General features: G+C 33.0%; 7 protein-coding genes and 2 pseudogenes across 9 annotated transcripts; 5 read left to right on the forward strand and 4 right to left on the reverse strand.

Annotated features, from left to right (window-relative positions):
* Nucleotides 1–6,306: 6,306 nt before the first annotated feature.
* Nucleotides 6,307–11,243, forward strand: LOC125578265 (putative nuclease HARBI1). Of its 2 annotated transcripts, none has more exons than XM_048740635.1 (5): nt 6,307–6,642; nt 6,939–7,133; nt 7,212–7,349; nt 7,461–7,571; nt 8,906–11,243. In XM_048740635.1, exon 5 carries the CDS (start codon nt 9,689–9,691, stop codon nt 10,955–10,957), a length of 1,269 nt encoding a protein of 422 aa, XP_048596592.1. In that variant the 5' UTR covers nt 6,307–6,642; nt 6,939–7,133; nt 7,212–7,349; nt 7,461–7,571; nt 8,906–9,688; the 3' UTR covers nt 10,958–11,243. The 2 variants fall into 2 exon arrangements, with proteins under 2 accessions (XP_048596592.1, XP_048596593.1); XM_048740636.1 differs by having other exon boundaries at nt 8,906–9,135.
* LOC106420370 (glutathione S-transferase T3-like) lies at nt 8,053–8,826 on the forward strand. Its single transcript, XM_013861214.1, has one exon. It carries the CDS (start codon nt 8,053–8,055, stop codon nt 8,824–8,826), a length of 774 nt encoding a protein of 257 aa, XP_013716668.1.
* Nucleotides 11,244–11,253: 10 nt separating the features above from the next.
* Nucleotides 11,254–12,993, forward strand: LOC106392625 (probable aspartyl protease At4g16563). The gene has a single exon (XM_013833434.2). The coding sequence runs from the start codon at nt 11,467–11,469 to the stop codon at nt 12,991–12,993; it is 1,527 nt and encodes a 508-aa protein (XP_013688888.2). The 5' UTR covers nt 11,254–11,466.
* Nucleotides 12,994–13,519: 526 nt separating this feature from the next.
* LOC125578069 lies at nt 13,520–14,353 on the reverse strand. The gene has a single exon (XM_048740356.1). The coding sequence runs from the start codon at nt 14,351–14,353 to the stop codon at nt 13,520–13,522; it is 834 nt and encodes a 277-aa protein (XP_048596313.1).
* Nucleotides 14,354–17,865: 3,512 nt separating this feature from the next.
* Nucleotides 17,866–23,596, forward strand: LOC106358735. Its single transcript, XM_048740357.1, has 6 exons — nt 17,866–19,401; nt 19,541–19,869; nt 19,978–21,336; nt 21,442–22,811; nt 23,004–23,189; nt 23,385–23,596. The coding sequence occupies exons 1-6, from the start codon at nt 17,866–17,868 to the stop codon at nt 23,594–23,596; spliced, it is 4,992 nt and encodes a 1,663-aa protein (XP_048596314.1).
* Nucleotides 23,597–23,743: 147 nt separating this feature from the next.
* On the forward strand, nt 23,744–25,762 carry LOC125578266 (ras-related protein RABF2a-like). Its single transcript, XM_048740637.1, has 7 exons — nt 23,744–24,028; nt 24,630–24,707; nt 24,797–24,964; nt 25,056–25,104; nt 25,189–25,262; nt 25,336–25,429; nt 25,527–25,762. Exons 1-7 carry the CDS (start codon nt 23,990–23,992, stop codon nt 25,625–25,627), a joined length of 603 nt encoding a protein of 200 aa, XP_048596594.1. The 5' UTR covers nt 23,744–23,989; the 3' UTR covers nt 25,628–25,762.
* Nucleotides 25,763–26,158: 396 nt separating this feature from the next.
* LOC125578070 lies at nt 26,159–27,441 on the reverse strand (annotated as a pseudogene).
* A 3,846-nt stretch (nt 27,442–31,287) lies between these two features.
* Nucleotides 31,288–32,764, reverse strand: LOC125578267 (TSA1-like protein). 2 transcript variants are annotated; one of them, XR_007316360.1, is made up of 4 exons: nt 32,449–32,764; nt 31,827–31,919; nt 31,570–31,638; nt 31,288–31,475 (listed from the first exon to the last, which is right to left on the reverse strand). XR_007316360.1 is itself a non-coding variant. In XM_048740638.1 (4 exons), exons 1-4 carry the CDS (start codon nt 32,493–32,495, stop codon nt 31,402–31,404), a joined length of 237 nt encoding a protein of 78 aa, XP_048596595.1. In that variant the 5' UTR covers nt 32,496–32,736; the 3' UTR covers nt 31,288–31,401. The 2 variants fall into 2 exon arrangements, 1 of the variants encoding a protein (XP_048596595.1); XM_048740638.1 differs by having other exon boundaries at nt 31,873–31,919; nt 32,449–32,736.
* Nucleotides 32,765–35,190: 2,426 nt separating this feature from the next.
* LOC125578071 lies at nt 35,191–43,179 on the reverse strand (annotated as a pseudogene).
* Between the last annotated feature and the right edge of the window lie 28,910 nt (nt 43,180–72,089).

Here is a 72,089-nt window from a genome sequence, read left to right on the forward strand (position 1 = left end):
TGAGATTGGTGACATGGTCCATACATTTGCCGTGAAAGGGCATGATAGAAACATGTGATTCACTGATTCCCTCTTTCCACAGAAAACACATCCTGTGTTTGTAGTTATCCCTTTCATTTCCAAGCTGGATCCAAGAGGTAGCGCACCTCTAATGGCCTTCCAAAGAAACACTCTAATTTTTGGTGGTAATGGTAAGGTCCAGATATCAGTGATCCAGTTACAGTGGGCTTGGTTTGTTGTTGTCGGCTCTGCAGAGTAGGTGATGTTCAAGGCTGTGTAATAACCTGACTTCGTTGAGTAGTCCCCATTCGATGCTAAGGTCCAGCTATATGTGTCAGATGCTCCGGTTGTACTTGGTTTGATGCACAATATATCAGGAGCTTCGTGTGGCAGTATTTGTTGGATAAGTTCTTTATTCCACTCCTTTGTTCTGGGACAGAACAGGTCTGCTACCTTGAGGTCCTTTGAAGAGAGTTCAGCCGATCCCATGGGTCTGATAACTGCATCTGTCAAGCAACAAGCTTCACGCCAGACCTTTGTACGTATCTTTGCCATTACCTATGGTTAGTGTTCACTCGGATCACATTTCTACCACATAGGATACTCCTCCATCCATGGGAACAGGAGTTTGATGCTTCAACATCTAGGAAACCGTTAGTTTTGCAGTACTTACTGAGGAAGACTCGAGCAAGTAGGCATTCTGGTTTCTTATCGAATATTTTCCATCAAAACCATAAAATCGTTGTTTTTCCGTCAAAATCACAAAATCAATTTTCCACCAGTCACAACTCATATATTTCTACCAAAACCGTAAAATCATATTTCTCTAGACAAATTACAATTTTTAGTTTTCCCGTCAAAATCACAAATCATGTTTTCTAGCCAAATTTGCAAACTCATGTTTTATTGTCAAAATTGATTTTTTTTTTTTATTTTTCCACCAACAATCGCCAAAATCATAAAATTATGATTTCCAGTTAAAAGCACAAATTTGGGTGTTTCCAGCAGAAACTCTAATATATTACTTTCCCGCTAAAACTGATGAAACATATTTTCCATCAAACTGCAAAAATTGCACTTTTCCGCTAAAACCATCGTGTTTTCCACCAAAAAAATAAATTGTAATTTTCATCGAAAACCTTTAAGTTGTGTTTTCCCAAAATGTAAGCTTTATAGTTTAACCACTAAAACCATTAGCTTATTAATTTAAATGAGTTATGGATTGACTAAACTATTTGTCAAATGTGTTATATTAATTCATAATCCTTATAAGCGTAAAATCATTTGGATATGGTATTGGTTGGATTACCCATTTTGATACCTCTAGCTTGATCTTAATACAGAGGATCAATGGCACAATAACACCCCTTTTCTGTGCTGGTTGCTTTGGTTAAAATATACCAAATAAAATGTTTTTTTTGGGATGATGATTAGAGTTTCCAGACATCAGCTTTTAACTCCGGGTCTCCGGATGGTCTTTGAGGGCTGTAATTCGAATTATGGAATGTGTATGGAAGCCAATACAGCAATATGCTTACGTAACGGAGTATGTGTCCAAATTTATGTAATTGCAACGAACATTGTCATGGACGAGTGCTGTAGTGATATAGAGAGACGAAGTCAGCATTTGAACTACATTGAAATTTGTACCGGTCCAACTCTAGAGATTTCAATCAAAATTTAGCAATCGGAAACTAAGACCTACTTGACTTCAATTTGACATTAACAATCCATAATCTTTTAGCAATCACACAAATATAAAGAATTACCATTTTCTATAATGTATTATTCTATTGGTTTTAGAGTTTATAATATTGTATAATATGTACTATCTTAATTGATTTTTTTTGCCAATTTTATTTTACATTATCACTGGACTATTCTTTTTTTTTTTGATGAAATATGAAATTTATTGATCAAAAGTGAAGTAGATGTTTATTATTTAGTTACTCTTCTGTTTTATTTTTTTTGGGACCTAGATTATTTTTAAAAATATATCTATATCAAATTCAAATATTACTAAACAGAAAATTATTTGAAAAAATTGATTTAGGACAAAAAATTTGGAACTGTCTATGATTGAACGTTCCATCCCGAAATGGACATGCCATTGATAGTTTTGACAAGGGTTGAGGCAGATAGATTATACAAAGCATGATTACACGTCGTTATATTATGTGCCACTGATAGGTTTGGGTGTAAAATTAAGTAACAATAATTTTAGCTATGTGGAAGAACTATTTCATTAGTGTTTGCTGGTTTTGTGTTTAGGGATAGATTAATGTCCAATGCTCAAAATTCTTCTGGTAATAGCAACAAAAAATAGTATTTTTTTACTGAATCTGGAATCGGATTACTGATCAGAATAATACTCTTACTAAAAAAAGTTATTGATTATATTGTTCCACCTTTTGCAGTTTCACGTTAAAGTGGTCATGAATTTACAGCTAAGTATGTTTGCACACAAAAATGTTTAAGCGAGTCTAAATACCGACATAATGTTTGCAAGCTATGACAATCTTCAAACCCAATCAAGTCCATTGCATCTTCTCGAAGTCATCAGTGATCAATTGGAATTGAAATAGGAGTGGTTTACATTGAACTGATGTACGTAGACGACAATATATATCTGTTCACAGTAATTATTCAACAGAGAGCAGAAAATCCCTGAACTGATGTACGTAGACGACAATATATATAGACTCATGTATATAACATTTGCTATAACAATTAACGAGAAAGACAATAAATGAACGAAATATAATGGGTCTGGTTTTGTATTTTTGTGAATGTACTTTAGTCTGGCAAAGAAGACAACATATGGTGGGGCTTACGTGTGAAGCTCCATAAGAATAGATTTTGATTGGACAACATGCAAAACAATAAACATTTTATGATTTGATGGTGCACTCATGGGTATGTAACAAATATATTATCTGTTGATTATTGTCCTATTGAACTTTTCTGTATATTATTGTCTATCATTTTGTTTGACTATATTTTAATTCACATGGAAAAAGCTTGATGCATCATTTATGTAATTGCTTATAAAATATAACTAGATAAGTAAACATAAAAACAAAATTAGCCGGATACTAACGGTCGACAGTTAGGTGGATGAGTCATGTACACCTCGCCATGTGAGTCCTCATCTTTGTATCTTCCTTAATTTCTGGATATTCAATGAACATTTTGTAATAATAAATTAAAATTCAGTGTTACCTCAATATAAATGAATAGAAACTACAAACTTTTCACTCCACAAGTACTTAATAGATCACCTGGTCAGAAATATAGTTTTAACTAATTATATGTGTTTAAACATGGTTATGCTTATAACCAGGTGTCCTTATTTTTTTTATAATCGGTGGAAACCATATCAAAACAAAACTATTTTTTCCTAACCTATAGCAAATAAAAAGCTATTATTGTTAAAAAGTATAAATTAATATCTGACAGATTTATAGCACAACAGGTTAAGATTTTTATTATTATTTTAAGTAAAATATTTCAAATTGAACAATTTGATAATATATTAAGGTAATGAAAATTTCACGTTCCTATTAATATCATAAATATATATTTAGTATATACATAAAATTAAACAATATTTTAAATATAACTTTAATGCTACCCGTTGTTCTCTTTATATAAACATATAACTTTAGGGCTACCCGTTGTTCTCTTTATAAAAACTTTTTGGAGTTTTTTTTTGTAATTTTACTGCATCAATTTTTTTTTTTAAAATATATTTTTTTTAAGGGAAATTGCCACAAATACCACATTCATAGTACCACTTTTCATGTTTACACTAACCACTTTTACCCTCACTTTTAATGAAGGGTAAAATACAATTATACCCTTAGGGTTAACTAATCTAGACTTAGGGTTTAGAGTTGAGGGGTGGGGTAGGGTTTTTGAAATGTGAAATTTATGATTCTAATAAATACATAAATACTTAAAAAATATAAAAAAAATTAAAAAAAATAGTTTCAAACATAATTTTCGTTTTTCAAAAAGAAATTTGAAAAAAACTAAAAAAAAAATTCGAAAAAAAAAATTTGAAAAAAAAAGTTTTATAAAAAAATTCGAATTTGAAAAAGTATATTTCGAAAAATAAAAAAAAAAAAAATTTTTTATTTTTTTTTTATTCTTTATTTTTTATTTTTTTTATTTTTTATTTTTTATTTTTTATTTTTTATTTTTTATTTTTTATTTTCTATTTTCTATTTTCTATTTTTTTATTTTTTGTTTTTTATTTTTTATTTTTTATTTTATTTTTTATTTTTATTTTTTATTTTTTATTTTTTATTTTTTATTTTTTATTTTTTTTTTTTTTATTTTTATTTTTTTTTTATTTTTTATTTTTTTTTTTATTTTTTATTTTTATTTTTTATTTTTTATTTTTTATTTTTTATTTTTTATTTTTATTTTTTATTTTTTATTTTTTATTTTTTATTTTTTATTTAAATAATACTTTATTATATATATAAATAACAAGGACATAAGAGTCTTTTGTCACTTAGTGAAGAAGATATTTTTGAAAATGTCTCATTAGTGATGGTAAAAATGAAAAGTGGTAGCATGAAAGTGGTAAACATGTAATTTCCCCTTTTTTTAAGTGTGGTATTTATTTTTGTACATTTACATTTAATTAGTATTATAACATTATTTTCAACTTCATTATTATTATTAATAATAATAATAATAATAACTTCCACATTGTATTATTTTCAATAAAATACGTTTTATTGAAATAACAAATAGTACTAATCATGACATTACAATAATTAATTTCGTTTACATAAGTGGATTCATTCTGAATTCATTGATATTGCATATCCTTCAATGAATTTTGCATTGTGAAAGCAATTAGCTATTTTAAGTGTAAAAATTAAAATTTAAAGGGGTTTTAAAATAAATATTTTTAAATTAGTAGTTATTAATTGATCTATAGATTAGTTAAATTTTAAAAGCCGGCATTATGGTAGTATATGGAACAATACCTTTCATAAACCTGTACAAAAAGTTGTTATCTAAAGAAATCCGCCACTATACAAGAATTATTTTACTCATAAATTTTTCTTACGTTTTGTATATATCACTTTCAGAGAAATAATATAATAGCCTGAAACCACATTTAAGAATAATATAAGGTCACATTATTCTCGAAGTTAGGCTTATGTACATTTATTTAAGTAAATATGTTTAGACTATTTTCTTGAGAAATCCATAGCTTAAAACATTTTATCACCACAAAAAATAATGGTTCACTATCATAAATGTATCAAAGATCAATAACTTGTTTCATTTCTTGGAGATAACTCTTAGTTTATTGTGATGTTAAGTTGTTAACATATTTTCTTAGTATTAATGAAGGGCAAACCGTTCAAAAGAAGAATATATTAATTAGTTATCATGCAGTTTATGAAAACTTTAGAACAGTAAAAAGGTAGGTTCTCAAAACTTATAGGTTCACGATCATATATAGTAGTTTATCCCACGTGAGACGAAGTGTCCATTAGAAGCTTATGATATCTAATCCTTGTTCGGAAACTCGCTAGGCGCTACGCGTGCGGTGCACACGGGCCTAGCGATTTATTAAAAATGCGGAATAAATACGGGGAGTACTCGGGGATGAATTTTCTGTATTTTTATGTATAATTCTTTATATATATATATATATACGTATAAAACATGTATTGGGATTCATAATTTTAAATAAATACCCAATTATATGAGTTTTAGGCTAAATACATGATAGATCAGGGTTTTGAGGTGAGTATGTCGCTGTTTTTGAAATTAATTTTAGTCTTTAATGAATTGTATACATATTCAATTATATATTACTTATATGGTCTTACATAACACGTGTTCAAGGTAAGTAAATGGTGTTTTCTTTTCACTTTTCTTTAATGGAGAGAAATTACCATAGTGACATCATCTCCTTCCTCTCGAATGTCTGTAGAACATATTCTCTAGTTGTCCATTTTCACCATTTTCACGTTTGTTAAACAGATTTCAATGATCTTCTGATGTTTTTCACACAAATTTGACTGATTCTCAACAAAAGTTACGATCTTGAACTTATAAATTAAAGAAAGTAAGTAATTGTTCTACGGTAGATTCCACGGTTTAGTTAACTAATCGGCGATTTTCGTTAAACAACGTTCATGGCTGACAGAAATCGGTTTGCCGAATAATTGCACCGATCACCTCTAACTCGCCACGGTGAACCACTGCGTAACGAGTTCTCGGCCGAGTAATCGGTAACTCGGGCGAGTTTTAGAACAAGGTATCTAATATATAAGACCATGCGCATCGGGGTATTTAGTGAGGTTCACGGGCTCGAGTTCTAAGGCCCGGGTGATTAAAATGAAATATAAAATGGGTTTGTTTCGATGAAGCGGGCCTTGCGCTTGATCCGGTATCAAGCGGTTTTAGCCACGTGTCAGTTGTTTACTTGATGAAAGATTTCGCGTAGAGGGGGAGGAAAGAAGGGTTTCCCCGTGTCTCTCCTCATTTTCTCTTCTCGGAAAAAAAACTAGGGTTTGTGTGTGAGAGGCGATTTTACGAGCGACGCCGAGTCTCTGAGTTGTTTGTGTGTGAATCGACGACAGACTGTCTTCTCGACGACCTGAGGTTAGTATCGAGTAGATTGACGGTTTAATTTGGTCGATTTTGCTCGAAATCGTTTTCGCACATTTCAAATCAATTTTGGGGTTTTCGTTTTTGGGATGAAAATCGATAGAGGGTTTTCTATTAATTGATGTAAATCGGCATGCTCGTTTCATTTAGGGTTAGTTTCTATGAGATTTCAAATCGATAGAGGGGTTTGGAGTTAGGGTTCAAAATTGATTCGGTTTTGCGTTTGATAGTTCTAAATTTATTATATTGTTTGGATTTTAATGTTCAAATTCATTCGATTTGTTTTATAGATGGATCCCGCAGCAGAGAGAAGTCATTCAAAGAAGCAAAAGGACTACGTCAACATGCTATCATACACTTGCGATTCTGAATATGGCATTCCGAGAAGGTGTGCCTGTGGTGGGAGAATCATAGACGAGGTTCGAGTGAAGCAGGAGTACGATACTCAACCCGGGAAGCGGTTCTTCACCTGTGCCAACTACGAGGTAAGACACTGATGACCATTTCGATTCATTTATGTTTTTAGAAAATGGTTTTCTGATATTTTTTTGTTTATAAACAAGGCTGATGGGTTTCACTACCGTCAGCCTTGGGTGATTGGTGTCCAGGAGCAGATCGAAAGCTTGACTAAGCGTCTGGAGGAGGCTGAGCAGCTGTTGAATTTGATTCCGAGTCTCAAAAACCAGATTGAGACACTGGAGGTTAGTCACAAAGTTGTCAACTATTTTATTTATTTTTCTGTACGTTTATCTCTACATTTTGCTCTACTGTTATTAATTTTAATAACTTATAATTGTTGTTTCCATGTATAGGCACAGGCTAGCGGGCTCACTCGGCAGGTTGATCGCCTAACTGCGGAGGTTTATAACTTGACGGTGCAAGTAGCTGACCTGGAGAAGCTCTGCTTCGAGTAACAAGCGAAGGTAAACACTCAATCTCAACTGAAATAGAAGTGAATGAACTGAACTAGCTAGACAACAACTCGTATTGAACTGAACTGAACTAGCTAGACTACAACTCGTATTGAACTGAACTGAACTAGCTAGACTACAACTCGTATTGAACTGAACTGAACTAGCTATACTACAACTCGTATTGAACTGAACTGAACTAGCTAGACTACAATTCATTAATAAGTGTACGTTTGTTGGTTGAAGTTTTAAATATTGTGTAGTTTTGAAGTGATTTGATGTGTAATGAATGCAAAGTAGTTCTGTAAATAAGTTGTTGTGTTAATTAAGTTTTGTTGTTGTCTAATTAACTGCAGTGGTTGTTGTGTAATAAACCAATGCGAAAGTAGTTTAAAACATAGGAATTCCACTTCTAAAAACACAAACAATCAAAGCTTAAAAATCACACAAACCTCTAAACACCAAACCAAAATCACACAAACCTCTAAACACAATGGACCCTTCTTCCCGTAACTCTCACGGGTTTGTTAACTTGTTAGCTTCGCAGAGCAGTCCACCAATAGACATAGACTCTGCTGAAGCACATGTTACCTCTCCCGGGTTAGTTAAACCAGCGGAAAGGAAAAGGTGGTCAACCAAAGAGGACATTGTGCTGATCAGTGCTTGGTTGAACACCAGCAAGGATCCCATAGTGAGCAATGAACAGAAGCTAGGATCGTTTTGGAAGAGGATAGAAGAGTATTTCAATTCAAGTCCTCACCTCGTTGGCTCCCTTCCAAGAGAGTGGAGTCAATGTAAGCAGAGGTGGGGAAGGGTGAATGCGGAGGTCTGCAAGTTTGTGGGATGCCATGAAAGCGCGTTGAAGGAGCAGGCGAGTGGGCAAACAGAGAATGATGTCATGAAGCTTGCTCATGACATCTTCTTCAATGACTATAATGTCAAGTTCTGTCTTGAACATTGCTGGAGGGAACTTAGGTTCGATCAGAAATGGAGATCACACTGTCAGCCGAAGGAGAAAAGGAAGGAAAGTGGTCCGGAGGTGGTGAGTGCTGAGGAAGAGGTTAGGCCTCCGGGTGTCAAGGCCAGCAAAGCTGCCAAACGCAAGAAGCCGAACGAGGCAGCTTATGACCAGATACAGATCATTCTAGCTCAGAAAAACACCCTTTCCAATAAAAAAATCCTAGATCGTCTCTTAGCCAAAAACATTGAAACACTATCTGATCATGAAGTGGCGCTTAAGAATAAGCTTATCTCTGAAATGCTTTGATTTGGTTAGTGTAATAGCTGCTTAAGAATAAGCCTATCTCTTGTTTTGCTTACTCATTGTGTTCTATTTTGTTTTGCAGGTCACGGGTTGGAAGGGCAGGGTGTTGCAGGTCACGGGTCTGAAGGTTGCAGGTGAGGGTCAAGGATGTAGGACTTTATGTCAGTTTTTAATCACGGATGTAAAATAGGATGTACTATGTGTAGGACTTGTCTTTTGCTGTTGATTCGCTGATGTAAAATATGTTGATTCACGGATGTTTTAAACTCTGCCTTCTCTATATAAACTATGTCTTTCAGTTTGGTTTAAAAATGTGTCTCATTTCTCTTCTCCATGTGTGTCTTTTATTCTTACAACTGAGCAAAGCACACAAAGAATCTGTCTCATTTCTCTTCTCCAGTCTCTTCTCTACTCTAGTCACTTCTCTTCTCTTGTCTCTCACTTCTCTTCTCCAGTCTCTTCTCTACTCTAGTCTCTTCTCTTCTCTTGTCTCTCTATTCTCTTCTCATCGCAACAAACTGTGAGGTAAAGGGAAGTGAACGTGGTGATCGTGGTGCTCAACCACTACTAGAGTAAGAGAATTCAACAACAAACAACAGCTCCAAATCAAGGTAAGTGTGATAATGCAACAAGAATGTAGATTATAAAAAAAATCTAATATAATGTGAAAAAGAATGTAGATTATGAAAATGATGATATAATAATGAAAAAAATATAGCTTATGCAAAATATGATAGAGTAATGAAATAAAAATAGAATTTAAAAAAAAATCTAATATAATGTGAAAAAGAATGTAGATTATGAAAATGATGATAGTTACAAATCCCCTTTTGCCATTTTTGTCATTTTAGGATAAAAAACAAAAATGTCTTCCTCATCAAGTGATGAAGTTGATGAAGCTTTAGAAGAAATGGTTGACCAAGTAGTTGATAATTTCATCGACTCAGTGATTCATGCTCACCCCAACAAGCACAAAAGACGGGCTTATATCGAAAGAGATCGGGAACAAGGACACAATCGGCTATGGAACGATTATTTCAAGGAAAATCCTACATATCCACCGGAAATGTTTAGGAGGCGTTTTCGAATGAACAAGCCTTTGTTCCTCCACATTGTCGAACGTGTAAGTAATGAAGTTCCATACTTTCAGCAAAGACGGGATGCTTGCGGAAGGAATGGGCTATCTGCACTTCAAAAGTGTACCGCAGCTATACGTATGCTGGCATATGGTCAATCGGGAGATACATATGACGAATATCTCCGACTTGGTGACAGTACATCACGTTTGTGTTTGGCAAATTTCACTGATGCAATAATAGAATTGTTTGGAAATGAGTATCTACGAAAACCTACAGCCGAGGATCTTCAACGCTTACTCGATGTTGGAGAGGTACGGGGGTTTCCGGGGATGATAGGCAGCATCGACTGCATGCATTGGGAGTGGAAAAACTGTCCAACGGCTTGGAAAGGTCAGTTCACACGGGGTTCAGGAAAGCCGACAATTGTCTTAGAAGCCGTGGCATCACAAGATCTTTGGATATGGCACGCATTTTTCGGCTTACCAGGTACACTCAACGATATCAATGTTCTCGATCGGTCACCGGTTTTTGATGACATCTTACATGGTCGAGCACCTAAAGTTAAGTTCAAGGTCAACAACCACACTTATCGTATGGCCTACTATCTTACTGACGGAATTTATCCAAACTGGTCAACATTTATCCAATCCATCCCACTTCCTCAAGGTCCTAAAGCCGAGAAATTTGCACAAAAGCAAGAATCCGCCAGAAAAGATGTCGAACGGGCTTTTGGAGTATTGCAGTCGAGGTTTGCAATTGTTAAAAACCCAGCTCTACAATGGGACAAGGAAAAGATAGGAAAGATAATGAGAACTTGTGTCATATTGCACAATATGATTGTAGAGAACGAACGACACGGATACGCTCAAATAAATACTTCTGAGTTCGAATCAGGAGAGTCAAGCAGAAGTTCAAAGGTGACAACCAGAGAAAGTATTCATGCCGGTGATATGTTAGCCATGCGCAGAGAAGTCCGAGATCAAGAGAAGCATGCTCGTTTGAAAGCTGATTTAATGGAAAATATTTGGCAAAAGTTTGGTGATGAAGATGAATAAACTTTGTTTGTTTTTCTATTTCTCAATTTATGTAATCTAATCTTTTAATGTATTGAATAAATAGTTTTCAAAAATTTAATAATATTTTAAATATTTTATTCTTGTTTTCTGGATAATTTGAATATTAAAAAAAAATATATATATTATTATTTTATTGTTATGAACTCATACTTCAGGTTCACCAATGCAGAAAAAAACAATTACAGGTTCATAACTATTCATGGACCCACAAAAAAATATTAAAATAAACTTGTGAACCCCAAAGAGGGGTTCACCAATGCTCATGCTCTAATATCACATGGAAGGGTACATATAAATCTTAGTTTATCAAATACGTTATTTATATATACTACTAACTCTTTCATATGAAGTACACAAAAATAATTTTAAGAAATGCTTTAATACCCTAATTCGTCTCTATAAATACCAAAACCAACTTAACACAATCACATAGAAACCTTTCATTTGCAAATCTTTCTTCCTCACCATCATCTTGTAAGTTATAAGTGATGACAACCAGAATCAATGTCTTGTTTAGCTTCCTATTTATAACGATATTTCTCAATATTTTCAGCATAAACCAAGCAAGACAACATAAAAACCCTAGTTCTTCTTCTTCTTCTTCATCATTATCATCGTCGTCATCATCATCATCATCACCATCTTCCTTTCATGTTCTTGCCTTGACCAAATCAAGTGTTTCTCTTCCCACACCAAATTCTCAAATCCAAGAAAGGATCAAGAAGCCTTTAGAATCATCAATAGGTGCTGTAATGGAGCCGTTGAGAGAAGTGAGAGATGGTTATTTGATAACCTTAAACATCGGAACACCTCCACAATCAGTCCAAGTGTACATGGACACAGGAAGTGATCTCACTTGGGTCCCATGTGGGAATCTAAGTTTTAATTGCATAGATTGTTACGATTTCAAGAACAACAATCTAAAATCATCGTCAACCTTCTCTCCTCTTCACTCATCCTCATCTTTTAGAGCCTCTTGTGCTAGTTCTTATTGCGTTGAGATTCATAGTTCAGACAATGCTTTTGACCCTTGTGCAATAGCTGGCTGCTCTGTGGGTATGCTTCTCAAGTCCACTTGCTTAAGGCCGTGTCCCACCTTTGCTTATACGTATGGTGAAGGTGGTCTTGTCTCTGGGATACTAACCAGAGATATATTGAAGACTCAAACCAGGGACGTACCAAGATTTTCCTTTGGGTGCGTTGCATCCACTTACCACGAACCTATAGGCATTGCCGGATTTGGAAGAGGTTTGCTTTCTCTCCCATCGCAGTTAGGGTTTGTACAAAAGGGATTTTCTCATTGTTTCTTGCCTTTCAAGTTTGTCAATAACCCTAATATCTCAAGCCCTTTGATCTTAGGAGACTCTCTTTTATCCGGCAATCTCACAAACTCTTTGCAGTTTACCCCCATGTTGAATACTCCAATGTACCCTAACAGCTACTACCTCGGCTTAGAGTCCATTACAATAGGTACAAATGTCACCGCTACACAAGTTCCCTTAACGTTGAAACAGTTTGATTCACAAGGAAATGGAGGAATGTTGATTGATTCGGGTACAACTTACACACATTTACCCGATCCCTTGTACTCACAAATTCTCACAAGTCTCCAGTCAACGATCACATATCCTAGAGCAACGGAAACAGAATCAAGAACAGGCTTTGATCTATGCTACAAAGTGCCATGTCCTAATAACAATCTCACTAGTCTCGAAAACGATGCAACGATGATGTTTCCTTCGATCACTTTCCATTTCTTGAACAATGCAGCCTTAATTCTTCCACAAGGCAACTCGTTTTACGCAATGAGCGCACCTAGCGACGGTTCGGTTGTGAAATGCTTGTTGTTTCGGAACATGGAAGATGGAGACTACGGTCCGGCCGGGGTTTTTGGGAGCTTTCAACAGCAGAATGTGAAGGTTTTTTATGATTTGGAGAAAGAAAGAATAGGGTTTCAAGTTATGGATTGTGTCACAGAAGCTGTTTCACATGGACTTTCCAAGGTTCGTGAATAACAACAAAAATCATCAATCTTTTGATGAGTTGTTTTTCAGTTTTTTTTCTCTGTTTGTTATATGTTATGTTATGTCTGTTTGTGTTTGTTGGGTTATTTTCTTTTGATTAAGTTATGTTTGTGACTTTATAATTAAGAGCCCTTTTTGGAATTAATGATTAGGGTTTTTTGAGCTCGAGACCTTAACCAAATATAGGGAATGAGTTGGGACTTTTTCTTGTTTTAGTAATTGAATGAGTTGGAACTTATAATTAAGGAACATGTCGTCGTGGAATACGAGGTGTATAATACATCGAAATGTATTATATAAGAGGACAAAGCTACATGATCTGTTAACGCATGAGATGTATATGTGCACATACATATACCAATAATGATTATATTATGTGTCAAACATATAAACTAATATTTTTTTTTTGAATATATGTTAAATTTATTCAAAAGAAAATACCTTTTTACAACTAGTGCTTCAGTTTTTTGAAGAATAAAAAAATACTACAAATCTTCTAAAAAGAAAACCATATGTGTTATCTTGTGGCAAACCACAAAGAGAGCGCCGCTGCAAATTTGTAGTTTCCTTGTTGGCGAAAAGCTGAGCATCTATTCCGAACTTGGCGATCCACCATTCTTGCAAGCGCTACTGCTGCAATGGGAGTAGCCCCATGTCTCCTTTCGTTTCTTTCTTTCCAAAGCGAATATATTGTTGCTTGGATAGTGTACTTTATAAGAAAAACTTCAAGAAAACCTTGATTTGTCTCCATACTCAGGTCCACCAGTTCCGACCATTTTGTAGTGTACCTCCCTTGGAGCAGACTAGACATAAGAAGCGACCAAACCTCAGATGAGTAAGCACACTCGAAAAACAGGTGATCCCGAGTCTCCAAAGGGTCATGACATAATATGCAAGATGGATTCACACTTGCATTCCAAGCAAGCATTCTATCTCCTGTGGACAGCCTATTATGAATTGCAACCCAATGTAAGAAAGCATACTTCGGAGTGCAGTGTTGGAACCATATCACCTTCCACCATGTGACTGGTGCCTCATGCTTTCGTGTTAGCTCCCATGTGAACTTTGTCACGAAAATAGATTTGAACTTATCAGTGCCCTGTTTCCAGAGAGCCTGATCCTGCACCAATGTCATCTTCTCCCTTTGCGCATCAATTAGAGTTTCAACTTCATTAAATACATCTATGCGATGTCGCTGCCGTCTCCTACCGGTCATGACCATACAGACTGTTGAGTTAGCTGGAATGCCCATCTCAATACATCCTCGAGGTCCAAGAAGATCATGTAGTCTACCCATAGGCGACCATGAATCAAACCAGAAAGAGGTTGTGCTTCCATTTCCAACTTTCATCCTTTGTAACTCTTTTGCCTTATCTAATGAGGATTGGGGGAAAACATATTTGGTGAGGGAAAACTAATATTTGGTAATATTTGGTAATATTTGCCTTATCTAATATTGCCATACATATAAACTAATATTTGGGGGAAAACATATAAACTAATGAGGATTGGTGTGCTTGAAAAGAGAATTTTTTTATTTCAGCGTTTTCAATTACACCAATTTTCAATTTGTACCTACGTCACCTTTTATTAATTTCTCTATGAATTGTGTCAATATAAAATTAAAATAAAAATAAAATGATAAGCTCTTAAGCTATCTTACATCTACCTGCGATTTATGATTTATGTCACACAAACTTTAACTACTCATAGACATTTCACTAAAATTAATTTAGTATTTTACATATAAAACTATTTAATATAATATTTAGCAAAAAAAAAAAAAAAAAACTATTTAATATAATACACCATCCCACATTTTATTTTATATATTCTATTTTTAAATAATACAATCTTATAAAATCTTTTCATTTTTTCATTTTTATAATTAATTAAATTTGTAATTATTATTAAAAATTAATGTACATAAATATTAACTCAATTTTAGTTTGAAAATGAAAATTATCTTAGTATATAGTTAAAACCAACAATATATTTTATTAAAACAAAAAGGGAAATATCCTAAGATAACACTAAAAAAGTTTCTGACCAAAATGTTTCATTAAAGAGGTAAATATACACTTATACCCTAGTGTTAACTAATCCAAAACTTAGGATTTAGAGTTAAGGGGTGAAGATTTGGGATTGAGATTTAAAATTTTATAAAATAAAAAATAAATATTAAAATTAATAAAAATTTTAAAATAAAATTTTAAAAATAGTTTCAAAAAGTATTTTTGAATTACAAAAAAAGTGAAAAAAAGTAAAAACATTTTTCGAAAAAATTATTATAAAAAAAATTATAAAAAAGTTCGAATTTGAAAACATATAACCTAAAACTATAAAAACAAAAATTATTTTTTTTTAATTTTTTTATTTTTTATATATCTAGGTTATTAGGATCTTTTTACCTATTAAATTAAACATTTTGGTCATTTTCCTCCTTGTGATCTATTTTTGTGATCAAAAATTAAAAATAGACTATTTAAGAGAATTGCCCAACAAATAATGATATAGAACAAACCTTACCCCTGAACATTGTAAAAAAAAAAAACAAAATTGAGTTATTTTTTAAAAAGATCGTTAATTAATTTTCATACAAATGTAAATTAAGAAAATTATTTTTAAAACATAATGCAATAAGCGCAAAACTAAAATATAAAGTGATCAGTTTCCTTAAACAACCTTCATAACTATGTTTTTTCCATTGATATAACAACACAAAAAAAAATTTCATTTAAATTTTAATTTGTTGATATTAACGGAAAAAATATGTGTGAACGACCGACTCTAACTTTACTATTAATTTAAAGGGGTGTTATTGGATAGTTAATTTGACACTAATTATGCATTCTTCCTACATGATTGATCTTTGGGTTGATAAAGCTTTCTTTCAAGGTTTTAATATCTTTCAAGTAAGTTGTAAAAGCTGGTCATTCTTCCGGTTCCCAAAACTATCTTCACCAATTGAGCCATAGGTCATTCCATATGGATATAGATAATCATGATTCCACTCTTTTAATTAGTCATTTGCTAACCAGAGATCTATCAGAAACCATACTCCGCCAGCCATACGATAGGGAATATGATCGGATTGGTTCCAGGGGTGAAGCCTTCCTATAGTACCTTTCTTTGAAAACTCCAGAGAATAAAGTATTTGACTTCTCAATCAGATGCCAAAATTGTTTACCAAGCATCACCGTGTTAAAATAAATGAGATCTTTAGAGTCCAAACCTCCTTTTATACATAATTTATCCCATAATTTTCAGTGCATGATGTTTGCGCTTCCTCCTGAACTCCACCAAAATTTTGTCACCGCACTCGTCAGTTTCTTTGTGATTGTCTTTGGTAATCGATAGCAAGACATCACATGATTTGGTAAAGCCGTCACCACTAATTTGATGATCACTTCCTTTTCCTTTTTAGTAATAAACGTAAAAGTCCAACCATTCACCATGTTATTTAAATGTTCCTGAACAAAGCCAAACACATGTATCTTCGATCCCCAAAACTCTCTGGTAGTCCCAAGTAAGATCTTATCCCCCTAGGTTCTGAATTCCTAAGATATCTCGCAGTTCTTGTCATCTCGAGTCATATATCTTATGGTCAAACTGAATTGATGATTTCTGAAAGTTTATTAGTTGATCCGAAATTACCTCGTACTCCTTTAAAATCCTGGAAATCCTTAAAAAAAACTATTGTTTACAAAGAGCAGATGCGATATCGATAGACAAGCTCTGGTCACTTACATTTCCGTTTATTGTTTCTCTTTCTCTACCTTGTTAATATTCGCAATTAAAGCCTTTGTGCACATGATGAATAGGTAAGAAAATAAAGGATCTTCTTGACGCAAAATTATACTTCCATTGTATATTGGTGATTTTTGTGTTGATATAGTTTTATATGTGTTTAGGTATTTTAATTTCAGTTTATATTCTTATATTATTTTTTTAGAAAAAAAAATTGAAATTAATTTTAAATGAGAATCTTCTTAAAATAGAGTTCGGTTCTGTCACATAAATCAAATGATATCATAATTATTTTATAAATAGTTTAAAAAGGATTGAAAATTTTATATAAATCATGTTTTTAATCTATAAACTGAATAAAAACTTTTAAAATCTCATCTATTTTAAGTCTAATAGAATTGATTTCAACTTATACAACCAATAACACCTCCTAGGGCGTGAGTTGGCTGAGTTTGATAGATTATTTAATTTCTCTTATATATATATATATATATAACTTTTGGAATATTACCCATAATAAAATAACGAAAGAAACTAAATTTTGATGGGTATGTTCGAAGTGCATGTTTATTTTTTTGAAGAATAGGTCTATTTGTTATATTTATTAAAGTTATAATAGCATTTGAAAGAAAATTAGACTGCTGGTGTCTTTTCCATTGAACTAAAAGAGGTTAGAAATGAATCTGTAAATGATTTTTTTGTGGAAAATGTGTTAATGTGATAATGGTGTGGAGACCAATATCTTCATTGGATACTTTCCGATGATTTAAGGATGTAATAAAAATGATGAGAAAAATTAAATAATTGATGAAAAAAATGTGTGAAACGATGAGATAATTATTTTAAAACAGAAATAGAGCTACAATCTTCAAATAGTTGGCTTATATTTATAGTATAGATATTAATTTGTTTTGAATCCTGCTTTAATTTTGAAGAAAAAAATATTCAAATGAGCTTTTTATTAGAAAACTACGCCAATTTGTTTTTTGTTTTTTGAAAACTACACTTTTATATATGTTAATTGACCAATCCAATCGTGTTGACAAAGCAAATGGCTAGAGTTTTGGCGACTGGCGAGGGTAGGTTTTGGAGGCAGGAGATCGGGATGCAACCATGATGGATGTGGGAGAAAGAGCGAGACCACCAGGAGATCCGCCGGATGCGGTGACCTCATGGGCAGCTAGGATAGCGGGAACGAATGGGAGAGGCATGCCAGATCCAGAGAGTCTGATTGATGATTCGTTCGTGTCGGAAAGACTTCGAGTGGAGTTTCCTAATGGAGAGGATGGTGAACCATCGATCATAATTGGAACGGAGGTGTTGGAAGCGATGAACGGGATGTGGAAGCAGTGCATGATTATTAAGGTTTTGGGGAGGAGCGTTGCGATTACTGCCTTGAGCAGGAAACTAAGAGAACTATGGAGACCGAATGGAACGATGCACGTAATGGATCTTCCACGACAATTCTTCATGGTTAGGTTTGAGAAGGAAGACGACTATTTGGCGGCACTAACAGGAGGCCCATGGAGGGCTTTTGGTAGTTATCTCATGGTGAGAGCTTGGTCGCCAGAGTTTGATCCTTTAAGGGATGATATTGTGACGACACCGGTTTGGATCAGATTGTCGAACATTCCAGTGAATTTCTATCATCGATCAATACTCATGGGCATAGCTAGAGGGTTGGGGAGGCCAATTCGAGTTGACCTAACTACCTTGAACTTTGAGAGAGCACGTTTTGCGAGAATTTGTGTTGAAGTGAATCTTGCAAAGCCTTTGAAGGGGACAGTACTAATAAACGGGGAGAGATACTCTGTGGCTTATGAAGGGCTATCTGTAATTTGTTTGAAGTGTGGAATTTATGGACATTTGGTGCATGCATGTCCAAGAACAATTGCGGAGAGAATGGCTAATTTAAACACACAGACAGAGTCGCAAGCGAATTCTAGGCTAGCCACTGGACAAGGAAAGCAAGTGCAAGAAGATGGTTTTATCCCTGTAAGAGGACCAAAGAGAGCGACGCATATGAGATCTCGGCTGGAGAAGGGAGTGACTGGTGAAGCAAGCGGGGAGGCAAACCAGAATACTCAAGAGATCCTAAAGAGCAGGAAGAACGCAGAGATTATTCTATCGAACAAATATGGAAACTTGGAGATGGATACGAACTTGGGTGAAACACAAGAAGAGCTGGTTTCTGGGGAGGGTAACAAGGAAAACCATGATCTAAATATTGAAAGAACTATGAGTAAGAGAGACTTGCAAGGCAAGGAGGCTTTGATTTTTGGGGGGTCGACAAATTTATCAACTGGGTCGAAAGTGGTGCACAAAGAGAAGTGGACCGGAAACAAAAAGATAGGAGAGGGAACACGGGGAAGGCCCAAAAATTTAAATAACAGGCCTGCTAGAGGGTTAGTTTTTGGGCCAACTAAAGGGGGGATCAGTCTGTCGGAATCTGGTAAGAGACTGAGAGTTAAGAGGTTGGACGCAGGGAGAGCTGGTGGTGTCTTCAGAGAGAATGCGACGGAAATCGGGGTCACGGTGAAACCATTGCAATTAAGAGATGAAGAGTTGGAGAACCCGATGGATGGTATCATCGGCGAGACGGAAAAATGCGAGTCGAATGCGCAGACGAGTTCGCAGGGAGATGAAAGGGTTTTGTCCCTTGCATAACAGGACACCCCGGTAGTTCACTTAGACTGTATCATTATAAGAATGATGAATTGCATATTCTGGAATTGCCGGGGGGGCAAATAAACCCAATTTCAGACGTTCTATTAGATATATTTTGAAGAAGTTCGACACAGACTTTCTTGCGCTATTCGAGACTCATGCGGGAGGGGATAAAGCGATGAAGATCTGTCAGAGCTTAGGTTTTGAGAATTCTTTTCGGGTGGATGCCGTTGGACAGAGTGGCGGCATTTGGCTATTGTGGAGGAATAATGTTGGTGTCCTAACGGTTGTGGAATCGTCAGAACAGTTTGTCCATGCACGGGTGGAAGTTGGAATGGAAGTTATTCACCTTATCGCGGTCTATGCTGCGCCTACAGTCAGTCGTCGAAGTGGCTTGTGGGGACAGTTGAAGCGGGTGATCGAAAATATCGCTGAGCCGATATTGATAGGAGGAGATTTTAACACTATCTTGAGATTGGATGAGAGGTCAGGAGGAAATGGTAGACTTTCACCAGACTCCTTGGCGTTCGGAGAGTGGATAAATGAACTTGCGTTGGTTGATATGGGTTTTAGAGGAAGCACATTCACATGGAGAAGAGGTAAAGATACTCGGAATTTTGTTGCTAAAAGGTTGGATAGGGTCTTGTGTAATGCTCAGACAAGGCTAAGGTGGCAGGAGGCGGTGGTCTCGCACCTTCCATTCTTAGCGTCGGATCACACACCAATTTATGTGCAGCTAGAACCTGAGAGGAGAGGTAATCCTAAGAGGAGACCTTTTCGTTTTGAAGCGGTATGGCTTAAACATGAAGGATTCAAAGAGCTACTCTCGGCATCTCGGAACAGGGAAATGCGTACTCCTGAGGCTCTTGCGTTGTTGAAAGTGAAGCTTAAAAAGTGGAACAAAGAGGTATTTGGAGATGTGAAACAACGGAAAGAAAAGTTAATGAATGATATTAAGGGGATTCAAGAAGAGCTGGAGCGAAACCCGACAGATGCCTTGTTGGGAAGGGAAGTGACTTTACAGAAAGAATTTGATGTTGTTTTGGAACAGGAGGAGGTTCTATGGTATCAAAAATCACGTGAGAAATGGGTTGTGCTTGGTGATAGGAATACAAACTACTACCATACGAGTACAATTGTTCGAAGGAAGAGAAATAAAATTGAGATGCTGAAGGATGAAGATGGTCGTTGGATAGATCAGTCGGAAGAATTGGAGAAGCTAGCAATAGCTTATTATAGAAGATTGTATTCAACGGAGGATCTCAATATGAATACAGAGAAACTTCCGCAGCAGGGCTTTACTGCGTTCACGAGAGATGAGAAGGAGATTTTGAACAAACCGTTTGCTGCTGAGGATATGGAGATTTCGGTTCGATCTATGGGTAAGTTTAAGGCCCCAGGACCGGATGGTTTTCAACCTGTCTTCTACCAGGATTCGTGGGAAGTAGTGGGGGAGTCGGTCACGAGGTGCGCGCTGGAGTTCTTTGAATCAGGAATACTCACCAAAGGGATGAATGATGCAATGTTGGTTCTTATACCGAAAGTCCTCAAGCCTGAAAGAATAATGCAGTTTCGTCCTATAAGCTTATGCAATGTCTTGTTCAAGACAATAACAAAAGCGATGGTGCTGAGATTAAAGAAGCTTATGCCCAATCTCATTGGTCCGGCGCAAGCGAGTTTCATACCAGGCAGGCTTAGTACGGACAACATTGTAGTAGTTCAGGAAGCAGTTCACTCGATGAGGAGGAAGAAAGGACGTAGAGGCTGGATGTTGCTTAAATTAGATCTTGAAAATGCTTATGATCGAATCAGATGGGATTTTTTGGAAAATACTCTCCAAGCAGCAAAGTTACCAGAGATATGGATCCAATGGATTATGCAATGCGTGATTAATCCAGAGATGAGTTTACTGTGGAATGGGGAGAGGACAGAGACGTTTATGCCTCAGCGTGGACTTCGGCAGGGAGACCCTCTGTCTCCATATCTATTTGTTCTATGTATGGAGCGTTTATGTCATCAAATTGAACTCGCTGTTGCTGAGAAGGAGTGGAAGCCAATAAAGCTATCTCGGGGAGGGCCATCTTTGTCACATATTTGTTTTGCGGACGACCTGATCTTGTTTGCGGAGGCGTCAGTCTCGCAGATTCGAGTGATTCGCAGAGTGTTGGAGAAATTCTGCGGAGCATCTGGACAGAAAGTAAGTCTAGAAAAATCTCTAATCTTCTTCTCTGAGAATGTGCACCGGGATTTAGCGAGTTTAATAAGCAGTGAGAGTGGAATTAAGGGAACGAAAGAGCTGGAAAAATATTTGGGTATGCCTGTGTTTCAAAAAAGAATTAATAAGGAGACGTTTGGAGAAGTTATTGTAAAGGTGTCATCTAAACTAGCTGGTTGGAAGAGGAGGTTCTTAAGCCTGGCAGGGAGGATTACACTGACTAAGTCTGTTCTTGCGTCTATCCCAGTACATACCATGAGCACCATAGCTCTCCCGGTATCAACTCTGGATCAGTTAGACAAAATTGCTCGGTCTTTCATTTGGGGTAGCCACGAGGGAAATAGAAAGCAACATCTGCTGTCTTGGGAGAAGATATGTAAACCAAAGAGTGAAGGTGGACTTGGGATACGCTTAGCTCGAGAAATGAATATTGCTTTATTAGCTAAGTTGGGTTGGAGGTTGTTAAACATGAAAGATGGACTCTGGGTCAATATACTGAGGAAGAAGTTTCGAGTGGGAGAAGTAGAGGACGCATCGTGGTTGGAAACAAAGGGAACGTGGTCGTCGACATGGAGGAGCCTAGTGATGGGATTACGAGAGGTGGTTGTCCCGGGAATGGCTTGGGTTCTTGGTGATGGTTCTCGCATCCGGTTCTGGAAGGATAATTGGCTAGCCAATGAACCCTTGGCCATGTTGAGTATGGTGGATATTCCGGAAGAAAAAATGGAGGTACGGGTTCGGGAGGTATGGCAAACTGGATCTGGTTGGTTACAGGAAGAGATTGCACCGTATATGTCGATGTCCGATCGTCTGAGATTGGCATCTGTGGTGATCGATGAAGTAACTGGTGCTAGAGATAGAATGTCGTGGGGAGAGAGCAAAGATGGTGTGTTTACAGTGAAGTCAGCCTACGCTTTCTTGACAAGCAATATGGTGCCACGGCCAAACATGGAAGCTTTATATCAGCGGGTGTGGAGTGTGATGACCCCAGAACGGGTCCGTGTTTTTCTCTGGTTGGTAACGCATCAGGTGATTATGACTAATGTGGAACGTAAACGTAGACATTTGAGTGAGACCAGTGTGTGTCCTTTGTGTAAGGGTGGAGATGAAACTATTCTTCATGTGCTTCGGGACTGTCCAGCAGCGGTGGGGTTGTGGACGCGACTTCTCCCTCCGAGTAGACAGCAACGTTTCTTTCAGCTTCCACTCCTACCATGGCTCTTTGAGAATCTTGCGAAGAGAGAAGCAGAGCTTGGAAATCTATGGCCCACGACTTTTGCTCTAACGGCTTGGTGGTGTTGGAAATGGAGATGTGGTTATGTTTTTGGAGACGAAGGAAAGTGTCGAGACAGAGTGCAGTTTCTTAAAGAGAAAGCTCGGGAAGTGCTAACAGCACATGATAAACTTAGGGATTGCAGTCGAGTTCGGGAACGTGTGGGGATGCAGATATCATGGCAGAGACCAGCGCATGGATGGATAAAACTAAATACCGATGAAGCATCGAAAGGGAATCCGGGTCTTGCTACTGCGGGGGGTGTTATGCGAGATGAGTATGGTGTGTGGCAGGGAGGTTTTGCCTTTAATATTGGAATCTGTTCAGCACCTTTGGCAGAATTGTGGGGAGTATATTACGGTCTATGTATAGCATGGGACCGGGGATATCGGCAGTTAGAGCTGGAAGTGGACTCAGAGAGTGTGGTGGGCTTTCTTCAGACAAGGATTAACGACTCTAATCCTCTGTCATTCCTAGTACGTTTGTGCTATGGCTTCATATCAAGAGACTGGTTAGTCAAGGTGTCGCACGTGTATAGGAAAGCTAATCGTCTAGCAGATGGATTAGCTAACTATGCTTCTTCTTTATCATTGGGTTTGCATGTTTTTGAACTTGTGCCTGATAGTATTGGTGCTATCTCTTTGGAGGATAGTCAGGGGGTCTCTAGACCTCGACAAGTTTGTCTGTAACTTTTTTGTTTTATTCTAAATAAAGAATAGGAGACTCATGTCTCCTGCAACCTACCAAAAAAAAAAATTGACCAATCCAATCTGAATGTTTGTTATGGGTGCTTTGTAGAATTATATATAAATACAGGAGACTGTCGCAATTTGGATACTCTTGGCTGGGGGTTCCTCACAAGTATCGTGCCGTATAATATTTGTTTCTTTGACCTTTCTCTGGCTTTATTTTGCTTTCATCGTCGTCGTCGAGAGAGAGAGAGAGAGCAATATAAAGATAGATTTGGTTGTGTGTGTTTGACGAAGAAGCTTCTTCGCTCTTCTCGTTTGGAACTTTTCTCCGTCTTTAGATTGTCAACGCGTTTCTCATCTGCGATTTCTCGGAGCTTCAGATCAACAATCATGGCCACCGCTGGAAACAAGAACATCAACGCCAAACTGGTCTGCTTTGTTTTCTAAATTAGCTTTAGATTCTTTCTGGGCTTTTGATTGGATCGTTGATCTCTGATGTAAATTCTGTTTCCAATTTGGGGGAATTTTCGGTCAAATTTGTAATTACGAAATCGGATTAGATTCCTATCTCAAATTGCATGCTTTATCACTGTGAAACTATGATTTGTAGTAAAGGTTATATCTTTCTTGAATTGCGTGTAGCTACTTCGTTTGTATCCCTATGTGTTTGTTATATCTTGTGACTATGATCATTATGAGCTCTTTTTGTTAGTGATATGCGACTCTTGTTAGGTATGGTTAGGTTAGGGTGTTTTTATTTAACTAGTTTTAGTGTTTCACTTTATTGATTAGGTTTCCGATATTATCTTTCTATGTTAAGACTGTTTTTTTTTTTAATTTAATTTCTGCATTAGTGTTATGATTGAGTTGTATTAAAACCTATACAACAAGGGTCTATATTGATTAATTAGTTATCAAATATCCAAGAATTGATTTTAATCTAGGCTGGCTAAGGGTTTCTCACACCAGTTAGCTTCTGTAGCAGATCCTTTATTTTGGGTTTGGTGCTAAACTTGGTTACGTTCTTCAGGTATTACTTGGGGATGTTGGGGCTGGAAAATCAAGTCTTGTGCTTAGGTTTGTCAAAGATCAGTTTGTTGAGTTCCAGGTTTGTGGAGATTCTCACAATAGTCTCTACTTTTTTATCTTGTTTCCGTGGCTGATTCTTGAGGTTTGGATACTTGTTGTGGTATACAGGAATCAACCATAGGTGCAGCTTTTTTCTCTCAAACACTGGCTGTGAATGACGCAACTGTGAAGTTTGAGATATGGGATACAGCTGGTCAGGAACGTTACCATAGCTTGGCTCCTATGTACTACAGGGGTGCAGCTGCTGCCATTATTGTCTTTGACATTACTAATCAAGTACGAATTTCTCAGTCCCGTGATCTAGTCGCTGACTTGCTGATCAACAGTGGGCTTTAGTTTAACTTAACTTATTTCTCTATTCTCACAGGCGTCATTTGAGAGAGCGAAGAAATGGGTTCAAGAACTGCAGGCACAAGGTACATAACTCGCTGACTATGGCTTATTTACTATAATAGGGATTTGATTCTGTATTCTTGTTTTGTTGTTGTCGTGTCAAATAGGTAACCCTAATATGGTGATGGCTCTTGCTGGAAACAAAGCTGATTTATTGGATGCAAGGAAAGTGTCTCCAGAGGTAAAAAAAGAACAATTTGTTTTCTGTTGTTAAGTAGCTCTTGATAGTCATATACTATTTGTCATATTTGCAGGAGGCAGAGACATATGCGCAAGAGAACAGCCTTTTCTTCATGGAAACCTCAGCGAAGACTGCAACAAATGTCAAAGACATCTTCTACGAAATCGGTAAGTCATTCTTACACTCAAGAAACCAAATTTCAAACAAAATGTTTATGTTTTACGACTAAATTCCTTTTGCTTTTTCTTGCTCAAACCGCTACAGCAAAAAGGCTACCGCGCGTGCAGCCAGCAGAAAACCCAACAGGGATGGTTCTCCCAAACGGGCCAGGAGCTACGGCAGCAAGCGCATCATGTTGTGCTTAAGAGAGATATCTTCTTCTTATCTTTGACAATGTCGCTTTACTTTGATTGCATTGACAACAAAAGTGTATATGCATGATATTTCAAACCTTGTGGAATCTAAAAGTATTTGTATTTGAAAGAGAGGTTTGGATCTCATTTGTAATTAGTTAGATATCTTAACTTACTGTGCGTGTGTTTGCTTCTATATATTTTGTGTACCAGTTTCCATTTTCCTTTTGTGTAATTCTCTAAGGTTGTCTTGTCTTTGATGAAGTACAATGTCCTGTGAATTGTTTATTTCAAGTTTCAGAACAGTGAGAACAAAACATTTCTTTATCTCTTGTTCATCTGAACATCCAAAAAATGAACAAATTTTGGATCAAGATGGACACTACTGTGTCTGAATATAAGCTTGTTTGATGTCTGAAAACTAACCAAAACAGTAATCAATATGTTGCAACATGTATGATGTAGCGATAGATAAATATCATCAAGCTGAAACACTACAACAACTTCGAGAACTAAACAGATATGGTTGGTCGACGGCATAATCTAAGACTCCTTTCTTGGATTGTTTCTTAAGGACTTAATCTTTTGCCTAAGTTTAGAGATAGTCAACAAGTCTGCACCACCAAACCCATCCAAAAGTCTAGCAGTACAAGGAGATGGTTAGCGAAAAGGAGGAAATGAACAATGCTACACAGAAGCAACTTTCAAGAAGATACATCAAACTCAGACACACCATACCTGCTTCGCATGCCTATCATCTTTGCAGCATAAACACCAGATTGGCTAGGAGCAACAAGTACACAGCTTTCTACACGTAACGACAACCTTTTCCAGTCTGGAGAAAAAGTAAAAAAAGAAAACGATTAAGATAATCTTATTGTTCTTTTTCAGGTTTAGAACTCAGTTTTTCTCTTGTAGAGAAGAACAGAAAGTATCCCCTCTCAGCTGAGCTTGTGTCGATGTCCACACTTAATTAGCTTCGAAGTAACTTCTTCTGCTATCCTCTGTGTCTCAGCAGACGCTAGTAAGAAAAAAAAAATCAGGAGGATGAGATACTGCAAGTACAAGGGATCAAGATGCAAATTGTCTCCGAACTCTATACCTGCTTGTTATACTTCCTTCACTAGCTGATCCTCTAGACTTGAAGAAACTCCTTCGCCAAGAACAAGTTGGCCATACATACCCTGTCCACCTCTTTGTCTCCGATAACCTTCAGACTGGGAAGTCTTTCTTGGCCAAGCATCTCGACTATGGATCTATTAAATATACCCGCATCATAAATGAAAAAAAGAGCAATCAAGATTTCTGAGAAACAACACAGAAAAATCTACGTTGGATTTTTTTTTATTCGTGAATTTTTGTCACTTTCACCTTGCATATGTGGGTTAATCACAAAAAAACAAATTAGCATGAACGTCAAGATTATATAGTAACTTTGTGTCTAGGAGCGACTGATTTTTGTGCATTATGGATTATATTATATTCATATGCATGTGAACCTTAGTGATCTCTAGGAGCGACTGATATTTGTGCATCTTTGAAGTTTGAACTAAAGATAGGATCTATTATACGACAGGTAACTAATTAATTTTAAGAAATAAATATTACAAGGTAACTTTGTCTCCACTCTTGCAGTAGGCTGTTACGATAGCAACAGGTATTTTCTCAGTGTATGCATCATCGATAAACCTACAGCACAAAAAGATAAACCAAGAAGAGAAAAAAAGGTCTCTAGTTCTTTGTTCCAATCTGAAGAAGAATTTTTCAGGCATATAAGAAGAGACTCACTCTTGAACTCCAGATCTCAGAGGTAAGCTTTTCGACATTATCTATTGCATTTTTCTGGCAATGAACAAGTTGAAGTTAAGAAATGGATGGAGTTATATGGAACCGAAGAGAATGCAGCTAGCTGAAAATAACATCACGCGTGCGTACCTTTTATCGCAATACACTTTTTATAAACTCAGCAATAGGTGGACTCACTAGGTTTCTCTTTCGACAGGCTTGTTTGAAGAAGAATTTGGATTTTGCGCCTAGGAAATGTCTTGTAGCATTTCCGATACGTTCTTGACGATACATACTGTCGATGAACTCACTCTCTGTGCTGCTTCTAAAACCGTTTAAAAAGGCAAAACGGGACACTTGAATTATATTAAAGTTCACCAATAATTAAAATAACATATCTATGAAGTGAATATCACATTTGAACTAACCAAATAGCTATATTATATCTTTTGCATGCTAGATATACAAACTATAACGTTACCGTTCTATCTCGATTTTCTCTCTAATTTCATATTTGGAGTCTGTTTGAGCAATAAGAGTTTAGAGACCACTTTTCCTTATTTCTAATACGAGAGATATTCTCGTGAATTCTCGCTATTCCACTTAGAACTTTCAATCCATATAGTTTTGTTTCGAATATGTTTCTTTGTGATGGATTGAGTCTGTTTGGCATTTACTTGTTCTTATGAATTAAATTGTTTACGTAAACTGGAAATAAAGTTTTAGAGGATTCAAATGTTGCTTGATTTGATGATGTTAGGAGATTATTATATCTATATATATAAATAAATATAGTATGGTGTTAGACTGCGAGAGTACATGCATGAGTTCTGTAGACTGTACTACACATAATTAGTCTACGGGGTACATGCATGAGTTCTGTATCATGCATATATTGTTTATGTAGTGAAATGCGGGAATGAAAAGACGTTTGTGTTAGAGTGACGCATAGAATAGACATGCATATATACATGTAGGACTTCTGTACACGTATGAGCTGCCAGAGTACATGCATGAATTATGTACTACGCTGTAATGTATACGAGGAGAATGCGGGAGTGCATGGAAGACTTATGTGCTATGCATACTTATCGCATACAGAAATTTATATTTATATGAGTTATTTTCACCATAGGACAATTTATGAGTTTTTATAACATTATAAGGCAGTTTGTGCTACTAGGATAATTTTTCACAACTACAAGCTAATTACGTTCTTTTTTTGAAACGGACCCCATAATTTTTAATTTTCTTTTTCTTTTTCTCTCTGTAAAAGAGAAATAACTTTTAATGGTAGAGAAATCTCAATAAAAAATCTGGGAAACAAGGATTTTATGGCAAAAGAGGATGAAGAGGATAAAGAGACTTTTAATGACAAAAGAAGGAAACAATGTTGTTCGTCCTTCTCTCTTGGGAAGAGTCATACGAGAAGGTCGACAAGCTCTCGTCGGAGACAAGATCTAGTCGTCCATATTGTTACCGTGTCGTAACTCTCTTACCTATGTTCAAAAGCACGGCGGTGGTGGCCAGAAATCAAAGAATAAACACTTAGCGGACATCGACAAAAAAATGTTGGTTAAAATCAGTTAAAAACTTGATTTGTTGAAAATCTTGTTTTTAATTGTTTTTCGGTTAATCTAAATAAGATTTGTAAGTTTTTGTGTTAAAATTGCAAAGAAAATGATGATTAAGTGAAAAGAAATTGATGGCGACTCGAATAGAAAGTTGCAGAATTTTCTGTAACCTAAAAGGAAAAAGATATGTTATTTACAAAATTTCCACTCATTAAAGACATGGTGCATAGTGGTTGTGGGCTTTATCGATGTGTACACTGTTGTAAAGATATCTATGTGTACACATGTACACATCGGTTGTGGGCTTTATCGATGTGTACATTGTTGTAAAGATATCTATATGTACACATGTATATACTTGTAAATGATATATATGTGTACATCGAAGTAATGATAAATATATCCGTGTACACAATTGTAAATGATATATATATATATATATATATATATGTGTACATCGAAGTAATGAGTCAAATCAACTATATTTGTGTACACAGTTGTAAATATATATGTGTACACACTTGTAAATGATATATATGTGTACATCGAAGTAATGATAACTATATCCGTGTACACAGTTGCAAATGATATATATGTTTACATCGAAATAATAATATATATGTGTACATCGAAGTAATGATACATAACTCATATCCCATTTGTTAGATTTTTTTTCATTATTATGTGGTTCTTTATGATGTATTATTTATTCGAATATTTTCTATATCTAAAAAACTAGCTAAAACATAATTATACGCTGGAGCATATATTTAATTGATGGAGTATGATGGATACATTGACACTAAATAAAGTTCATGAGGATGGGTGATGTACATTATCCACATGTGCACCAAGATTTAATATCCACATGTACATTTATTTACCAATATCGACATGTACATTTTGAAATATTACAAGTAGCTCAATAATAAACATATCTACATGTACACTTGTCTACCAATATCGACATGTACATTTTACCATGGTGCAACATTCAATTAGACATTTACGAATTTGTAACATAGATTTACAAGTTTAAATATTTATGTTCAAATGGTGAATATGTGTACACAAAATCTATGCCACAGGAGAATCCAAAGCAAAGTCTAAATTATTTTAATTATGTAAATTTTGATTCTTTTGGATATAATTGGAGATGTACATCATGTTCGTGTTAAATTTTGATTTATTCGAATAAAGTAAACAAAATCCATGCTGCATTTTTGTTGTTATGTATATCATGTTCATGTACACGAGTATATTGAGTAACCACATGGATACGATCTTGGCTCAACATATCCACATGTTCCTATGTTTAAAGGTACATGTTGTAACGATGTCCACATGTACACTGTTGTAAATATATTCACATGCACACTATATCTGGGAATCTGCTCATGTCGTAATTATTTTTGAAAAAAGTATGTTAATATACCAAGCAGCCAAACAAGCATTATTAAAACTTGATTCAAGATCGAAACTTTACGAAAGATATAAACTCAAAAGATCTGACAAACATCAAATGTCAGATTTGGCCATTTGTTCTATCAAGCTTCTCACAAGTGGTGGCTGTGACAAAAAGGAGCACGGCGATGACAACTCCGGAGCTTCAGAACTAGTGCCACAGTTTTGAATCTCGTCTTAGAGTTTGAGGGAGAGGTATATCCATTGTGAGAGAGAGCTTTTATACATCATGATTATACCACCATCAGAGATATAGCTTGACACATCTCAAAAGATAGGTTGGATAATAAATATATTGATTATGAACATATTTTCTCGAAAAATTGTTTTGGAAAACTAACATTCATTTTACAAAAGGAAAAATAATGAACTCAAGAGGAAGAAACGAAGAAGAAGATACATGGGCCCATTTTGTTTTGTTTCTTAACTAAGAAAATGTAGAAGAAGATATATGGGACCCACTTAGTTAGTGTAGTAGACATTTATTTAGTTAGATTGTAACATAAAGTAGGTTTTGGTTAAAGAAAACTACCTTAGTAGTGATAACTGTTTTATTATGTTAATAAAAACTTAAAACTATCTTTGGATGTAATATTTTCTTTATATATTCATATGAGGACAATGCAGGGTGCAGGGATTAACTATGTATTATCATCGTTTTGTTTGCAACGTGTGGGGCTTAAGGTGTCGTGTTTGCTCATATTAGAGCAAGTCCATTGGTTAGAGACCCTTATAGGTTCTAATGAATAAATTAATAGTTTTTTGTGATCTGAAAAGTTTAGAACCCTTAGTAGTCTAATTAATTTTCTCATCATCCAATGGGAGAACCTCATTGAGGTTTCTTAAAAAAAAATTTAAGTTTTTTTTAAAGTTGAATGATTGGATACATGGAATATGAAAAATAATACATAAGCAAACTCTTTCTATAACATTCTGATTTGGATTCATATACTTTGTCAAGACTCATAGAGAGGAATGTGTTGAAGTACCTTCAAACTCACGTTCAATAGCATCAAGCATACTTTTCCTACTTGCCACTGTAACAAAACATGTAAATAGACTGATTCAGAATACATTAGAAACAAACATGGAACATATCTTATACAGATGTAAGAGGGAAGAGTGTTTTACGGTGGTCATCATGATCCTTGCCTTCAGTTGAATCACTAGCCTTTTGCTCTCCAAGACCTTTTGTAGCAGCTGCAAGTAAGAACATATATGTTATCTACTCAGATCAAAGACTTTTAAATTTTGAGCAATGGTAATAGAAGAACAATGAACATATATGTTAACAAAACTCTTTGTTTTGTGCAGATACTTCTTTTCCAGATGACTTCAAAACATTGGCATAGAGAGTCTTGATATCATTCTAAATATCTAAAACGCACCTTTGAGCAAACATCAGTCTCTGCACGCTCCTTTGAGCAAACAAACCTCGAACAGGAGCATGTGGAACAGATATATCAGTCTCTGCACGCTCCCTGCAACAACAAAAGGAAGCAGTTTTAGATCAGTAAAGAATGTTCTTGAAGCTTAAGGCATATATGTTCTGATTTCAAACAAAAGCCAAGGAAACAGACAATAACAGCAAGTAAAACACACAAAAGATGTAATTTTTTTATATAAAACAATTAAAATCACAACAAAGTATGGGTTCAGCAGTGGAAAGGCTTTATGTATGACTCAACGTATTAAGACAAGTAGAAAATCATCAAGTGAAAGAAGCCGTCTGAGCAACAGCGTCTTCCTCTTCTTTTTATGTCATTGAGATCGGTCATTATGGGTTTAGAGGGCCAGCTTCCGAAGTCATCTCCTTTGCTGCTGACCACTCTGGATCCTGCAAATGGTAAATAAGAATCAAACATGTTCATGACTGACTATTTAACATGTAATGGCTACATGATTGAATATTCCCAGTTCCTCTAGTTACTTTCTATGAACCAATCAAGCGCATGGCTTTTACTTCCCATTATTGGACTGTTTCGTGAGTAGTAATGTCAGAAGACTTACTTGACTTGTGGATCTCGGCCACGTTCATCAATGAATACAGAGCACATCCCAAGGGAGATGTAAGAGCGGAAGACAAGGCAGTCGCGTTCCACAGCATCGTCCGGCGAGAGGTTAGGGATCTCGCTGTTGTTGATCGCCGTTTGATAAGCTCCCAAATAGAATCGGTTTCTCAGATTGGAGACGGATTGATCGAGAATGGAGGAGGAAGCCAAACTGGTTTCGCTAGGCGATGGTTTCGCGAGGCGAAGGAGAGAGAGAAATTAAGGAATGGTCGAATAGGATTTTGCCACGTAATGGTTCCTTACCAGTCCTAAAAAGCCTAATTTAAGACTCGGTCCTTTCTTCTTTTTGCCTTTATCATTTCTTTTTTTTTTTCTTTTTGGTTGAAACTCCTCTTAGGAGTCCCCCGATGGAGGTGGTCTTAAGACTAAATTATTGGGTCGGAGTGCTACGTCGAGGTCTTTGGACTTTCTGGTTTAGAGCATATCATACCTCATTAAATGATTCTTCTGTTACTCATCTCTTTTTTTTTTCCTTTTGAAGCAAGACTGGCGAGTTCTTCTTATCGAATTGGTATTTTGTGATTTTTTTCTTTCTTTTTTAGATTTCTGATTTTTTTTAACGTCTGATTAATTATACTATTACAAAGATGAAAAATATTACATAGACGATTCTACAGCCGACAATTCTACCATCATATGAGAATGCACATCTTACTGCATCGCTCCGAGCCGCCCTATGAGATCCATGTTCGATGATACGCCCTTTCACCATGCTGAAGACTTCTTGTAACCCTTTTTCTCCATGATCTGCATAATTTGCGTTTTTTGAGTTTTGAACCCCAGACCTCCTGGTGTAGAAACATTAACGAACCTTTAGTCAAACCACTGGAATAAGGGGCTTCCACTAGATTTCCGATTTTATGATTTACATTTGTTCAGGTTTTATTTTATTTATTAAATTTATTGTGTTCGAGATGAATTTTGAGTATTAATAAAGTGGAGATCTGAGAAACTACTCTTATTGAATTGAAAAGGAAACTAAAAATGTTACAATAATGTCTCCAAAACTTAATTTTAGCTCGACTTACAGTTCTAATTCATGTTCTATTAGCAAAGATAGATAATGATGTGAGAGTAATGAAGAAACAAAGTATGGTTGATTTCAAGAGATAGAGAATGAAGAGAACAAGTGAGAATAAGAGAGAGTAAAGAGAAAATGAAGAAAGAGAACTCCTCTTTTCTTAGATCTGAAAAGTATCATTACAATAGATTATAAGGAAGAAGAAGAAGAAAATAAACCAGAACTGTCGTACACAAGAAACCAAACACATTTGGCTTACTAGAGAAGCTACAATAAAATATCTGTATGTTTTTACTGTAGCTCTGCGAGTACTGTTCATGCTGGCAGGCCTTGCTTGTTTCTCTTTGGCAAGCCTTGCTAACATTAATTTTGGCAGACCTTGCTGGATAAATAATTCTTCCTTACATTTTCATGCTCAACAATTCTTCTTCATTCCAACACTCCCCCTCAAACTTGACCATAGGAGATCCTTGGACAAGCTTGGAACATTGAAGAAGCTCCCTCATTAAAAACCTAAGTGTGGAAAACCTCATGGGATAAAACCAACACTTAGGGAAAAAGAGTGGAGTTCAACAATGCCTAGGGATTGGCCAGTGATTCTAAGGCATTTCAGATACCTCATAGTGGAGTCCTTAGACTCTGGATTATGGCCTAACTTGTGCTGCAAGGGTGATCTCCACAACTTGCACACACCAACATCTCGGATCTCTTCTCTTGGCTGGTTTGATGTCTCCCTCTTTCTTCTGACTACTCACCATCTTCAAAGGGCTTTATGGACCACCAACTTCTACTACAGAGAGCTCCAAGTACTTTGAAATCTCTATTGTAGCCTCTCTTGAAGCTTCATCAATCAGGTACAAGCATACATGCTATGGGCTGATTCATAGCTTTCCAACTGAAGGTAACTATTCTAACTCCATCTAGAAGCTGATCCATAGCTTCCCAACCAGAAGGTAACTGTTCTAACACCAAGCTGTTGTTGTCCTTGTTGAATTCTTCTTGCAATGGCTTTGGAGAAAACTGAGGCAATGAACGACTTTGACCTTTAGGATAATTCACCATTATCCCTCCTCAAGCTTGATCCGGAGAAAATGAGTAAAAGACCAAGCTTGAAAGTGAGCAACACTGAGTTTTGAAACCAGGAGCGCATCACCCCTACAGCTGCGCTTAAGCCAACCGGTTCCTTTCCTTATCTCTTCTCCACTACCCCTTGTGTGATTTTTGAACCAGGAGCTCAACAACCAAACGGTTTGCGCTTTATAGGTTTTCAGGAGCTTGAAGCTCTGATACCATGTTAGCAAAGATAGATAATGATGTGAGAGTAATGAAGAAACAAAGTATGGTTGATTTCAAGAGATAGAGAATGAAGAGAACAAGTGAGAGTAAAGAGAAAATGAAGAAAGAGAACTCCTCTTTTCTTAGATCTGAAAAATATCATTACAATAGATTATAAGGAAGAAGAAGAAGAAAATAAACAAGAACTGTCTTACACAAGAAGCCAAACACATTTGGCTTACTAGGGAAGTTACAATAAAATATCTATCTGTTTTTACTGTAGCTCCGCGAGTACTGTTCATGCTGGGAGGCCTTGCTTGTTTCTCTTTGGCAAACCTTGCTAACATTAATCTTGGCAGACCTTGCTGGATAAATAATTCTTCCTTATATTTTCATGCTCAACAATTTCGCAAATTTCCCATTCCCTGTTTTTACAGTTGCTTCACTCAGGTAATCATCTTCAGGCTCATAAACCAAAGTGAAGCCGCACTTCATCACTTTGCATGCTGCGACCTCAATTGTACCATTTGTCACTTCAAATCTAAAGGAAACTCCGGTAGACGATGGAAACTGGTGACGTTTCTTGATATTGAACAAAGTGGTGTAGCCAATGAAGACATGGTCGGACTCAATCGTATGTGGTTCATCGCCTGGTTCAGACCAACCACCAATAATGAAGCTCTCCCGACTCAAGGATACATTAGTAAACTCGCAAGTGCATTTTACTTGGAGACCGTTTGTTTGGTCCTTATAATCCTTAAACGAGACTACAACACATAGAGCTATACCATTTAATTTGCCTTTATTCCAGTCTCGAGGAAACTCCAGATTTAATACTGGTCCAAATTCTTGGTGGTTGAACCATGCAGGCATGCCACATTCAGGTAAGCAAGTACCGATCAAGGATTTGAAAACAAAATCCTAGAAATTAAATATATGCAAAGGTAATTCATTAACTTTGATATTTATGAGAGAGAATAATGAGAGACTGAGAAGAAAGTAGTAATACCTGATTATATCGATCGTCTGACATCAACTCACTTTTCCTCTGAACATAAGATATTATACTACTTTTTGAGGCTTGTTCCAGTTTGTGACAATTAGTGAAAATGAAGGTGGAATAATGAATCTTCTTTGTTGGCATAAGAACGGCTACTGGACTCGCCAGTGTCCTTAGTGAGGTACAACCATATGCATTTAAGCACTTGAGATTCGGTGGAAGCGTCGGAAGACATGTCAGATTCGTACAACATTTTACATCGAGCCATTTCAAATGGAACAATTTGCTTATATCAAATTGTAGGCTGCAAATGTTATTATTCCTGCTTAAGGAAAGGTGTCGTAGGAAGGATAAGTTGATAAAACTGCATGGCATCTCTGTTATTGATGTTTCATCAAGAAGTAAAAGCTGCAAATTTGTCATTTTCTCCTTAACGTCGGGAAAACTCTTGATCATTGAAGAACGAGAGAGTTTGAGTTCTTGAAGAGATTTGATATTCCAAAGACAATTAGGAAGAGTCGCCAGCTTTTCGCAATCGTTCAAATTTAATAGGATAAGTTTTTGAAGATTACCAATAGCTGGAGGGAGTTCAGTTATACCAGTGCCATTTAAGTATACGTTTTCTAGATTTTTCGAAATCACCTTAAATGTCCCAAGATTTGAGCAACCGCTGAGGATAAGAGTCTTTAGGGAATCAATAGTGATTGTTGGTAGAGACAAGAGACTGGTGCATTCTTTAAGGTTCAAGAGTACCAGACTTTTCATCTCTTTCATCTCTTCAGGTAACTTCTTCAAACTCGTGCAACCTTCAAGGTTTAGTCTCAATAGAGTCGGAGCTTTTGATAAGCCCAACAAAGAACTCAACCTACTCGAGTGACTGAGATCAACCCACCTCAGTTTTGGTGTATCCTGTAATGAAAAAAAACCAGAATTCCAATATTAGTCACAAAAACAACACAAAGCCAGTTTACTTTTCAACTCATTTGAGAGATACAAACCTTGGCACAGTTCCATACACTGGTAATGCTGCTGTAACGCAACCTAAGATCGATAAGATTCTTCGGATCAAAGTCTGACGGAAGTACCTTCCCTGGAAATTTCACCCAGTCGAGATACCGGACAATATTATCTAATGGAAACTCAAATCCATCTGGTACATTCAACTTGCAGTAAGCTTTACACTCTATAGGATAGCGGGAATTGTAGACTTTCAGATACCGTAGACTGCTCATACCAACAAATAATTCGTTGTCTAAGGCCATTTCCTTCATTTCAGACATGTCTATGACAACTCCTCTAACCTTGTCTCTCCCCTGCTGATCAAGTAAGTATTACATACGTTATTAAAGCACATGTTATATAAAAGTGCTAACATATAAAGTTTCAAATTTATTTATCTCACCTCTTCCTTTCTCAAGGCACTAGTGATCTCTGCACAATTTGAAGGAAATAGCCAATATTTTCCTCCATTTATTTCAAGAAGTTCCGTGGCCATCATAAACAGTAGATCATGCATCTCAACTCGACCATCACATACGTCAATCAAGAACTTATCTGTGAGACCTCTAAGTTTCTTCCCACCTTCGGCATCTTCAGGGTCAAAAGAATCAACCAAACTTGTAATGTATTTCTCATCTCGTGATCTGAAAAAATATGCAATATCAAGAAAAACATTCTTTTGATGCTCGTTTAGCTCATCATAACATATCCTCAACTTCTCTCTGACACGTTGTGTCAATGTTCCAAGTCTTGTTTTCCAGTGATGTTCGTTTCCCCCGGAAAGCTCCTCACCAAATTCCTTGAGAGCCAATGGGTTCCCTCCTGCATAACCCACGAACTTTCTGTTGGAGTAAGCTTGAAAGAAAAGGAAACTTGAGTTATAAGTTTCTAACCTAATCCTACCGAGTTATGGAAATAGGAATACTAACATATTTAGGAGTTATCTAAATGTATTACCTATAAGGATTAGGAAATATTAATCTCTATATAAGAAGATGTCAAGATGTGACATAGCTTATGAGTTTAGAGATTGAGAGCTTAAGTTTTTGAGTTAGTTTTCTTAAGCATTAATAAAGTGAGTTATACTTTATACTTTCTTTGAACTCTAGATTTGGTATCAGAGCTAAATCAAATCATGGGAGAGATCGTTGCTGTGACAAGCAATATGAAGGGAGGTTCTTCAAGCATAAAGTGTCCGATTCTGAGTGATACAAATTATACGGTTTGGACGATACGAATGAAGGTTGCTTTACAAGTTCATAAAGCATGGGAAGCTATAGACCCAGGTGAAACCGAAGGAGAAAAGAACGTTATGGCAAAGGCACTTTTGTTCCAGTCGATACCAGAATCAATGATACTGCAGGTTGGAAACCTAGATACCGCGAAAGAGATATGGGAAGCTATAAGAACAAGACATGTTGGTGCTGATCGAGTCAAAGAAGCGCGGCTGCAAACCCTAATGGCGGATTTTAATCGTTTGAAGATGAAGGAGACTGATTCAATTGATGAATTTGTCGGCAAGCTTGGAGAATTATCATCGAAATCAGCAGCTCTAGGAGAAGACATTGAAGAAACAAAACTTGTGAGAAAATTCCTTGATTGCTTGCCAAGAAAGAAATACATACTTATGGTAGCAGCACTTGAGCAGATACTTGATTTAAAAACGGCGAGATTTGAAGATGTAGTAGGAAGACTAAAAGCTTATGAGGAAAGAGTACATGAAGAAGAAGACCCACAAGAAGATCAATCTAAACTGATGTACGCGAGCTCAGAGTCACAATCAAATCAACCATACCGAGATTACAACAAGAACTACCGAGGTAGAGGACGTGGGGGACGATCATATTACAGAGGACGTGGAAGAGGGCGCTTCAATGGAGCAGTAGACACATCAAGGATAATGTGTTATCGATGTGATAAGCTAGGACATTACGCCTCAGACTGTCCTGACCGCCTCCTCAAACTGCAAGAGACACAAGAGAATGACAACTTGGACACACAGAATGCAGATGAGTTGATGATGAACGAGATAGTCTATCTTAATGAGAAGAATTGTAATCCAGACAAGTATGAAACGAATAATGACGCTGAGGATATCTGGTACTTGGATAATGGAGCTAGCAATCATATGACAGGAGATCAAAGGTATTTCTCAAGCATGGACAAGTCAATCACGGGGAAAGTAAGATTTGGTGATGATTCCAGAATTGATATTAAGGGAAAAGGAGCTATATCGTTTATAGACATGAATGGGGAGCCAAGAAGAATGACTGATGTGTATTTCATCCCTGAGCTAAGAAGTAACATCATAAGCTTGGGTCAAGCAACTGAGTCTGGTTGTGATATTAGGCTAAAAGGTGAATCACTGACCATGCATGATCAGAACGGAAAGCTCCTTGTCAAAGCAACTAGATCGAAGAACAGGCTTTACAAAGTTCGTATGGGAATAAAAGATACTCCACAACTGCACCTAAGCGAGATAAGCGAGTCAAATAGGTGGCATTCGAGACTTGGACATGTTAACACAGCGACCATGAAGGCTATGATCGACAAAGGACTCGTACAAGGAGTTCCCAGCATTGACGTCATTAAAGAAATCTGCTCATCATGTTTACTTGGAAAACAAACAAGAAAAACGTTTCCTCAAGCTACATTGTACAGAGCAGACAAACCACTTGAGCTTATCCACGGAGATCTGTGTGGGCCGATAACTCCAAGCACTCCTGGAGGAAATCGCTACATCTTTGTTGTTGTTGATGATCATTCGCGATATATGTGGACGATTCTACTCAAAGAGAAAAGTGAAGCGTTCCATAAGTTTAGAAAACTGAAAGGAGTATTGGAACAAGAAACAAAAGAAAAGGTGGGAACGTTTAGAACTGATCGAGGTGGCGAGTTCGTGTCAAACGAATTTAATGCATATTGCGATGAAGAAGGGATCACAAGGCATCTAACAGCTCCATATACTCCACAACAGAACGGAGTGGTGGAAAGAAGAAATCGAACGTTAATGGAGATGACGAGAAGCCTGCTCAAGCATATGCACATGCCTAATTATTTGTGGGGTGAAGCAATAAGACATGCTACTTACTTGATAAACAGGATAGCCACGCGATCTCTGCGTAATCAGACGCCATACGAAGTGCTACGAGGGAGAAAGCCAAACATAAGTCACCTACGGATATTTGGATGTTTGAGTTATGCTAAAGTTGATAAAGTGCACCTAAGGAAGCTCGACGACAGGTCAAGAATGCTAGTTCATCTCGGAACAGAGCCGGGATCCAAGGCCTACAGATTGTTCGATGTTGAAACACGGAGAGTTGTAGTTAGTCGCGACGTCGTATTTGACGAGACAAAAAGCTTGAACTGGAAAAAATACGATGCGAAGGTAGAAAGCTATGGTGACTTCACGGTCACGATGGGTGAGTTCGGTAATCATGGTATCACTGAGCACTCAAACCACGACACCGATAAGCTTACAGAGATTCAAGCGACGCGCGATGAGGAAGAAAACAAAGATGACGATGATGATGAAGCTCAAGACTCGGAAACAGATATGTTTGGACCAGTCAGCGAAGGAGAACAAGAAAACAGAGCATTGAGAAGAAGTGAGAGACAAACTTCCAGACCAAAATACCTTGAAGATTATGTGATGGTAGCTGAAGAAGAAGGAGAGTTGCTGCTGCTGTGTATAAACAACGAACCAAGAAGTTTTGTGGAGGCTAGTATGCTAAAGGAATGGATAGACGCGTGCAAGGATGAGATACAGTCCATTGAGAAGAATGAGGTATGGACATTAGTTGACTTACCGGTCGGAGTTAAACCCATTGGTCTCAGATGGATATTTAAGATAAAGCGCAATTCTGATGGATCGATCAATAAGTATAAAGCTCGACTAGTGGCAAAAGGATATGTACAACAGCAAGGGATTGATTTCGATGAGGTTTTTGCTCCCGTAGCTCGTCTTGAAACCATAAGACTACTTATCGGCATCGCAGCTACGAACGGATGGGAAGTTCACCATCTCGATGTTAAGACGGCCTTTCTTCATGGGGAGTTAAAAGAAATTGTGTATGTTGCACAGCCTGAAGGTTTCGAGGTTAAGGGAAGAGAGAGAAAGGTATACAAGCTCAACAAAGCACTGTACGGATTGCGACAGGCACCGAGGGCTTGGAACAACAAGTTGAATCGGATACTACTCGAGTTTGGGTTCGAAAAGTGCTCCAAGGAACACTCTGTATACAGGAAAACCGTGGAACAGAGTATTCTCGTCGTGGCTGTTTATGTAGATGACTTGTTTGTGTGTGGAGCAAGCGAGAAGATTATTGGAGATTTTAAAAGAGAGATGGAGTCAAAGTTTGATATGAGTGACTTGGGTAAACTAAGTTACTACCTTGGGATTGAAGTTCATCAAGAAGAAGGATATATAAGTCTAAACCAAAGAAGATATGCATTGAAAATCTTAGAAGAGAGTGGGATGGAGAACTGCAATATGTCGCACACACCAATGGAGAATGGTTTGAAGCTGTCAAAATCTGGTGAAGAAGAAGATGCTGATGCTACAAGGTATAGAAGAATCATCGGATGCCTAAGATATCTTTTACATACAAGGCCTGATCTCTCATACACGGTGGGAGTTCTAAGCCGATATATGACATCTCCGAAGGTGTCACATGAAGCAGCAATGAAGCATTGTCTTAGATATCTTCGAGGAACTACGTCACTTGGTCTCACGTTTGCTAGATCATCGCCAGGGATTCCAAAGCTCATTGGGTACAGCGATAGCAGTCACAATGTGGACATAGATGATGGAAGAAGCACTGCAGGTCACATATTCTACTTGGGTGATAGCATGATTACGTGGTGCTCAAGTAAGCAGGACACAGTTGCTCTTTCTTCTTGTGAGGCAGAATTCATGGCTGGAACAGAGGCTGCTAAACAAGCTATATGGCTACAAGAGCTACTAAGTGAAATCACCAAGCGACCTATCGAGAAAGTACTCATCAGAATTGATAATCAGTCCGCAATTGCTCTTACTAGGAACCCTGTTTTTCACGGCAGAAGCAAACATATACACCGACGTTATCACTTCATAAGAGAGTGCATTGAGAAGGGACAAGTCGATGTTGAGCATGTTTCGGGTGATATGCAAAAGGCTGATATTATGACCAAAGCTCTTGGAAGAATCAAGTTCAGAGAAATGAGAGACCTCATTGGGATGCAAGACATATCAAATAGAGATTTCAAGCTTAAGGGGGAGATTGTTGGAGTAAGCTTGAAAGAAAAGGAAACTTGAGTTATAAGTTTCTAACCTAATCCTACCGAGTTATGGAAATAGGAATACTAACATATTTAGGAGTTATCTAAATGTATTACCTATAAGGATTAGGAAATATTAATCTCTATATAAGAAGATGTCAAGATGTGACATAGCTTATGAGTTTAGAGATTGAGAGCTTAAGTTTTTGAGTTAGTTTTCTTAAGCATTAATAAAGTGAGTTATACTTTATACTTTCTTTGAACTCTAGACTTTCTAGCTAGCTCCATAAAATTTCCTTCAAGAGTACTGCTTAGTTGAGCTCTAAAGAGCTCTAAGCTGTCTATATCACTCAATTTTGGGACCTCATAGAGATCGCAGGTCAGTTCCTTGAGCAGTGACTTGTCCCGTGTCGTGATTACGATCCTGCTCCCCTTCTTAATCCAGTTGCAGTTCCCCACAAGCGGCTCGATCTGTTTCTTGTCTCTCACATTATCGAAAACAATCACTACTTTCTTCTTGATAAGGGTATCCTTCCAAATCTCAAGTGGATTTCTATGATCGCAAGATATAGGGTTATTCAGCAGACTTTCTACAAGTGTCTTCTGCAATTTCTGATCCTTCCACACCTCATTGTCAAACTCGATAAACGCGTGACTGCTGATCTTCTTCTTCAGCTTTTTAAATAACGTCTTAGCCAGATAGGTTTTTCCGACTCCAGCCATCCCGACGACTCCAACTATACGATTTTCATTGTCGTCGCAGTCCATAGCCAACTTTTCTTCCAACTGCTCCAGGCGTTTTTTTCCTGGTTTGATGATATTTAGTGGTCGGTCAGAGCCTTCTTCGGGCTTACAGTCTTCTCCTCCTCTTCCTTGGGGGTTGGGGCATTGTTCTCTCAGCTGTAAATCTTTGTCTAGGTATTCCCGAACATGTTCTGCGATCTTTTTTGTGAATTCTGCTTGGTTTCTGCAGAGAAACAGAGAGGCAAACCCCAATGAGGCTATTGATTTATTTGCAGTAAAAGGGTTGAAGGTAACAACTAACAATGTAAGCGAATCAAATAATACTCTTTTTCATTTATTTTTTTACTCGACTCTCCAGTATCATGCACCATGCACTAGTATAAATAGTTGCAAGATAATCAAATTGTAATGATTGATTTGCTTCTGTTTAAAATTATATTTTTTTTATCTATAATTTATTATATTTTTATTAAACTGTGATATTTAGAAAATAAAATTAATCATTATAGTAAAAATAATTTCTTAATATTTTTATATAATCTATACTATTATTTGCAAAGTAAATTTTTGAAATCGAGCTCTCACATTAAAAGTTAGAGTGGTCAATATCGTTTATACCCTTAATAAATAAAACGTATAAATAAATTAAAAAATAAAAACAAAATTTTAATTGATTTGATTAGATATTGATTAATATTAATAATAGTAAGAATTATCCAAAATCTGAAAATATAATTTTAAAAATACTATTATTTGCAAAGTAAATTTTTGAAATCTAACTCTCACGTTAAAAGTTAGAGTGGTTAATATCGTTTATACCCTTAATGAATAAAACGTATAAAATAAATTAAAAAATAAAAACCAAATTTTAATTGATTTGATTAGATCATTTATTAATATTAATAATAGTAAGAATTATCCAAAATCTGAAAATATAATTTTAAAAAGAAATAATTTATGTATATATTGTATTGTTATCTGAAAAAGTCTTTTAGTAAAAAGTTAAAAACATAAACTATATAACTAAATATTAATCAAATAAAATTCTTAATTATATAATTAAAAATAGAATATGAATTATCCAAAATCTAAAAATATAATTAAAAAATAATTTCTATATATATATTGTATTATTATCTGAAAAAGTATTTTAGTAAAACGTTAAAACATAAATTATATAATTAAATATTAATCAAACAAAATTTTTAATTATATAATTAAAAATATAATATTGAATTATTTTAAGATTTATTTTGGTAATGAATATAGTGTACAAAAGACTTTTCAAAAGTTTATGAAAATGTTTAAGCCCGACTCACGGGCAAAACACCTAGTTAGATTCGTAATAATACTGTGACTACAACTTGTAGAAGAAAGAAAGAAATCCTTTATTAAATTTAAATAATATTATTATATTTAAAAATTGTAATAATAGCGTTAGTCAAGTTAGGTATCATTATTGATATTTATAACTGATATATATGATTAATGTCATCGCAACACGTAAAAAAAACATTTTTTTTGTCAAATAATATTATAATAATTTTCAGTTCTAGACATTATTTGTATTTTTAAGAATTGTAAAAGTAAAGACAAAAACCATGTGCAGATTCTCTCTCCAATGCGAAGTATTTAATGAAATAGTTGGACTGATTTTAGTAAAAATGGTAAATCTCATTCAGTTCACACTCATGAAACTTGCAAGAGATTTTCTAAAAGTATACGTTCTATTAAAATTGACGTACAAACTAAAACTTACCTATTTAAAGTAATTTTTACATATTGTTATTTATTTTTAAAAGTTTCTAGTAATTAAACTTCTCAACTAAAGATGAATCGTAAAAAAAACTCTCAACTAAAAAACGTGTAAAATAAAACATTTTTAGCGTTAACATATGTTACCATCCGTCTAAAAAACTGTGATGGAGAGGTAATACATTAACGATTTATAATGTTAAACACTTATAATTGCGTTAACATATGTTACCCTCCACCTTTTTTTTACGATTTATCCCGATGAAAACTTTTTATTTATTATACTGCTAGCTTAAGACTCAAACTTTTATTCTATATATAAATTATATTTGCGTACTATTATTTATTTTACGTTCTTTTATATATTATAAAATAAAAAGATAATAAATATATATTGAATAATTGAGACACCATTAACTATTTAATATATAATTAAATTAGCACAAACACATAAATCAAAGTAATAAGTAATAACTCTTGTTCGATGCAACTTTTGAAATCAAAATTAAAATATTAAGTTATCAATATTTGTTCGATGCAACTTTTGAAATTAAAATATTTATTTATTTTATATGGTATGATGTTTAATAAATATATATATATATATATATATATATATATTATTCTGAATATCTGTTAAGTGAATTTTTTACTCAAATGATTTACTATCTTATTATTGTAAAAGAAATTCAACCATTAATTATAAAATTTTCAAAGCGGGACTTTTAACAGTTTTGGTAATTTATAGTGGTTTTTAAAAATTCAAATATAACATATATAAAAAATCTAATTTTTATTAAGTGGTTAATATGATTATTTAATTTATTTAATGATATAAAATTCAACAAAAATGATTTAGAATATATAAATTGTTATCAAATTATTATTAAAATCATTAATTATCATTTATAGATTTTAATCACGTTAGGTAATTTCATAGATTTTATTTTAGGAAAAAATGAAAATAGTTATTGGATATTTTAAATATTTTTATGATTAGTTTAATGGGAAGTATAATATATGTTTAGATGAACAAATATATTTCTCTAAAGACATTGAAAAGCGTTCTAATGATGACACATGTCGTAGCTAAAATGTTGTAATGCTTCTTAAGTACGTATATAAGGGATTGTATATCTATAGTTTTTTAATTATTTTTTTCTCATTTAACATTATTTTGACTTGATTAAAGGTAGATAGAAAATAATACTTTTTGCAATACGTTGTAGTACTTTCTAACTCTAAAATAGTGTAAATAGCAAAATATATTTATTTTCGATTATATTACTGTAAATCCTTGTAATTAAATTGTTTTCATATAAATAAAAAAATATTTATATAATTTGAAGTTGCTTTTAAAATATATGTCATCATTGCTGACAAAAAAATATATGTCATCATTTGAAATTAAATCATTTATATGCTTATCAATCAAAATTTATAATTGTTTTCATTTTAGTATCATATTACACCCCATTAAATTTATAAAATTAAACTTATATATTATTTCATATTAAATTTATTATGAGTTATAAAATTTGCAATCTATTCATATATTAAACATAGAAGCATACTATATATAGTGAATTAAATATATTTTAAGTTAGATATAGTGAAATGAATTTTTATCGAGATTTTCATTTTATAGTAGAAATTCATTTCTATTTTTCATAATATATGGAAAAAATAAAAATAAAGTGTAAATTGTTGCTAAATTTTGAAATTTAATGTGATACACTATATAAAAATATTTTAATATTTCAGTAGAATAAATCCTAAATAAATAGTTTGATTTAAAATATAATTATATATATATATATATATATATATATATATATATATATTATTTTTGCTGTGTAGTGTTTGAATATTTTTTATTTAATAATATTTTATTTTATTTAAATTATCATATTTAGGTATTTAGGTATTTCTATTTATTTCTATTGTAATATATATTAAATAAATTATAAATTTATCATATATAAACTGATGCTTTAAATACAACATGATATTTGATTTTTTTAAAAGTTTTGGTGATGTAGGTATTTTATATTGTGGGAAAACTATCTAATTATATAATACATTAACATTTTATGAGTTAAAAAAGTTTATCAACGAAATAATAAAAAAAAGATTTGTTAAGAAGGCATTTTCGTTAATTTGTTCAAATGAGATAATCGCATTTGTTGGTTTACAAAATGGAGGCTCATATTGACTTTTATCTCCAATAACTCCATCAGACTACTATTCATAGTAGACCTGGCAATATAAACTAAGACAGAAAACCGAAGTGAAATCGAATTCGTAAAAACTGATTCTGAAACCGATCTGATGTGTTTTTTGCTGTAAAAAAAAAAAAGAAACCGATTCGATATTCACAATATTTGAATATCTTCAAAATAATAAAAAATAAATTTGAATTACAAACGAACCGATAAACGAAAGGTAGAATCTCCAAATATAATTTATATAATTCACAGTATTATTTATATTTAATTTTTAAATACCAAATATTTTTAATATAATAGTTATAGACCAAACTATTCTTTTAAAAAAAAAAATATAGACCAAACTATTCAACAATCGAATTATCCAAATATTTTATATTAAATATTCAAAATGATCTTTGAATTATCTAAAGAAAAGATCATTAAAAAAAAGAATTACATGAACATTTAGTTAACTAACAGTCTTTAAAATAAATAAAACTATTTATATAAAACAAAATATGCGTAAACTAAATTGTATTAAAATTCTAAAGTGATAGTATAAAATTAGAAAAATGTGAGAATAACACTGAAACCGAAAGAGTACAAAATATTCGCTTGAGCACATTAACATCTAAATTTCTTTAAGAAAAAACATCATCTAAATAGATTTATCCATTTAATTTCTCAACCAAAAAATGTATTAATGAATTAATACCTAGTTCTATTCTACTATCTAATCCATTTATACCTATTTTTTTCTGTTCGATGAACACCTAGTTGGCTAGTTCTTCCTAATCTATGAATGTTGACACTGGACTATCGTAAAAAACAAACCCTATACTCCAATCGTATATGCATAATAGTATAGTTTCAGTTACCTAATATTTGCATGGTAGGGGGGGGGGGGGGGGGGGGGGGGGGGGGGGGGGGGGGGGTTTTGCAATTGATTATTTGGAGATGCAAATGCAGGTTTACGATACTATACCATATCACTGACGTCTTCTTATAGATATCTTAGTTGGCTGCATTAATCGTCAAGATTAAGACGTATAATGTAAATAATATATGTGATGGTCGTTTACGGGTTAGTATTTTAAATGACCAAATGTGTGCTATAAACAATAATCTGGACATAAACTCGTCACAAAAAAATCATGATCAACTTGTCATCAAAATGCAATACAAAATAAAAGTTCTTACTTATAAGAAAAATAATTTACTTTTGAAGGCCCTTTAATAAATGATAAATCAACGAAATTATATAACATCTAATAAATTAGTGGTGTGTTAACGCAAATCCGATCATCTTAAAAATAATCTAGATCGATCAACATGGGGTCGGTCCAATCGTCTGATCACACTACATGTTCGGAAGATTTGACCACTAAACAGTTAAAAAATTTTTTTTTTTGAAAAAGTAATTTATTTGTTTTCACAAAACAGTTTACACTTTTTAGTAAAACAGAAGTATAAACTTATTAAAACATCCTCATTGAAAGACTATATATCATATTAGTTTTTAACGATTAAATAAATAAAATAGGAATTTTTTAATTAATTTATAGTTCCAATATAGAAACAACATTTACCTACGTTTATTGTGAAAATGCGACTAAAATTAATTCATGGACTAGAAATTTTATTTAGGATAGTTTTTTCTTGAAACACATTTAGGATAGTTTGTAAGTATTAATTTAAAAATAGGCAGAAATTTATCATCCATACGTACGTTTGGACTAAACCAACACTAAAACATTTGGACTAAACTTATACTAACCAAAATTCATTTCCAACATGGTTTTACTTGTGGTTCAAGGGAAATTTGCCAAAATGGAACAAAAAATAGCATGGCTGTCCATGTGGTAAAATACTATCATTAAGTTGTCCTTTTAGTATAATATTTTTCATAATACCAAAACTAACCCTTGATTAATCAAATTAAATACATTAAACACAATTTTAAAACTTAACTGAATTTTAAAAAAGTAAATAAAAAGGAAAAAAATGTTTTAATTTAAAAGTTTTATTTTTTATTAAAAAGTTTAATAAAACTAAAAAGTTCACAAACGTTTTAAATTTTTTATAAAAACAAAACTATGTAATTTTTTTATAATGTTTATTTCATGTTTTATTAAAAACTTTCTTATAAAGTTTTATTTTTATTTTTATAAAGTTTATTTTTTATTAAATTTTATTAAAAACGTTTTACAAAGTTTTATTTTTATTTTTCTACAAACGTTTTTAAAATGTTAAAATTAAAAAAGTTTATTATTTTTATTAAAAGGTTTAGCAAAAAAAGAAAGAACGTTATTAAAAAAAGCTGAATAAAAAGGAAAAAAATATTTTTGACAAGGTAAATCAACCTATACATATTTTAGGGAAGTTAGAATATTTTCTTAACTGAAATTTCCTTAATTTTTGCAAAAAACATGTTTTCTGATCAATAGAAAACACCTTCTACACTGTATAGAACAATGACAAAAGTTCATAATACAATTTCTACCTAATGTAAACGTAAGAGTAGTGTTTAGATTTCGCATTCGGAGAATTTTAAAATATTTCATAAAAGTACAAACTGCATTATGGATAAAAGTAGATATCATTACAATTAGTAGAATTAGCATTTCCCATATTTAGAATTTTAATTAAAAGTAGATTATTCGTTCTAAAAAAGTAGATGAACTTGTATAATTTAGAATTCGTTTTTTACTAACTCATTTTCTGTAGAAGACAAAATCTACTTTTAGTAGAACATAATTAATTTTTTTTATTTATTAGGTTTTTCAACTAAAAAATACCATTTTGTGTATATGGGTATTTTATTAATTTTTTATATTTTTAATAAATGTTTTGATACATGAAACTATTTATTTAATTAAATTTCAGAAATTGAAAGGGTAAATGAGAGACAAAATGGATAAAAATGATTTTATACCAAATGGACAACCATACTATTTTTTTGTTCTGTTTTGGCAATTTTCACTTTAAAGTTTTTGATTTAATATCATGTTAACATATTGTATACAAAATGCATGATTCCACTTTATTCCTTGGTACATTTTCCATGCACAATATGGTTTAATCAACTGAAAAAAGTTTGCATTATTTCACATAATACTGAAATTATGTTTTCATTACTGTTTTTATTGATCATTATTCCTTAATGTTTCCCTAAGGTACAGTTTTATTTTTATGCATAAGAACATTTCCTAAATTCAATGTTCTATAATGCAACCCATTATAATGATCGGTCCTCACAATTTTTTTAAACAATTGTTTTTGTATATTACACAATTCAATATTTAAATGTCAACGAATTATAGTTTCCAAACATATTGAAGCTACATAATCGGTTGGTTGTACTTGGATATTCGATTATTTTATTTAGTATATAAAACAACCATATACACAACGTAAACAGTAAATTTGATGAAAAGTATAAAATATTACGATAATCTTACAATTTCTAAAATATATTGTGATACTGATAGTATTTATGTACACAATATTACGATAATATATATATATTGAACAATTAAGCAAATTAGTACAAATATTAAAAAACATATGATTAATGCTTTTAAAACCGGACGGCTAATCGAATCCAAAGTTATTAAGGTGATGAATCAATATAGTTTGACTGATGTCAACTGGGTTCAATATGAGAGTGTTTCTCTTTTGATTATTTTAAATTATAAATTTATTCTATCAAAATTTTACAAAAACATATTGGTATATATGTTAGCAACTAATAACAAAATAAACTATGTACAAAAACATAAATTATTATAGAGTAATAATATGAAATAAGACACAATAACGTTATAGAATTACATAATACATTACACCAAAATTTAAACAATATAGTTAAAATGTTTACTATAAAACTAATGTTATATACATATAAAATGAAAAATATTCACATGGGTCAAATTCTAGTTAGATATTATTCACATAATGGTATCTTAAAACTAACAAAATTTAACTAATATTTTTATTTTATTAAATGTTGTAGCATATATAGGCTTTTGGGTTAACAAATGAAAAGTTTAGAAATTAGATTACCTAGAAGTTTAAATTAAGAAATGCAAAAACTTATATTGGTCAATATGATAGTCTAGAGAACACAAGCACAAAGTTGGCTTTATGTCAACAATATAGTTCATGAGACTGGTATTAACTTTGTCTAGGAATTAGTGAAACAATATATAATCTCGTAACATAATTTCTTGTGGTAACTCTAATAGAAATAAAAGATAGAAAGAGAAAAAATACAGAAGAAAACAGAAGAGCGAAGAATGGCCGTTCGACGTCAAAAAAAAAAAAACAGAAGAGTGAAGAAAACTGCAGGAAGTCCAAGAGAAGAAGAAAGAGAACACGATGAAGAGTCCAAGCGGTTATTTCTTTTTTTCATTTGTGTGTTTTATCTTCTATACTCTCAAATTTACAGGAAACTTAAGTCTTTACCTTCTTCGTTTTTGAGCAACTGAAGTCTTTACCTTACTGTGGTGTTTTCTTTTGGTGCATAAAGAAACAATGAAGCTATAGTGTGTAACTCAAGCTCTTGTATACATTTGATATTAGTGGATTATTGAGAACATCTTCTCCCTTTCTCCCAAGATGTACCGATAAAGAAAATTGGGTTAACAAATCTTGTGTGTTTTTAAATTGGATTAAACAAAAAGAGTACTAAAATTAATTGGTCAAGTAGAATTCAGTTTAGAAATTGCTTCACATAAATGATGGTCAAATTGAAGTATGTGTCAAATTTTATTTTGAGCATGTGTAAATATTATGTATGGGTTGATAGACGATTGAGGTATCATCAAAGGTAAAGATTGCACAACCATTTTATTTGCTTGATTTTGTTCTTCCTTTACTTATACAATTGTTTATGTTAGTAATGTTTAGGTTTAGCACTTTTACATTCGATAAGATCTCATTCGAAGTATAAGCTGAAAAACTCACATGCTATATTTTGGTAATTAACTTCTGAAATTAATTTTCTTGACCGGATAAACTATCGTTTTCGTTCCGATTTCTATCATTGCCTCGAACATGCTTGTGTATATTATAATTATGTCAACTGTTCTAGTTCACACAGTTGCGAATAGTTATTAACTAACTCAATTAAATTATGTAAATCGATCCGTAATAATCCATGTTCAAATATAATATTTCCCGGTGGTTGCGTTTTGGCGTTAAAATACGAAGTTTAAATTAATGAAAACATGACGTTTATATAATGAATTCATGGTTGCAAACCTTTATGATGGATACGGAAGTTTCGAGGAAACTTATCTGACTTGACAACCATCATATTATTTTAAGGTTAGCTAACCGTTATATTGCTAACTGTTCTGAATGATTCCATGTTTCAGTTGCGTACTTATATTTAATAAACCAATTGCATTTGTTCCACGGAAACCGTACCAATTCAGCCCCAAATAACAACATATAGACTTGTTTTTAATAGTAAGTTGTGCTGTCATTGTAAAATGCAAGAGGTACCTACCACAAAAAGGTGGGCGGTCATTGTTAAGGCTACCACAAAAAAGATTTGACATTGGAAGTCAATGGAAAAGATAATATTTGGCATTTTTAATGTAAAATTAAAGCTTTGTATAGAGAAACTTGCATACATGGAATATACGTAATATATAGTTTGTATATATATTCCTTTGAAGTGACAATTGTGCATATGATATTTACCTACGTAGTATAATAACAGGCGATCCGACTACTTTCTAATATTAAGTAGAAAACATTTCAAGATTGGATTAGTCTATATAATAGCCTGTTAACTTTGTACCACTAAGTAAGTTTTTTTATACCGACCGATTAACTGATTTATATTATTACTAGATTTTAACCCGCACACCTGTGCGGATAATATTTCATTTATAAATATAAAATTTTATATTATTTTGTATATAATAATTTATGATAATATATTGCTGTCATTTTAAAAATAACTAAATAGATGATATATAGTTCTAAATATTAAAATTTAACATATGTTAACAATTTTATTTTTTGTAAAAATTATTACATAATTTATGAATACTAATCATTTTAAAAGGTGAATGATATTTTAGTCACTTTAAACGGTGAATGATATTTTATTTATTTATTTTAATGAAAGTATTTTTTCAAAATATATTAGTTTACCAATTCAACATAATTTTAATATGTTTGCAAAAAACATAATTTTAATATGTAATTCATTAATAACTTCTATTTTAATATAATGTAGAATATACTTATAAAATTTATAAAATTAGAAAAAAAATCATTATTTTATTTATAATAAAAATTTAATTAAAATTAATTTATAATAATATTATACTACTAATTGCAAAATTAATCAGTGCATTAATTAAAAGAATATTTAAATTTTTAAAAAGATTTTGTTAGATTTTTTCTCAACAGATTTTGTTATTCCTAAAACTAAAATTTAAATGTATAGTTAAAATGGATTTGTTATTAATATCCTTATAATTATTTAGAAATGTTATACATCTAATAAACTAATGTAAACAATAAAAAAATTATTTGAATATATGGACCTAGACTTCTAGTATGACTATTTTGTAGTAGATAAAAATGGTACTTCTCTTTTAATAAAGAAGATTTGTGAAGTAATCCCCATTTTGAGAATTTGCCAAATATATCACTTTTCTTGTACCATAATTCATTTCTACCTTAACCAACTTTACCATTAAAAATTTAATAGGCAAAATACTATTATATCCCTAACTAATTAAACCTAAAACTATTCTCTTCTTCCCCACGATTTCTTAAAATTTCAGATCCAAATTAAACGATATCTGGTGATTAAATCCGACGAATCACGAGTTCTCCGGCCAGATCCGACGATGCAGACGAACAAGACGATCTCTCACACGAACGGATAATAAATGAACAAATAAGAGAGAATAATATATGGTAATTTTCATCTCTTTATGTAATTTTAGCTTAGTTTTTCAAAATCGATCAGTTTCTGAGAAGGGAGACGAAGTTTTTCTCATGAAATTTTCAAATCTCAAATTTATAAGACCTTATAAATTTATCCATGAAGAACTTAGTGCTTATGTATTATTGTTTTTGATATATCTTGTTGATCCTTTATGCTTTGAGTATTTTGTGTTAAATATTTTTTTTTCCTTCCTTGATCCCTATATTCTTATAAACAGGTTATGATGATCAAAATTTGTTCTATATGTGTAGAATGGAAACTAATAAATGGAATTCAGTGGGACGAACGACACTCGGAGATGACAAGCTTTGATGAACACGATTGACAAACTCAGAGATAGGTTGTGTACTTTTTTCCGAGTTAAATTACAGTGAATCTTGTTTTTGGAATGAGTACTGATGTGTAGGAATAATATGTAACTGGCTTGAATTCATATTTTTGAAGACCGAGGAGCTTGGTGAGCCGCTTGAAGAAGCAAGAGAGACTCTGAACAAGAATATGGCTTGTGCGATCAAAGAATTATAGATTTATAAGGCTTTATAAAAGTTTCAGAGTTGGCTTCTTATCAAAGAATTATAGATTTATAAGGCTTTAAATAATTGTTTATTAACTTTAATAAAAATTAATGCATGAAGTACTTAGATAATACTTAGAACTGATTTTCTGAGCCCTTGAAAATAATTATTAAAATTTTATAGAGGCTTATAAAGTCTTTATATAGACTTCAAAATTGTTTATAAAGATAAAGCCTAATTGTTTGTTTTATGAACTCTTATAACTGATTTATATAAACCCTTATAATTTTTTATACAACACATTTAGCAGTTTTGGATAATTATTTTATAAAAAATCTTTATAAATCCTAAAAATAAAATTCGTTTATCACAAATATTATGAAAGTGTCAAAATGACATAAGTAGATTTTATTTAAGAGGTAAAAAAATATCTATACCCCTAGGGTTAACTAATCTAGATTTAGGGTTTATATTTGAGGGGTGGGTACTATGAATTTTTTTTAAATACTAACATATTATAACTTTTTAAAAATCCTTATACTTTATTGTATGAACATTGATAACATTTTATAAACTCTTACAAGATCTTATAAATAAGTTTATAAGTAGTTATAAGTTGTTCTCATAAATTTTAATAATGTTTTTAATAAATTTTTACAGGTTATATATGAACTTTTATAACATTTTATAAATGCTTATAAAATTAATACTTTCTGTATAATATATAAGGAAATTTATAACCCTTTATAAAACACTTCACATTTTTATTCTTTCCTTCATACTTCTATTATTGATTTTATAAGTGTTTATAAACCATTTTTAATAAGTTGCTATAAAGTTTGTGAAATACAAATTTACCTATTAACTTTATAAATTATAGAAAAGCATTAAACACATAAAGCAAAGTCATAAACTCGTATAGTATTCTAAGTTCTACAAATAAATTTCACGAAATAAACGTAAAAAAAAATAGTTTTCCACATATTAATAATAACAACCAACTTTTCTTTGATGTATGCAATTTTTTTTTTCACTCAGCTTTGTCAAATCTACTATACACATTGCATGGCACACAATTAGCTCCAATGGATAAATTCCACTGTCTTCTATTTTAAGAACCTAAAACAAACATGTGTTAGTAATATATTAGGCCTAAGAACATAGGAGATAACTTATAATATAAGTTTTTTGATCTATCATACAAATCTAACATGAAGATTTATAAGCAGTTATAATCATGTTACATGTAGAAAATCTTTAGATACAACATTTATAGTGAATTTACTTGTATCCATGTTGACATCTATAAAGATGTTGCAAATCATGAAAGGGAGAACCATCGCTTATGCATTTACATAAGCGTCTACATTCGTATCTGTGAACTTCAGTGTTGCACAATTGAATGTTGTGATACTTCTCTTCTCCAAATTGACTACAATTCCAAGCCAATACTTTTTTAAAGTGCAATAGCCGAATAGAGGAAGTTGATATTCTTCTCTATGTTGTACTTGTCAAAGCCACTTCCAAACCGGAAACCTTCCTTGTCATCTAAAACTTATCATAAAGTTCATCTATTTTTTAAGAAACTTCACTCCAACAACTAAGGCAGTTTTGTTTGGAAACAAATCTAGGTTGTTTCTCTTTCTCAGTTTCAGCAACTCTAAACCTGCTTCAATATGCTGAGACAAAAATAACAAATACTCATAAAAGCAATCATATAGTCTTATAAAGAAGAATAAGATAAATTTATAAGTGATTATAAAGACTATTTTTTTCACATATAGTCTAACCATTTTTGAAAGTTTTTTTTGGGAGTTTCAAGATCTGAAAACCACTTTGCGTTACTATCTCTTGATTGATTCTCAGTTTCCTATACTGAGAACTCATATTTATTATGTAGGTATCTAGTTTCACCTTATGAAATATATAGTATCTTATAAAATAAAACTTACTTCTTTTTGTTTGACATTTTCCATTCTCTTATCTTTTCCTTTCTGGTTTTATCAACTAGCTCAAAGGGATGAACTATCGGATGTTTTTTCTTTGCTCCTGTAAATGGTGGTTGTGTATGAATGGATGGTATTTGACCTCTTTCACTTCTTCTTAGTGCAACATTATTTGTATCAGCTTTAATCTTCTTTTGAAGTGGAGGCTCAACATCTTCGTTTACCTACACACAAAAAAAAAATAGATTTTACAAAGAGTTATATGTTTATAAAATAAATCAATAATCATAAAGAAAAAAAAACCTGGCTGTCTTGCTGTACCAATCTTTTTAAAATTTTCATTAGAGGTTAAAAAACATGAATCTCACAAACATCTCTCACATGAATCTGATTCATGCAAATTGTTTTATAAAATTGTTTAAGAGACTTTATCGATAATGAAATAGTTTATAAAGCTTTATAAAATATCTCTTTTGTACCTTTTCCACTATGACGACTTTTCTTAGGAAAAAAGATCAAACTTAGGAGACGTAAATGTTAGAGTAGATGATGTAACCTGCAAACAAATTATTTGAAAACTAGATGTTTAAGATACATTAAACTTTGCAAGGCCTTATAAAATATGTTCAATTTGTACTCTTGTATCAAAGTTTGAAGTAGTGAATGTTGGAGTAAGCGACGTAACCTACAAAAAAAATAAGAAATTCAATTTGCCAAGCCTTTAATCAAAAAAATTATACACCTTATATAATATCCCATTTTAGATTTATATCTGCAACATTTGTTTCATGCAACTCTCTTCTTCAATTTTTTTTGTGTCTTTGTCTTGAGTGATTTTCTCTCTATTCTCATTTTCCCCAAGAATATTCTCTTCTTCCGCTAGATGCTCTGTATCAGAATTTGCTTCTTCATCACATCTCTTCTTCATTTTCATCATCTAGTGCACTTCTTCTATCACCAGAATATGCTTCTTCATCAATTGTATCTTCTTCATTTTCATTATCTCGTGCACGTCTTATATCACCAGAATTTGCTTCTTCATCTCATATCTCTTCTTCATTTTCATCATCAGCTACCTTATCGACATAATCCATGTTTGAATGTTGGATCATCACTTTTGGATTGTCTGGTGATTATGTTCCAGCCTCATAATTAATCCTCGCATGTTATCTCAAAATTGTGCAAAATTCATTGCTATCTAACTGCAAAACAAATTAGAAACAAAATTACTTTATAAAACGGTGATTTGAACTTTTAATCATGGTCTAAAGATACCTTATCCAAGCATAATGTTCATGTATTTCGACAACAATCTTAAAGAGAGTATAGGATAATACAAGACAACACTTCTCGAGTTCACACATCTTAAAATTACTTGAAACCCAGATTTATAAAGGGTTATAATTTTTCAAAAACTCAATGTTCACTATCGATACTCTTTCTCTTATAGATCTAACTAGGGAAATAGCAATTCTTAACCAAAATTCTTTGATTTTTTGATAACATAAAGAACAAAATAAAAAAATGACTTGAAACAAACAAAAAAATACCCAAATTAGAAACATACTTGTTAAGAATCGTGAAGAAGAGCCGAGATTATTGAGATGAGATTTTGAATCGTGTAGTGTTATTGCTCTTGTCGCCTAAAAGAGATGATCTCGAACTCGTCGTCACCGGATGCTCTTTCCAGAGAGACCTTATGAGAGAGAAGAACTTACCTCGTCGCCGTTGTGAGAGCCGCCGTTTCCGCCGCGAGAGAAGATTGATCTTCTTGTCGCCGTCGTAAAAGAGAAACATTATATCTTCGCTTGATCTAGGTTAATTTGTGGCATTTAACTCATTTACACATTTATGAATGTGGTATTATGAAAATGTCCTTTGATTGGTGGTACAATTGAATAGTGGTACCTAAGAAAGTGTAAAAGTAAAATTTTCCCCTTATTTTTTGCATTCAATCTCTAACACTAAAAATGTTAAAGCCGTTGATACCCTTAATGAATAATTATGTTTATTTTAGTATAATTGATCATAAATTAAATAATTATAATAAAAATTGTCAAAAATTAAAATTGGGAAGATGTGATTTAAGAAACAAAAAAAAGAATTTTTTTTATCATCATCAAAAAGTTAGAAACGTGGTCTAATACGTGCTTCTAGAGCTTGTGAAAGGCTAAGATTCTTGGGGAAATTGCCCAAAATGACTCAAAATTTGATTTTGAATACAAAAGTATACCTCAAATTCAATCAAATGTAAAAGTAACCCAAAAGGCTAGTGAAATTACAACAACCTCCTTATGACTAAACAAAAAACATGTATTGAGTTTTACCATTATAACCCTCTGTGTGAGAAGACTTACAAAGAAGTCTTTTCTAGGAAGACTTCTTTGTAAGTCATCTCGTTCAGTAGATCTTAAAAATAATTTAAAATTTTTATAAAAAAATATTTTGATGGGGAAAAATTGAAATCGTGTAATAATAAACATTTCTAAATGATGTAAATTTATCTTTACTCAAATTGAATTATTTTCAACATAGATGAGTAAAAGTAGATTAACTCATGATAGTCCTTGGTTTAGGGTTTGGTAACATATGTTATAATATTGTTGGTATATTTAGGGTTAGATTTTGAAATCTTATCTTTTGTTTTTTTTTTTAAATTTTTTTGACCTATATGTGTTTAGTGACTATCTAATAACTTGATTTAAACACTTTCTAAGTATCTTAAAAGTTTAAGGAAGTGATTTTTTGCTTAGTTATTTGATTATAAGGTCTCGAAGACTAGACTCACGTCTTCTGACATTTCCACGTAAACATAGAAGAATGGATGTAGATTGAGTCATAATAGCCTTTGGTTTAGGGGTTGGTAACATATGTTATAGTATTGTTGGTATTTTTAGGGTTAGATTTTAAAATATGATCTTTTTAATTTTTTTTAGTTTGATATATATGTGTGTAGTAACTATCTAGTTACTTGATTTAAACACTTTCTAAGTTTCTTTTAAGTTTAATGAAGTGTTTTTGCTTAGTTATTTGATTATAGGGTCTGGAAGACTCCGAAAAGACTTTGGTTTAGGGTTTACTAACATATGTTATAGTATTGTTTGTATTTAGGGTTTAATCTTAACTTTTTTAAACAATTTGACCTACATGTATTTAGTTTTGTGTATATTAAACGCTTTATAAGTTGATTTTAAATTTAATGAATTATTTTTTGCTATCTAGTTATTTATTTGATTAGGTTAAGCATTAAGAAAAATATTTTTGAAGCTTGCTCTGTTTTGAAGCCATCTGAATGCTTTTGAATATGTATATTTTTTCAGATCTGAGTCATACATTGGAAGACTTCTCAGAAAACTGTTGAAAGACTCTTGGAAGACTTCTTGGAAGACTCTTGGAAGACTTCTTGGAAAGTCTTCGAATGTATTTTATGCTAGACGACTTCCCGCGAAGTCTTTGGGAAGTCTTCTACCCAAGGTGGTACAAAGGAATGATGTCAAGTGGAGTCCAAGCTTATCTATGTTGAGGAATGATATCTAGCTCTATATGTAATAGTTTTTTTATGGTATGTTTTATGATTTGTAAGTGTATTATTTTAGTTGTGAATTTTTTTGTAAACTTGAAGAGATGTTAATCAAAAGAATTTGGTATATATGTTCATGTTTTTTCCAAAGTACTTGACATTATTGAAGCTATTGATACAACATACCATTAACTTTTTTTTTTTACCATTAAATTTTTAAACCATTCTACCCACTCATAACAAAACACAATAACACAATAACACAAAACTTAGTCAAATTTACTAAAACTAAGTGAGAAGACTTCACAAGAAAACTTAGTCAAATTCACAAAAGATCAAACTTGAATTTTAAGTGAAAGTTGAAATTTTAAATCTCATGTAAGTTAAAATTATACCTTATAATCTAAAGAGACACATTAAACCACATGATTGGATATTCTTGAAGTTACTTAACACTCTTGAAAATCTAACATAGAAGACTTCTCCAGAAGACATCTAGAAGACTTCTTCTCGGATTAGCTAGAAACATTAGTAAACATAATTATTTGAAATTTCATAATTATCACCAAATAAGTTATGAGTTTCATCCAGGAGCCCTAATATTGACTAATACATATAATTAATAAGAAAATATTAAAAAGTCATTTAATTGTAGGGAAAATAAAAGTTTATTAAACATTGACGTAGAAAACTTCTACGAAAGTCTTCTTAAGAAGTCTTCTATTTAGGTCATTTTTTGCAGTTGCAAATTTACGAAGGAAGACTTCTTAAAAATTCTACTCTGCAGAAGACATCTCGAGAAGTCTTCCTTTGTAAATATTGTCTTAATTTTGAATTTGAAAAATTATCGAAAATGTCAGAGAAGACTTCTCGAGAAGTCTTCTTGGATAAACATGTTAGTTTTGCAATTGACTGAAGTTTGTCAGAAACTTGACTTTTATAGAAGACTTCTCGGGAAATCTTCTCGGAGAAGACTTCTATAGAAGTCGTCTGAAAGCCTTCTCAATGTCGCAAGAAGACTAATTGGAATACTTTTGCAATTGAGTATATTTGATTTTCCTAGAGAAGTCTTCTCTCGTAACCAAAGGTTTGACCAAAACCCGGAATAAAATTTCGAGAAGACTTGTCAAGAAGACTTGTCAAGAAGTCTTCTCATTAATATTAAATGTTTCATTATTATTTTTAAATTGCAAAAGTAACCTACGCAGACTTCTTGTGACAGTGAGAATACTTCAGGAAAACTTTCAGAAGACTTCTATAGAAGTTTTTTCCAAGAAGACTTCCCGAGAAGTCTTTTTTTCAAAAAGTCAAAATTCTGACAAACTTCGGTCAATTGACAAATTTCCCGAGATCTAGCGAAGTCTTCTGAAAGTCTTCGCGAATAGATCTGATAAAAATGATTTCATATCTTGAGTATGTGAGATTACTTGTTTTGCTTCTCCACGTACTCAGAACTTCACCACAAAAGCTACCAAATCATTAATGACCACAAATCCTGAGTTTCAATGTCTCTATGAACCTTACAAAGCTTGAAATCAAATCTTAGAGTTTTTGGATGAATTTGAAGAGAGAGTGAAAGCGAATCTAGACAATTAAAACAATGAGTGCACTAGTGGTGATGAAATGATAAAATTGCATATGAAAAAGATTGAACCTTGGAAAGTGAGGGTGCACATTTACCATATAAGCTACCAAATTTTTGATGTTTTACATACAAAATTTTAAATTTTAATATAATTCAGGGTGCACATGCCCCCATACCCTATAACCTGCCTTCGCCACTGCACCCTTCTCTTCCAACTCCATCTGCACCTCTCTCTCTCCCATCTCTCCTCTTCTCTTTTCTTAAATCTCTTCTTGAAAAATCTCTTATTTTTTTCCACCGACTACTTCTTCTACGAGTCAACATCCACCGATGACAACACATCGGCGAAGATTGTTGTGGTTGGAGGTGGATAATCCTGTCCACAACCATACATGGTGTTCTTAGATCTGAAGACGGCTGCTGTGGTTGGATCCATATTGTTGTGGTTGGAAGGAGAGGAACAGTAAGTGTAAGTGAAACGCTGTCATCCCGGCGGAGTGTTTGTGTTGGACCTGAGGCAGTGGTGAAAGAAGAAAAGGATGAAATTAGCTGATGTGGTTGGATGCCTAATTGTTGTTGCTGGAGACGGATAATCATGTCCACAACTACACCATCGGTGGATGGTTCAGGAAGTGCTGGTTGTGAAAGAGGTGGCTATGGCGGTGCAAAAGAGGGAAACAACAGTGGTGGTGAAGGAGGTGGTTATGCATATAGAATTTGAAATAGATTTCATGACCACACTTTTTTTGACCACGTGAATGGAATTAAATGAAGGCTAAAATAGACATTTATACCATCTTTTGCTGCACAAAGTACACCTTTAGCTAGAAGTATGTAAAATTGTAAGACATCATGTTGTAGGCACAGGGGAGGTAACCCCCGAATTGATAGAGGTTGGATCCAAGCTACAACCTGAGAACAATGAAAACCGTTTTTTATGAGTTTTTAGAGTTTTATAATGCAAACAGAAACAAATATGAATATGAATCAAAATGATAATATGAATAAAAACAAATAGAAAATGGATAGATTGATGGAGATGGGATCTTTGTTGCTGGATGTGTATCACTCTCAACAAGGATCAATGGATGGGAGATGAATGAAGATGGAACCGGTCTTGCTGGATGTGTATCACTCTCAAGATCGATTAATGGATGAAGATGGGATGATGGACGCCACAAAGCTCGGTGAAAGGAGGCTTTGATAAGTCAAGTTGCTCCAGAGTTGTTTCTCACACACTCAAAAGACTTAGAACAATAGTTTTGACAAAACTAGAAAAACTGAATAATTCATAATACTTTCAAAGATGGGTCATTTACAATGAAACAAAGACTAGAGCTTTATAGGCTCGACCAAAAACTTTCTAAAAACCATAAAATGACATAAGGAAAGAAATAAAAATCGAAATAATAAACTTGGAAGCAAAGGAATTGATGGCTCCTTGAAAACTAGCCGTTGGAGCCTTTTGTGGGATTTTGGCTCCAAGTGAAGAAACTTGATTTGCTTGAATCTGGACGGTTTAAGGGGATAAGAGAGCTTTCTTGGGACCTTCTTGAATGCTTGATAGATGCTGATCTCGTCCTTGCCTTGGTAGAAAAAGAGCTGTTGGAGTTTGAATGCAAGAGACTCCAAATAAGGCAGTTTGGTGATAATGGGGATCTTCTTATTCCTATGTGGGCTGGTGCATGGGATGAAGTTGTAGAACTCTTCTGGCTCGTGTATAATGTCTCCTTGATGTCTTGGTTTAGTCTGGATGTCGTCTGGTTCTCCTGGTTGGATTGGAATTGCTTGGAATGGATCAAACCGAAAGATTGTCCAATCTTTCCATAAATAGCTCCGGTTTGATTTAAGTGATTCTCCATTGAACCGACTGATCTCCTGGGTTCTGGTGCAGCTAAGAACTTCTGGAATACCTCCTGATTGGTTGAAATGATCTCCTGGTCGCCAATTTCTGGTTTGAAGCTGATTGAACCGGTTAGCTTCCAATTGAGGCGAGTGTAGCACTGGTTTGACCGGTTCTGGAAAATTGAACATATCTTCTGATTTCCGTGTCCATTTCTCCTGATCTTTGGCTTTCTGGAAAGCTGAAAGAATTCTCTTGAATTTTATGACAGGCTTTTCTTCAGGCAACTCTTTACTTGAGCTTAAATCTCCTTCTAAAGTCGGATACTCGCAGATGGATAGGCTGAGAAACCTCTGAGTTGTAAAATTCATAACTTCTTGCTCCGTGAATATTTTGGCCCAATTCCAATTGGCCTGGACTTCTTCTTGAGTGTAGAATCCAAAAAAATTAGCCTCGTAATTTAAACCCTCCTGGTTTGAAAGATAAGGTATTTTTAGTTCACGTATGTCCTGGTTTGCGCCTTGGCTGGTTGAGTAGGGCTTTGGGTTGACCTCCGGTTCAGTTGATAATCTGATGAGCACATCACATCACCTCTAAAGTATGTTAACTTGTAAAGCTCTCAAGTTAGATGGGTTAGTGTTGATGATTGGTTAGATTGATGGATGCGATAAAATGGATAAATGTTTATGGATTATGTAACTTTGATAAGTTGAAAAGGAAATTTATAAAGAAAACGATGGGATCTTATTTTGTTACGATGTTTAATTGGACTTTAAATGAAGGTGAAAGAATGATGTGGTTCCGAATGTCTTATTACAAAGAACAAAAGTGGATAAGAATCAATGTCTATGTGAGGTTGAATTGGTGGATAAGGTAGTGTGGATAACACAATTTTTTTGAAAAAATGTCAAGGTGGCGTAGAATTGAGGGTGCATAATGATATGTTACCACAATAATTTGATGAGGTTGGAAGTAGAAAGTAGTTTTCTGTCTGCTACGACCGGAGTTAGAGCAAGTTTTTCGAAGTGACTATAATTTGTCTCTGCGTCAAGGAGCGATTTGTTGACGTAATACAATGGACAATCATGGCTTACAATCTATATTGATTCATCTATGTAAAATGAAATTTTATTTTATTAAATTTAAATTTCCATGATTTATAACTATTTATATTTACATGAATTCAAATTAGTTTCCATAGTAATATTTTTTCAAAATTTTATAAATTAACTTTAAAATTAAATACATGTGTAAATTTCTCAAGAAGTTTTCTCCATATCAATAGACTATTTGAAAAGTATTTTCGAGAAAATTTTATTTTTCAAGAAGACTTCTCAAAATTATAATTACAAAAATGTTTACATGCTTTTTGTTTAGTAATAGGATAATTGTAATTTCACAACCATTTACTTTGAGAAAAAGATTAGGATAGCACCAAACCAAGTTTTTGTTCCCAAAGTAGCACTCAAGGCTCAAAGTCACAAAAATAGGTTTCATTAAAGAGGTAAATATACACTTATACCCCTTGCGTTAATTAATCCAAACCTTAGGATTTAGAGTTAAGGGGTGGGGTTTTGAAATTAGGGTTTAAAATTTTATAAAAAATAAATACTAAAATTAAAAATTAAAATTTTAAAAACAGTTTCAAAAAGTATTTTTAAATTATAAAAAGAAAATTTGAAAAAAATTCAAAAAAAAAAATTCAAAAAACAAAATTATAAAAATTTCGAATCTGAAAACAAATAATCTGAAACTATAAAAAAAATTTCTTTTTTTTATTTTATTTATTTTTGTTTGTTTATTTAATTTTAAACCAAGGGTATTAGGGATATTTTACCCTTTAATGAATGTCATTTTTGTGACTTTCTCCTTCTAATGCTATTTTTAAGACATAAACTTCAAAAGTTGCTATTATTAACAATTGTCCATTTACTTTTGCATTTAATTGATTTTATGGTTAGATTAGCATTTAAATTCAAATTTTAAGTCATTTTTGGCAAATACCATAACTTTGATTTATTTATGAAAAACAAAAGATATCATCGTGCGATTGCCTTTGAAAAGCCCAAACCAACCATACAAATATTTAGTTATAACAAAAAAAAAATTTAAAACCGGACCAGATACCAATTCGGTATAGCTACTGGTTGAGTGGTCGGACCGGTTCAACCGATCAAACCAGGTTTTCTATTAAAAAATAAATAAATATATATAATCATAAATTTATACTATATGGACCGGAAATGTAGTTATACGTATAATAAGTTCGATGTTCTCTTTTATTAATTAAATAATAAACAATAACCATAAGTTTAGTTATATATACAGTTATAAATACAAACAATAAGAAAATAGTGATTATAAATCAAAAAATATTTTATAAATATAAAATTAGTTTTATAAATGTAAATATTTTTATAAATATGAAATCATCTTTTTATAAATACAAAATAGTTTTTATAAATACAAAAAAAATAATAAAATAGTGTTTATAAATCAAAAAAAATGTTTTATAAATACAAAATTAGTTTTAATAAATATAAATATTTTTATAAATATGAAATCATCTTTTATAAATCCAAAAATCGAATTTATATACAAAAAACGTTTTGTATATTTTAAAAAAGTTTTTATAAATACAAAAAATAATAAAATAGTGTTTATAAAAAAATGTTTTATAAATACAAAATTATTTTTATAAATATAAATATTTTAAAAATATGAAATCATCTTTTTATAAATACAAAATAGTTTTTATAAATACAAAAAATAATAAAATAGTGTTTATAAATGAAAAAAATGTTTTATAAATACAAAATTGGTTTTATAAATATAAATATTTTTATAGATATGAAATCATCTTCTTATAAATACAATAAACGAATTATATACAAAAAACGTTTTGTATATTTAAAAATAGTTTCTATAAATACAAAAAATAATAAAATAGTGTTTATAAATAAAAAAAATGTTTTATAAATACAAAATTAGTTTTAATAAATATAAATATTTTTATAAATATGAAATCATCTTTTATAAATCCAAAAATCGAATTTATATACAAAAAACGTTTTTTAAAATCCAAAATCGATTTTATAAATACAAAAATAATAAAAAATTTATAAGAAGTTCTAAATTAATCCAACACAACAAATTATCCAACCAAATCACAATTCTAAACCTATTACACAACCAAATCACAATCCTGACCAATCACCCTAACAAAAATCTATCAAAAAACTTCTAAAATCATCAAATCTACTTAAAAACCTAACAAATAGAACCTAAGAGAGTGGGATAGGGTCCTTACATGATTTGTGTATGAATAGAGAGGATTCGCCGGAGAGATCGTCGCGAGAGAAGGGGGAGATCGCCGGAAGAAGAGAGAGATCGCCGGAGGAAGAAGAGAGAAATGGGGAAGAAGAAGTGTTTCGTGTCTATAAAACCTAGGGTCCGACGGAAACTATCCGTCGGAATTTCTTTGGTATTTTCAATTTTAATTATTGCGAAATATTTGGCGGCTGGTTTGCCCGGTTAAATGAAAATATTCCGAGGAAATTCCGACGGCCACTTAAATATCCGTTGGAATTTCCTTGAAATATTTTCATTAATTCGAGGAAAAAGAATATCATGTGCATGTATTTCTATTGGTTTATATTGTTCCTCGGAATTTCCTCGGACTATTCCGAGGAAATTTCGAAGAACACATGTTTGGGGTTTCAAAACATCAATTTTTTTTGCCCTATATCATTTCTTATACAAATGCAATGCATACCATTGAGGAATCTTTGTATAGATGATCATAAACCATGAAATAACAAAATTTCAAAACGAATTGTAAGTATTCCCTTTACCGTTCAATAATGTGTATAAGTGTTTCTCTTATGTTGTGGGGATTTCGTTCATACAATCGGAAAAGTGTTTATTATAGGGTAAGAAACAAATTTTTGACTTCATAATCAGTCTAAGACACTTAATAAGGGTTATATAAGTGTTATTCAAACCACAAAACGTTGTTTTCGGTTTAAAAACCCTACTTCCTCGGAAAAGCCTCGGAATATTCCGAGGAAATTCCGAGGAACACTTGTTTTTCTTCGGAATTTCCTCGGAATATTCCGAGGCTTTTCCGAGGAAACAGAAACCCTAAAAGCAAAGCCCTGAATTGTCGGAAAAGTCTCGGAAAAGTCTCGGAATTTCCTCAGAATTTTTAAAATCTCCCAACGGCTCTGTGGCGGCTATAATATATCCTCGGATATTCGTCGGTGTTTTCCGAGGAGTATGATTTCTTCGGTATTTCATTGGTATATTCCGAGAAAATGCCGAGGAAACCAAAATTTTGGGTTTCCTCGGAATTTCCTCAGAAATTTGTCGGAATATTCCGAGGATCTCATTTTCAGTCAGAATGCCCGTCAGAATTACGTTGTTTTCTTGTAGTGACAAGTGAATACTATATCAACTGAAATTGTTAAAAAAAACAAATGATTGACCGTTTAAATTATATATTTATTTATTTCTACAACTAAATGTTCTAAAATTTATGAATATGGCAAAATGAGAATAGTATATGAGAGTCAAAAAGATTTTTTAACATTTTGTTTTAAAAATATAGAATTAAAAGAAAACCAATTAAATAGTAAAATTAAACATTGATTATAAAATCTTAAATTTTAATAACAATTGAAAAGACATAAATTATATTTTTTTCTGAACCGAGTTTTAAAGTTGAACCAGATCACCGGTTTTACCGGTTTTTAGCTGGTTTCACAGGTTTTTTTCAAATCTGGGTTTTATACCGAACCGGACTCAGCTTCTACAACGGGTCACGGTCGAATCGGTTCGTAGTGAAATGGAACGAAGTCTCCGTCTCCCTCCCCAATGCAGTAGTACTTCTTCTAGTACTTCAAACAAATTTCAAAAATCTTGTTATGCTTGTAGCTTGATTTTTCCATTCTCTTTTAGACGAGTTTTAGGACCAGTAGTTTATAGTCATTTCTTCTTTTATTCTGACCAATTTTTAATACAACATGATATAATACAGAAAACAAAAAGAACAACTCTACAACCCCAAGTAATTAAAAATGGTTAATCGAACAAAATGGATACTAAGGTTGTGGAGCTAAAGACAATGACGGGAAGCTCAAGCCCACCCCAAGAAAATACTGTTTGTGCTCAAGAATTCACAATGACCAGCAGAAGTAGGAGAGGATCTGAGAAGTAGCACAAACTGAAGCGAAAGAGAAGCACTTTAGAGCCCAACAACTAGGGATGGGCGTTCAGTTACCCATTCGGTTCGATTTAGGTTTATTCGGGTTTCAGATTTTCAGGGTCAAAAATTTCAGCCTCGTTCAGATCTATAAACAAAATAATATATTACATATAAGTTTGAATAACATATGTCAAAATGCCTAAACTTAACATATAAATTCGTTTGGTTTGAATATTTGAATAAAGAACAATAGATATTTCAAGTAGTAAGAAAAATATATTTCAAGTAATTTTGGTATTTTGAGTATATTTTAGTTATTTAAGACATTTACTTTTGATATATATATTTGTATATATTTTTAAGTATTTCGGATAACTCAAAAGTATCTTATATATTTTGGATGCTTTTAATATACACTAAATCTAAAATAACTAATATATTTAGGTATATAAATTTATTTCGGATACATTCAGGTATCCAAAATATTTTGGTTCGGGTCGGGTTTGGTTTCGGTTTTCTAGATACCAAAATTTTGAATTTGTTCGGATATTTAATCAATTTTGGTTCGGATTCGGTACTATTTTTTGGATCGGGTTTGGTTTGATTCTTCGGTTTCAGATTTTTTTTTTCCTAGCCCTACCAACAACCACAATTGAGGAGGATCTGGAAGACAAAGTGCAAGGGCATAGGACATAAACCAGTGGACAAGATCGAACACCATCCAAAGACGAAGGAGGAAGGTGAAACACCCAGATCAAGAAATATTTGAAAATACATTAAAAAGTTAAGTAAAAATATCAACCAATTTTTATCTGATAAAGTAAATAAATATTGCAGCTTATTAGTGTAATACGGCACTAATTACTGAAAACTCTGTAGTTTATAATAGAAATAATAAGTATAGAAATCAAGTGGTTTTGGCATAGTGGTAAAAGGGTTTCATCTGAAGCTTTCGCTTTGGGTTTGATTCTTCTGGGCTACCCATAGACGCATTAAGTGGCAAGAAAATCCGGATTTCTATGGGCTTCTTCGTAATTAGTCTTTGGGCCTAAAAAATCTTTTGGATCAGACCAAAATTATCAAAAAAAATAATATGTACAGAACTCTCAAATGTTATCCAAGTTCAAAACATGCTTTCTGATGGTCTCTATAACCTTTCACTCTGATGCACATAATCAAACATTATTTTCTTCACAAAAGGAGACCTGAACATACAAAAATAATCATGCTCAATACTAATAGTAGAAAACAAATTTAAAAACATTTTGTCAGATGTTTTAGAGAAAATTTTTATTTATATTTACAATAAAATTCTATTATGAATATTACTATAAATAAATAAGGTGTAAATTTAATTATTATTATTTATTAATACTTTTTAAAAATTACTATCGCATTTAGTAAATAACAAGTTATCTTTTTGATAATTTGATAGATGCAAGTCCCACGTCAAGATGGCCGGCTTTACCACATTTTAAAATGGTTTCCGGATTGACCAAATAAAAGAGAGCATTCTCTTCTCGAGAAACAAGCGGGCTATTTCTTTAATCATAAATATAATGATAAAATTTGAATTACTTTGATAAATAATACGCGGTGCCAACAGCGCTTTGCGTGTAGGCGCGACCAATCTAAAAGTAAACACATTATATGCTTGCTTACGCAACAAGTAGGTGTGAATTGGCTATAGAAATTGCCAAGAAATGTTCAGTTTGTTTAAATTTTTTTATTTTTTTTTTTGTAAACTTAGTTTGTTTAAATTTTGATTACCTATAAATCAGCACCCAAATACAAGACCCTTTTATACTCAAAGAAGCCTTTTGTTTTTTTGAACACAACTAACACTGATTATTTCTGAACATTTCTGAACCGACGGGACAGAAAAGGCGTCTCTTTTTTTTATTGGGCTATAACAAAGTTTCTCTAGTTATTTCAAAAAGAAAGAAAAAAAAAAGCAAAGTTTCTCTAGTCTTTTGATTCCCAAAATATATATTATGGACGAAAACGGGAATGTTTATATCAATTTTAACCATAAGGACTCATCAGTCTCCTCTTTCATCAGCTACCTCTTCGATGCTTTCAGCCGGAACGGAATTTCTGCGTTCTTTGACGGTGAAAACAGCCATGTTGAACCTGCAGATAGGGAGAAGGCAGAGGAAAAATTCTCCACATTAAAGGTTTTCGTGGTTGTTTTCTCCCTGAATTTTGTGTCTCATCTGCCATGCTTGGAGAAACATATATATTCATGCCGTAAAAACGACGACTTTGTGGTGGTTCCAGTATTCTATCGTGTCAGCATATCCTCCGTGAAGCAACATATGGAAAATTCTGGTGACGAGTTTGAGGCTGTTCAAAGATCGATGCATAAATTGCGACGATGCCACGAATATGATGGTAAACGAAGGTACCTCTTTAGTTTTCATTTTGTTTTGTTATAAAGATAGCGCTTCTTATTACACAATAATAACATATAGTTCTAGGAGAGCCAATTTATTCCCTCTAAGAACATTAAATCATTTTTTGACATCTAAAGAAAAAAAACTAAATCATTAAAAACATTAAACCAACACATATTATCAAATAGTTGATAGGTACCAAGTTTTTCAAAAAAAAAACATTTATTTGATGATCGATTCAGGCATACCAAAATATAATGGGAAAATTACATATTTACCACTTTCATGCTGCCACTTTCCATTTTTAGCACCACTACAAATACATTTTCAAAAATACTTTCTTCATTAATATAATATAATATATATATATATATATATATATAAATATATATATATATAAACATATATGTATATATGTATATATAAACATATATGTATATATATATGTATATGCATACAATTATCAATCTTCACCAACAAAATGATATTTTCATTTATTTGATATTTGCGGTATTTTTGTTTCTAAAATTCTAGATTTATGGTAAAATATCTAATAAGTAAAATCCATTGTGGATGATTAGTTGGATTCTATCCATGAAACTTATTATCTATAAATTATTGTTATATATTTTTTAGAAATTTTTTCTCTAGCTTTGTTGATTATAACTCTAAATTGTTGGCTATAAATCTTTTAAAATAAAATATGTAAAATATGCCTTGTATATAAATAATTATTTTGTTGATTAAAATACTTTACATTAATAAATAATATAGCGATCAAAGTTTACTATTAATTAATATAATATGTAAATAATATTTATGTTATTCAAAAACTTCATAGTTTGTAAAATTATTTAAAAGTAAAAAAAAATTATGTGTAAATTTTCAAATTATAGTAAAAATCACTATCTAAATAGTAACAAATTTTCTTAAAATTTTCTATTTTTTAACATTATGGATTAATTTTCACCAAAAATACAACATAAATAACATTAATGTAAGATTTTTGCCTATAACATATAAAAAAATATATTGGCTGCATCTTGACGGAAAATAATGTATCATGATTGATAAAAATTAATAAATTTTTAAAAATAAAAATACATCATAATTAGATAAGTTTAATTCTTTAAAATAAATAAACTTGAAAAATAAGATAAACTCCAACCAATTAGTACTGTTAATTTTCAAATCAATATAGGTTTTTATTCATAATTGATGTATGATATAAATTATAAATTTTCCATAAATGTAAATTTTGAACAGAGCCGTGCTTCTCTTGTGGAAAATGAAATACTCGCTTAGGACAGCATTTTCTAATATAAA

This window comes from Brassica napus, chromosome A9 (genome assembly GCF_020379485.1).
Source record: "Brassica napus cultivar Da-Ae chromosome A9, Da-Ae, whole genome shotgun sequence".
NCBI lineage: Eukaryota > Viridiplantae > Streptophyta > Magnoliopsida > Brassicales > Brassicaceae > Brassica > Brassica napus.

Excerpts from the sequence above, each read along its gene's own strand:
- LOC106420370 (XM_013861214.1), top strand. The coding sequence starts at position 8,053 with ATGGACCCTTCTTCCCGTAACTCTCACGGGTTTGTTAACTTGTTAGCT.
- LOC125578265 (XM_048740635.1), top strand. The coding sequence starts at position 9,689 with ATGTCTTCCTCATCAAGTGATGAAGTTGATGAAGCTTTAGAAGAAATG.
- LOC106392625 (XM_013833434.2), top strand. The coding sequence starts at position 11,467 with ATGACAACCAGAATCAATGTCTTGTTTAGCTTCCTATTTATAACGATA.
- LOC125578069 (XM_048740356.1), bottom strand. The coding sequence starts at position 14,353 with ATGAAAGTTGGAAATGGAAGCACAACCTCTTTCTGGTTTGATTCATGG.
- LOC106358735 (XM_048740357.1), top strand. The coding sequence starts at position 17,866 with ATGATGGATGTGGGAGAAAGAGCGAGACCACCAGGAGATCCGCCGGAT. Across the intron at positions 19,402-19,540 it reads GTTCGCAGGGAGATGAAAGG|AAGTTCGACACAGACTTTCT; the intron begins GTTTTGTCCCTT and ends TATATTTTGAAG. Across the intron at positions 23,190-23,384 it reads TGTTATGCGAGATGAGTATG|TACGTTTGTGCTATGGCTTC; the intron begins GTGTGTGGCAGG and ends TGTCATTCCTAG.
- LOC125578266 (XM_048740637.1), top strand. The coding sequence starts at position 23,990 with ATGGCCACCGCTGGAAACAAGAACATCAACGCCAAACTG. Across the intron at positions 24,029-24,629 it reads AGAACATCAACGCCAAACTG|GTATTACTTGGGGATGTTGG; the intron begins GTCTGCTTTGTT and ends TACGTTCTTCAG. Across the intron at positions 25,105-25,188 it reads TCAAGAACTGCAGGCACAAG|GTAACCCTAATATGGTGATG; the intron begins GTACATAACTCG and ends CGTGTCAAATAG.
- LOC125578267 (XM_048740638.1), bottom strand. The coding sequence starts at position 32,495 with ATGTGCTCTGTATTCATTGATGAACGTGGCCGAGATCCACAAGTCAA. Across the intron at positions 31,920-32,448 it reads GGCCGAGATCCACAAGTCAA|GGAGCGTGCAGAGACTGATA; the intron begins GTAAGTCTTCTG and ends TTGTTGTTGCAG. Across the intron at positions 31,639-31,872 it reads TCCACATGCTCCTGTTCGAG|CTGCTACAAAAGGTCTTGGA; the intron begins GTTTGTTTGCTC and ends TCTTACTTGCAG.